This window comes from Macrotis lagotis, chromosome X (genome assembly GCF_037893015.1).
Source record: "Macrotis lagotis isolate mMagLag1 chromosome X, bilby.v1.9.chrom.fasta, whole genome shotgun sequence".
NCBI lineage: Eukaryota > Metazoa > Chordata > Mammalia > Peramelemorphia > Peramelidae > Macrotis > Macrotis lagotis.
Window position 1 is genome coordinate 260,423,513 of NC_133666.1, and position 72,089 is coordinate 260,495,601.

General features: G+C 38.5%; 1 long non-coding RNA gene across 1 annotated transcript; it reads right to left on the bottom strand.

Moving 5' to 3' along the window:
* Positions 1–17,868: 17,868 nt before the first annotated feature.
* LOC141501997 (uncharacterized) lies at positions 17,869–57,154 on the bottom strand. The gene is made up of 3 exons (XR_012472358.1): positions 56,846–57,154; positions 55,279–55,393; positions 17,869–18,521 (listed from the first exon to the last, which is right to left on the bottom strand). It is a non-coding gene; the product is annotated as an uncharacterized LOC141501997 (long non-coding RNA).
* Positions 57,155–72,089: the final 14,935 nt, after the last annotated feature.

Consider the following 72,089-nt stretch of genomic DNA (forward strand, 5'->3'; position numbering starts at 1 on the left):
CCCACCTCTTCCCCAAACTTGAGTCACAATTTCCTCTACATTTTTGCTTCCTGGGAAAAAATGGGTTCCGACTTAGAGATCGCTACAAAGCATTCTCCTCACCAAGTTCACTTTTGACTGAACAAGTCACTCTCTTGACAGAGGATAAAAAAAGTCTCAGATGCCATGTTTCTGCACTGTTATCCTGGACTAAGTAGTCCACACCTCAGGGTTATACTAGTAGCCTAGGTTCAGAGATTGGCAAACTGGTATGGACTTCCATTACTCATTCTCTGCTTTTTTTACCTTCCCTTTTGAAACCTCACAAGGCCCTGTTCCAAAGAAGACTAGCAAATAGGAGGCATCCCCATATAAGATATAGGCTTATATAGACATATTCTCATAGACTGACCCAGCAGGGAAAGAGCACCCCCTTGCACCACCCTTCCAGATATTAGAGAGTTGTCCTTATATCTTTTAGTTATCTTGAAGGAAAGAGAAAGAATTTCTCCATTCAATTCTTTTGTCATTCTGGCTCAAAAGCCAAAATGAATTTTCCTCACCACACAGGAAGCAAACAGAATGCTCACATGTTCTGAAGTGGAGACCTGGGTCCTAAATTTTAAGTCATCATTAATTTCCAGAAGCTGCCTCCACAAACTTGGACGACAGCCAATAAACATTTACTAAGGACCTACTTGTATACTAGGCTTTGTGCTAAGCTCTAGAGATGCAAATAGGAAAAAGACAGTCCCAGAGAAGACAAAACACACAAAAGAAAGGTAGATAAGTAGGGTGTAGATTGGAGAAGAAGGTAGGTATCTAAGGCCCTGAGAGGCATGGTAGAGAAATACAAAATGAGTCAGAGAAGCAAGAGAAGCCCAAAAGGTGAAGAGATGTCTTTTTTCTCATCTCCTCTTTTTAAATGGAAGTTGAGTTCATGCTCCTATAGGTGAATGCTTATTGACCAGTCCTTCTTCACATAAAGATGAATAAACAAGCTCAGAAGTTACCTGATTAATGCAGTGAGTAGCAAAGACCAGGTTTGAATCTAACTCTTCTGATCTCTTCTAAAGCATCTGTACAAAGATAATATGGTTAGGTCTTACCATTTCTGTGCTACAAAGGGAGGTAGGATTGAGTGGATATTATTTGAAGATGTCATTGCCCTCAGCAATACATATATATATATATATATATATATATATATATATATATATATATATATATATAGTTTTTGCAAGGCAACGGGGTTAAGTGGCTTGCCCAAGGCCACATGGCTAGGTAATTATTAAGTGTCTGAGGCCAGATTTGAATTCAGGTACTCCTGACTCCAAGGCCAGTGCTCTATCCACTGTGCCATCTAGTCACCCTCCTCAGCAATATTTTAAGAGCCCATCAGATTCCAGTCATTCCTTTAATTGAGTCTCCTTTGTGTTCATATTGAAATTAGTTGGGGCTCTTTCTATCCCCATGTATTGAATACTTCTGTCTCCATTATTTTTTCTTTTATTTACTGCTCCTTATCCATCACATTAACCTACCTTGCTCTCTTTTAGGGCATCTCCTCCAATGCTTTCTGTCTATGGTGGGTACATAGCAAATGTTTTTTACCTACTGTTCTCTCAGGGTCTGGATCACAACCCTGGAGGGCTTTGACAAAATTGCCATTGCTTCTCTTCTAGGATGTGAGCTAGTCAAACCCAGGAACTGGGGAGGTGGCAGTAGACAAGTAAAGGGTATCAGATAAGAGAGGTTCTGAAAATAGGTTTAATTCTCTAACTCATCATGTAACTTTGAGTCAACGAATTACACATCTGACTTAGTCATTGCCCTTTCTACCTAAAAAATTTGGTTCTCAGTCTTATTATTTTTAACTAGGGCTCCTCATTCATTTCTTGGAATTTTTGTCTGTTAATCCCCCACTAACACTTTTCCAGATAGGAAAAAAAGCAAAGGATGCTGCATTAAAAAAAAAAAACACCTGTCTTTTTGTGAACTGTGACTTGCAGACTAGGAGCCATCTGGTCATTTGAGATTCCAGGGATTTTCCTGGAATGCATTGCATGCCATTCACTTCCAGGGATGCCTACCCATTTGCAGGCTGACCTATGAAGGAAGAAAAATGGGAAGTTTCCATGGTCTCAAGACCACCCCAGTAGGACTGGGATTGAATGATCTTTAAAGATTTTTTTGACCTAATTTGCCTCTGCTAGTTAGAAAAATCTATTCTGGTCATATCAATGCAATCTGGTGTGTCTTTTTTCTTTCCTGTCCTTGAAATACCTCTATCAAAATTGTATTTTCCTCTTGGTTATTTTATTAGAGTTGGAAAGAATAAAGCCCAGTTTGTTTGGGATTTGTCCTTCACTGTTCTACTAACCTGAGACTTCTGTAGCTGCATAGGGTAATGTATAACATATATCTTCACTATAAAATGGAAAGTATATAAAATACACATGCTTCTCCTTTGTTCCCCACCCCACCCCCCATCCCCAAGAGTCACAAAGGGAGGGAGACAGGGGTTCTGCTGTAATCATCATATTTGGGAAATACTGAAAGGATATGGTTTAAATATTTCCTTTGGTCTCAGTGACCAGGAGACAAGATAACCACTTGCAAGAGATGCTATCATAAGGATTCATGCGTCGGGAAAGGAGGTTGGTCTAGATGACCTCCAAGGTCCCTTCCAACTCTTTTGAGCATATGGTTTTTGTGAAAAAAAATCAAAGGAACCACTTCACATTTGATTTGTTTTCAAACTAAATCATACCTATTAGAGTACATGAATAATCTGAATAAGCCAAACAGCAAGTCTGTTTATTTAAGCATATGTTTGGTCATATACCCACACACATTTACTGCAATCAAATATTTAAAGAAATCCTTTAATCTTCTAGGTTACAATTCCATTGATTATTTTCTAGTTAATTAAGGGTACATAATACTTCAAAAAATTTTTTACATTTTGAAATGTCATAAAAAAATCTAAGATTTTCTTTTTTACTCAGTAAGGATTAAATAACCAAGTCTGTGTTCTTTATTGCCAATTCCTGGGATTAAAGCAAGTACATATAAGCAGAGCTGATTGCAATATAAAGAATTATTCTCTGGGGTCCTACTTGTATTCATTCTCATTCTACACTTTAAAAACCCATTCATCAATTACTCTGCAGTGGCACCAGAACTTAGCATGAGCATCTCATCTCCTCCTATTCCAATGCAGTCTTCTAAAACTGCATGTACCCATGAGTGTAAGTGTATGTGCATCCACATACCTATGTATATTTGTACCCACAGACCTATATAGACATCCAAATGTATTTATACACAGTTACTTTCTTGGTGTTTTATGGAAAGCAAGTCTTTTTTTTTTAAACTCCTATCTTAAGTCTAAAAGGAATCCATTCCAATATTTGGAGTCTTAAAGCATACTGTAATCATACAAATGGGGAGGGGAACCTCAGAGGCTCAGGAGGCTTTTGATATTCAGCATAAGTGAAATGCTGCATGATATAAAATGATGGTGTTATTAATCCTATAGCACTCAGGATGCCCAGCCCCCCTTGCTATTGATACCAACACCATTGTCTCTGGCTTTGAACTTCATCAGTATGCAAACGGAATGTCACTATGATGGGTGGTAACTTGGTTGGATGCACTTTCTACATTTCTGGCAAATGAGTATAATTATTTTCAGAGCTGCGGGCAACTCATGCATGTTTTATCCTCCATCTGGACCGGCACGGTACACAATAGTGATAAAAGATGATTTTCCCCCTTGGATGTTCACAGGCCATCATCGACACAGTACTGATGAAATGGTCATGTATCCCCTAGCAGTTCTATATCTGCCACAGCTTGACAACAAAATTATTTCCCCATAGTACTAAAACACTTCAAATATTCAAGCCCTCTGTGCATATATTTGTGTTTTGAAGCATTCAGCGTTAACATAATGTGGTAATTTATAAACTGACAAATTAACTATGCAGAAATCACAGAGAGGCCTTATGAGGTCTGCGGAGCAGCAGAAAAGAAAGCAAAAGCTTTTTTGCACTCTATAATAATAATAATCCTATCAACTGTCGCAGATTGGAGAGCCTCCCTCCCATTGTTTGGTCCTTTTTACTCAGAAGCTTGCTTACTGTATGTTGATTGACTGAGATGTCTTGCCTCAAACTAACTGCCAGCCAGGAAACCCTGGCTCATGACTAGCTTATCCACTAGTTCAAGGGAAGCTTCAGACTTCGGGGGGGGGGGGGGGGGGGGGGGCAGCATCCACATTTTTTTGTTAAGAAAAAAAAGGAAATTGCCCATATTGATCATCTGAAGCAAAAAATGGAGGTACCAGATGGAATTTAGAAAATTTAAAATTTGTTTTTTTGATGGAAAGCAGACTTGGGGCCAGCAGAATTCACATCGATGAAAAATTAGATTATATATGAAGAAGGAAGAAAAGAAATGAAAGGAAGAGAAAGAAAGAAAGAGAGGGAGGAAAGAAGGAAGGAAGAGAAGGAAGAAAAAAGGAGGAGAAAAGGAGAAAAAGGAGCCTTTTTTGTTTTGTTTTGTATAAAATCATATTAATGATTAAAATCCATCACCTCAATAGGGCTTCCTAGGAAATGCTGGGTAGCCTTACAGGCTTATTATTGATCTTTAAACAGACAACTGGATTGAGGCAGCATTTATCAGATGACGCAGAAGATGGTGTTTTCTCTCTTATTGTATTAGCTTAATTCTCTTCCAGATAAATTAAAGACTAATTTTGTTGGACTCAGAGAAAAAAAATACTATGCATCTTCTGCTGCCCCCATCTGTTTAACTTGGAGATTTTTATAATATAGAATTAATTTTGTGGAGAGAGGAGAGTATTTACAAATTCCCTGCAAGCATGCAGGACATTCCTTCAGAATATTCCAGGCCAGCTTCTTCTCCCCCAACCACCACTCCCTGTTCCCCCTCCCCCCCCACAGGCCCAGACACACTTTCTCCCTCTCAGCTTTGCGTGTGTGCGCGTACACACACACACACACACACACACACACACACACACACTCCCTTCTTTAAATGGTATGTACCATGCTACAGGGGCCTACCAAACATCAGACACTCTTTATCAGCAGTTGTGCCAGGGTCTCCATGGCAACAGTATAATAGATTTGCCCTTATTCAATCCCAGAGGCCACATTGAAGCGCAATGCAAAATTTGCTGGAGCTTGAATTCCTTTCAAGCCATGGCTCATGTGTCAGGAAACAAGTCAATGCACAGACAAGCGGTAAACATAAAGATGGAAAGGAACCTTTACTCTCCAGTGCTGTTTGCTCACAGTGACATTCAGGAGCTCAGACCCTTCTAGATCTCATTTCTGTCTCATTTTCTAGTTATTAATTCACTTCTTTGGAGGGAGCGAGGACGGTGGGGGGAGGGGGAGTGCCACGCTTTGCAGTAATAAACCGCCGATGAAAGTGCAAATGGAGCCCGGCAGAAAGCGGAGGGAAGGCATCCCAGCCCTCAAGGTTATTGCATTCAATATGGCCGAGCTCCGCCGAGGCCGAGGCCGAGGCCGAATTCCTGGCCTGGCCCAAGTCGACCCAGCCCCGGCCCAGAGTCCAGAAACAGCCGATCCTTGCAGCCCAGGGTCGGCTTCCCCGGGCCTGGATGCTAGAAGCATCATCTCTGGGTCCAGGGAGTCGTGAAGGAAACAAAAGACTGGACGCGGGGCCCTTGTCTCTGCAGGCAGAAGGAATTCCCTGGAGCCACCTGAATTCTGCGCTGCCTAAAATAAGTGGAACTTCCCAGTTAAACACTCATTCGTTTCAGGTTTACTTTAATCATGAGCTTTGGGACCTCAAGATGATTACTTTGTTGGTTAATTATTTTCCCGGGCCACTGGCCTCAAAACCAAATTGCTCTTCTTCATTATTGTACACAGCCATCCGTACCTGGCTCCTTTATGAGGATACACGTTGCTTTTTCTTGGGCCTAAAGAATCACCCTTCTGAGGTTCTTGTTTGCCTTTTTAAAAATCATCACTGGAGTTTATTTGTTTATTTCCTTTTCTGTTTTGGGGATGTCACATAAGCAATTTGTCTTGTAGACAGTTTTTTTGCTGTTTTTAAAGCTCAAAGATCTGTGATTCAAAATAAAATTATAATAGATAGAAACAAAGCTAGAAAGAAAAAAATACCAGAAATCAAAGAAGAAAAGAGAAAGGGGGAGAGAGAGAGAGAAAGAGAGATGGAAGAATGGAGGGAGGAGGGAGGAAGGAAACAAGATAGAGATATCTAGAACTTGAAAAAAGCTAATTTTAGCTTACCTTTGAGAAGATAATATTGTAATTTTTAAACAGGTTTACCAAAAGAAAGTGCTTAAATTCAAATTTTCAAATGTAGTTTAACATTTTTTATAAGGGTTCTTTGCCTTTTGTTTGTGTGTCATGGACACTTTCTGTCCTTCTTAGAAACATGTTTGGATGGACTTCGTTCATAATTGAAGGAAATGCTAAATTTCATTAAGAGGTAAGTGAAAAGAAGACTGCAATTCCCCCTCCCCACCCCCATTCAATCTTCCGGAAATCTCCATAGACCCATGGACCCCAGGTCAAGAATGTCTGCTCTACCTTGAGAGGGTCTTAAAGTGTGTTACTTTGCTCCCTATAGGACTTTGAACCTCCCACAAGAGACTGGTCCTTTCTCTCCCCATAGCACAGAACAAAAATTGTATGAAACAGAAAGGGACAAAAATTGCCTGGGATTAGGATGAAGAGAAATTCCAAGCTAAAATCTTCCATTCATAGAGTAAGGGACTTTCTTATTTTTAATTTGTTTGTTGTTGAGTCATGAGAATATGTCTGACTCTTCCTGACCCATTAGGGGTTTTCTTGACAAAGATACTGGAGTGGTTTGCCATTCCCTTCTCCAACTTATTTTACAGATGAGGAAACTGAGGCAAGCAGGGTTAAAGTGACTTGTCCAGGGTCACACACTAGTGAGTGTATGAGGTCACATTTGAACTCAGGATGATGAGACCTCTTGATTCTAGGTTCATCACTCTATCCACTGTACCACTTAGCATAGATGGAACTAAAACTATAGGTGTATTCTGTATGAAACTTCAGCTTCCTCATTTGTAAAATGAGGGCACTGGAGGTTTTTCCTAGATCTACTTTATTAAACACACACACACACACACACACACACACGCATGTGCATACATATGCATCTTTATACTTACATATACTCAACTGAATTATACCTGAAAAGTTGCAAATTCAAATTTTACATAATGAATCATATTTTTAAAGCTGCAGAAGAACTAGTGTTTTAAAGGGCCAGTAAGCCCTTTTGTAAATCAAAGAATCATACCATAGTTAAACTAATTGTCTCCTCCCTAATCTGTTTGGCAAATTTTTTTTTTCCTTTGGGTTTAATGAATCTTCTTAACAGGAAACACCTGTATTTTCATTTTAAACATGACAAGTTTTGTTTTTTAAAGACCAAAATGACCATTTGGCACCTTGCCTCCTTAAAACCAAAATGGCATTCTTTTTTCCCCTTTTTTATTGTACATATGACCTACTTATCTGCCTATTTTTTCCTGATATGGGTTAGTTTTGAGAGGTAATAAACCATTCAAAATGTTAATTCAATATCACATACCACTAGGATAAGATGACTGAATTTTACAGAATGAGGGCAAGATCAATGTGGAATAAAGGCTGCTCTGGGTTATTAAGGCTATTTCAGCAGTAGACCAACTCCCGTAGCTTAAAAAAAGAAGACTTTGAGTAAAATCCCACCATTTTCCTAAATTCAAATCCGGCTTCAAATACTTGCTAGCCATGTGACTCTGGGCAAGTCACTTAATGCTGTTTGCATCAATTTCCTCTCTTAAATGAGTTGAAGAAAGATGTGGTAAATAATTCCAGTATCTTTTGCCAAGAAAACCCCCAAAATAGGGCCACAAAGTGGCAGAAACAATTAAAGCATCTAAATACCAACAGTCCCAGTAAGAGACTATGCTAATTTTTCCTGGAAAAGCTTTAGTTAAGTAGGAGAAGCTCATCATTAAACGCTGACCACCTCAGTACTGAATTTTTGGCCACTGGCAGCCCATGAAACAAAGGAAAATATAAAATGCTCTTCCTTTCTACAACTATGCAGACAGGTTAATAGAATCAGAGCATTCTTAGTTGTGTGTGCTCTACTTGTGAGATCCTTATGCAGTGATACACTATTGGGGCACTGAAAAATCCACATTTTAACATTCTCACTATAAATTCAATCAAAAGACAAAAGGAAGTTGTACCTGGGTGGAAGGATTGCTCATAAGTTCTCCTGGTAGAGGGAAATAAGTTGGTGGAGTCAATTTTGCTGTGAGTTCAAAGGCAACCAGAAACATTTCATAGGGCCCTTCCTTATCTCCTACAGTAGTACACAAGATAAGTATTCCAAAAAGACCACCATAAAGATGAGGACAGCTGCTATACCATTATCTATTACGGATAATGATGATGTAAGAAAGTACATGAAGGACTTAGTAAGATTCTACATATTAAATCAACAAATGCTTTAATCAACAAAAAAGACCCAGGATCTTTAAAGCACTTAACTCAGAGTCTAGCATATAGTAGGAATTATATAGTTATTCCCTTCCTCTCCCCCACCCCCCAAAACTCAGGGTTTTCAATGCAGAGGTGAACACTGGGGAGAAGAACAAAAAATAGTCTAGAAAACATGGTTCAGAGTACAAAATAAAGGATGCCAAAGCTTGAAGACTTATTTTTAAGTCAAGAAGAAGCAGGCTCTATCTTGGGGGCATTTTCTTTTGCCTATAATTTGCCAATAATTACACATTTCTAGCTTCCCAAGATTTCTCGTGATAAATAAATGGAGGGACAACTAGGTGGTGCAGTGGATAGAGCACTGGCCCTGGAGTTAGGAGTACCTGAGTTCAAATCCGGCCTCAGACACTTAATAATACCTAGCTATGTGATCTTGGGCAAGCCAATTAACCTCACTGCCTTGCCAAAACCTAAAAAATAAAAATAAAAATAAAAATAAAAAATAAATGGAGGCTACTCATAATAATCAGTGGAAGAACAGAAGATTATTGAGTGGCACCAATTTATTTCTCCCATTTCTTCCTATTATTTCTCTCAAGAAAAATATGTTGTATAGAAAAGTAACACCTGTCAGTGAACATATATTCTCTGTAGAATGACCAAGGACTATTTTCTAGATTGATATTTATTTGGAAAGTATGGCATCATGGGTATTAGCTGGACTTGTCATCAGGAAGACATCTTACCTCCAGCACTTCTTAGCTCTGTAACTATCCACAAGTCATTTGATTTGAATGAGCTTCAGTTCTTCATCTATAAAATGAAAAGGATAGAATCCATAGAACCAAGCTCATGGATTTGTTTTGAGACTCAAATGAAATCATGTCTATAAAATACTCTGCAAACCAATATAAATGTCATTCATCATTACTATTATTATTATTATTATTTGAAGAGAGTCAAGAAACAATATATATTACTAGCACAAAACAAGGACAAAATGAACTGATTATTTTAATAAACAGAACTTTTTATTTTTTTTGATGGCAAAAGAGGGCTTCACTACCAAGACAGCTCTCTCTATAGTCAGTCTGTTGACTTGAATAGAGAGGAAAAAATCATTACCTAACTAGAAGTACAAAAAATTAGAAGATATGGAAGATAATGAGGAAATTGCAACCTAATCTATTAAAAAGCATTAATATAAAAAAATTAGAAGTGTATAATATAATAGTATTAAAGACAACCACCATATTCTAAGAAAATTTAATGTTTTTTAAAAGTTCTATAACATGGAAAGCTGCCTCAACAAGAAAAGACATGGTCTCTTTGCCAGAAAGAGAGATATGGAAGCCAAATGGAAAACTAATTCAGAATATAAAATCATTTGTAAAGTCTTACTAAAGAGGATGATGGAAGATTGTTCTGAGATTTGATCCATAGGCTTCATCCTACTGCCAATGGGGGTCCATCACACACACACACACACACACACACACACACACATACACAAAATGAACCAAAGATTTAGAAACAATTACAGGTTGACACATAATGGGAGATTGCAATCTGCATGACTGAAGACTGCAGTGACCACAGCAATGGCAATACAGGTTCAATGCAGTACTGATCTATTTGTCTGTCTATCTACCTACTTGAAACAATTTGAAGAGTGTCATGAAAAATGCCTATGCCCTGAACAAAATTAATCATTAAAGTGTATTGGGAATTATCTATCCAAATTAAGCTGATATGAACTCTTTGAGAGAAGGGATCTTTTTTTTTGTATCTTTAAATACATAGCACATTGTTGATACTTAGTAAACATTTAATAAATGTGTGCTGATTGGTAAAAGAGAATCCCACAAAGTATTTTTATGTGTGCTCTTTTAGAGTTATTTTACAGTTTTGTCAGAACCTCTAAGGACCTCCTTTCATTGGCTATTTCCTTGGGCTTTGCATACTAAATAACTTCTCAACACTGCACAGTGCTAATATGCCTCATAAACATGAAGATTTCCCAGGACCCATCTACTTCTCAACAGGGAGCCTTATCAAAAAGGTTAAAAGAACTAAATAGTCTCCTCTGCTCCCCAAATCAAAGAAGTGCTGATAAATGTTGAATAACCAACTTTTAGGTGGGAAAAGGCAGACATGACATATTTTTAAGTTTTGTCTTCATTATTAATATCAATTAAAAATAATATTCATTAGAAGCCTATTATGTATCAGGTTCTATGTTAAGTACTGGAGATACAAAGAGGAAAAAGACAGTCCCTTATGCTTAAGGAGCTTACAATCTAATGGAAAAGATGGGAAGCACATATAGACAAAACAAGTTATATACAGGAGAAATAGGAAATAATTCACAGAGGGAATGTATCAGAATTAAAAGGAGTTCAGGAAGCCTTTCAGTAAAAGAGAAGATTTTCAGCTGAGTCTTAAAGGAAGTCATGGAGGACAGTAGATAGAATGGAGGGGGGAGGTTCTAAATCAGGGGAGAGCCAGAAATAATGTCTGGAGGCAAGAGATGGAGGGTCTTACACTTAGAGCAGTCATTGATTTCTTAAGTATAGAGGATCAACATAACATTAAATCATAACCTCCCCTGATGTTATGGTCTTCTTTCAGAAGGAAAGACAAATATCATCATCATCAAATCACGACTCAACTTGTGCTGTCTGCCAGTTTCTGAGATATAAATGATGCACTGAAAATTTAACAATCAGCTCTGTTGCTGATGGCTTCAACACACCATTCTTCCCATACAATGATATGATTATTAGTACTGCCTGTTTCTCCAATTGCATAGTTAGTATTAAGTTCATTTAGAGTAGAAGCTAATATATAAAGTCTTAAAATCAAATTCTAGAACTAGGGAAGCCTTTAAAAATTATGAAATCCAATGTCTTTATTTGGTAGATGATGAAACTGAGAGTTTAAATGACTAACATCATACATCTGGGTTTAGAATAAAAGCCTCTTAAATCCAAACTACAGGGGTACGTCTGGAGAGCTATGGTTCCATACCTTCAATTCAATTCAATTTGAGATCTTTTATCAAATGTCTATCATGTGCAAAATCCTATCCTAGGAACTGAGAGAGACATGAATTTTAGGTAACACATAGTTTTTGCTTTCAGAGGGCATCTAGATAGGGCAGTTGATAGATTGCTGAACCTGGAGTCAGAAAAAAATCTTCCTGACTTCAAATCTGGTCTCAGCCAGAAAGTTTCTTCATTTGCAAAAGGAGTCAGAGAAGGAAATGACAAACCACTCCAGTATCTTTGCCAAGAAAACCCTAAATGGGATCATAAAGAGTCACAAAAGTCACAAAAGTAGATAACCATAATACAAAATAATATAGGTGTATTGTGGGTATATGTATATATGCGTATATGTGTATATGTGTATGTATATATATAGTTGTAATAAAAAGATGCAAAATAAATAGAATTGCTAAAGAGGAAGCAAAGAAGGGAGGGAGGACATGGTGAGTGGTATGAACAAAGTCAGGTAAGTGGGAGGTGCATAGTGTGTTCAGTAGGCAGAGAGATCTGTTCAACTGGAGTGATCAAAGATATGGTGAGGAATAATATAAGAAAAGAAGAAAAGTAGTCAACCTGAAGCCTGCTTCCCCTTCTAGTTTCCCTTCCACCCAGGACCCTGTTTAACTTAAGAGGAGAGCACCAGGCCTTTTAAACAATAATTCTCCAACAACAAGAAAAGATCTAAAGCACATGCACTTGGGCCAGTTTGCTGCTTAACACAAAAAGCCGTATTTATCCACCCTGCTTTTTAAATGGCCGTGAGAAGTGATCAAAACATAGTTTGTCTGATAAAACCAAAGACCTTGACACCATTCCAATCAGAATTTCATCATAAACAGCAAGGGGATAAGAACTGCTTCAATTTCATTGTATCTTATAAATAACCTGAAGTTTCATTTGAATTGGAATATTTCAAGCATTGCTGAACTCTTGACCATGCAGATCACCTTCAAGTGAGCTGGGCTGTAATGTATTCCATTAGGTTAGACTTCTTCCTCTCAGCTTTTATTATTACTAATTTTTTCTCTTGCTTTTCTTCTCTCTTGTCTGACAGATTTGCAACCAACGTGGATTTGGAATTCTTTACTGTTGTCATTCCATTTTCTCTCATTATTCCTGTTTTGATAAGTCAATAAACAAGTATTTATTAATCACCTCTCAAGTTGTGTTCAGAGAAGACCAGCACCTCCAGTGTGAGGCCTTGCTAAGCCCTTTTCAGGGCTGTTTATCCACCTTCATTGGCCAACTGCCCCCCCCCCCAACCCTCACCAGTGGCTCCAAGTAGTAGTAGCCAGCACAGGGGCTACATCTTGGTAAAACTCTCAAGCCGATGGACTAAACCAGCTCATGAATAATTGACAGGCTTCAAACCCATCAATGAGTTAGGGGATGTCTACTCCAAGCACATGAAGATGATCCCCAACTGAATTTGTTCCAATTGTCATAAAGGCAACTGAAGCAGTCACTATGGAACACTAGTTAGGGTAGTGCAGTAGAAAGAGCACTAACTCTGGAGTCAAGAGTATCTGAGTTCAAATCCTGCCTCGGGTACTTGACACTTACTACCTGGGTGACCCTGGACAAGTTATTTAACTGTGATTGCCTTCCATCCGGAGCCATCTCCCATCATCTTGATTCATATCTGACCACAGGACCCAGATGGCTCTGGGAGGAGAAAATGAGGCTGGTGATTTGGTACAGCACCCCCTCACTCACATTCAATTCATGTGCATGTCACAGCATCATGGCATCTCTTCCTAGAGAACAAAGGACAAACAAGAAGACATAGAAGACATCAAGGTCATCCACTGTATCTTGAGCCACTGGAGTGAGGCAACTCTGGCTCACTTAAATCCAATTCACTCTGGAGTCAAGACATCACCCGGTGATGTCATTAGACCTCTTCAAAACAAAGGACAAACAAGATCAAGTGCAGATCTGGGGATATGAATGCAATAAATAAAGCAATTCTATCCCTCAAGGATTACACCTTGGGGCTGGGGAAGGAGTACAAATAAATGAGTATTTACAGATTGAATTTCAAAAATTAAAAATTAATTGATTAGTTTTTAAAATTAAATTTTAAAGGAATCAATATAAATAAATCTAAGACAGTTTAGGAAGGAGGGCACTAATAGTTGATAGGATCAGGAAGGATATCATAAAGAACCATTCTGTAAAGGAAGAGATTGTATGATGAGGGAGGTGATGAGGGAGTGCATTCCATACACAGCAGGCAAACAGGGCAAAGACTGCACATGTATGAGAAAGGGAGAAGGCCAATTTGGCTGCTCACAGAGTATAAGAAGGGGGGTGATATGTCATAAGACTGGAAAGTTAGATTGAGACCAGACAGAGAAAAGTCTTTAAAACCTAAACAAAAGAGTTTATATTTGATTCTAGAATCTAGAAGCAATAGGAAACATTGGGGTTTTATTCAGTCCAGTAACGTCATGGTCAGATCTGGGCTTCAGGAAAAATCACTTTGGCAGCAGAATGGGAAAAGACTTGAGGCTGGGAGACCAATTAGGAGGCCACAGGAAAACAAGCCTGACCTCTCTTTTATAGCCTGGGGGATAATTATAAATTATGGGCAACTGTGAGCTCCCTTTTCCTTGGGTGCACAGCTGCTTCCCCTTCCAATTGTGTCAGTATGCCTTCTTTTCTTCTCCTTTCTGCTCATTATCCACCTACCCCACCCCAGATGTGTGCATAGGGGATGGGTACTGGCACATACACCACCCATCATACAAGTATAACCAACTTTATAATATTCAAACTTTGATTCATTCTGGATAAAAGTTTTCACAATCTGATACATTCACAAAGTACCTCATCTTGCTGTTGCATCAATTACTTTTCCATCTGTCCTCCTGATTCTATTTCCTTCTTGTGTATCTTTAGCTGCCTCTTTTTCCCCTGAACTCCTACCTCCGATGTTGGTCAAGTTACTGGTGATCCTGCCTTTCTTTCACCTCCTTTTCTGACTGCAATTGCTCTTTTCCATCTCCAAATTCCCCCTCCTCCCTACTTTACTCTGAGTCTTTCTGCCACTATTAATTCTTTTGCTGCTTCAATCTACTTCTAGGGCTCACTCTCAAGTCTTTTACCTTTCTTCCTACAACAGATCCTTTCTCCATGAAGATGAGCAGCATAGGGTGGGTTGTGGGGGGGGGGGGGGGGGGACAAGCATCCTCAGTCTTGCCTTGGGACCAAAGAACTCAGACCAGGTTTAATGAGGGCTTCTAGTCACAACTGGAGGTATAACTTTCCTGTTCTTTCCTTCTCTCATTCCCTTGAGTCTGGCAGAATGATAAATACCCCCCCACACACACACACACACCCATACCCAAGGCTAAAGTCATACAGCTAGTCTGAGGTAGGATTTGAATTCAGTTTCTCCTGACTTCAGGATCAATGTTACCCCCTGCACCATCAAGCTGACGCCATCCAAGATTTATCATCAATGTCAAGATGAACTACAGAAAGTTGATATCCTGTCGTATTAGTTCAGGGATCCTAACAAGAGCTGAACAATATATGATTATTTATTACTGTCAATTCATCTTCCCCTTCCCCTTCCTAGGCATCTAGGTGGCCCAGTAGATAGAGCACTGGGCCTGGAATCAGGGACTTGAGTTCAAATTTAACCTCAGACATTTATTAGCTGTGTGACCCTAGAAAAGTCACAGCCTCAGTTTCCTCAGGTGAACAATAGGAATAATAATAATAGTATTAACATTCCTGGGGTGTTATTAGATCTGGCATTTGGTAGATTATTTTTTTTTAGGTTTTTTTTGCAAGACAAATGGGGTTAACTGGCTTGCCCAAGGCCACACAGCTAGGTAATTATTAAGTGTCTGAGACCGGATTTGAACTCAGGCACTCCTGACTCCAGGGCTGGTGCTTTATCCACTTCGCCACCTAGCCACCCCCATTTGGTAGATTCTTAATAAAAGCTTATTCCCTTTCCTTCTTTATTGTTACCTTCAAGAGATAACTATTATACAAAAAAACAAACCCTTTACCAACTAACATCTTTTCCTGGGCATAGAAATGATCCAGAATCATTTTCTAAGTTGGCATTTATTCACAATGAATGAGGTAGTGGATAGTGCTAGATATGTAATCAAGAAGATAAAAGTTATTATCCCTTTGAGTTCCAAAACCTTTGTAACAGCAGGATCCCTCCCCCACCCCCAAACCATCAGTTCTGCTTTCAGGCCAATCCCTGAAAGTGTCATTCTAGAAAGCACCAGCCCTTGTGGAAATACGACCTGGCAACTGCCTTGGCAAATGCTGTAGCCCCCATCCTCTCAGCAGCCACAACTATTAAAAAAGACTCAGAAAAGAAAGGTCACCAAGATCCTTGGTATTGTCAAAGGTTCAACACCAACAATGGAAATAATTATATCCAGGAGAGCTCTGATAAATATTCAGAACTGGCACAGACACACACAAAATAATAATTGCATTCAAAATTTATTTTAAAGTTTAATCCTTATTTAACATTTTTTCCATCACTTTCTTAAGCCATCACAATCAACAAAACAATAAACCAATTCCTGATTTGTGTTTGCCAATTCCTGAGGTATAAATGCTCACAATGAAATTTTAACAATTGGTTCTTTGGCTCTAGCTCCCCCCTGGTGGTGTCAATGGAAATGAAATTCAAAGGCTGCATTTCCACCTCCTTTTGTGTGTTAGATTCCCCCATTAGATTGTAAACTCTACCAGGACAAGGATTGTCTTTCCTCTTATTTGTATCCCCAGAATTTAACACAGTAGATGATTAATAAATGTGTATTGTGATGTGTTATCTCTCCACATAAGAAGGTGAACTCCTCAAGTGTAGGCATTGTCTTGCTTTTTTAATTCTAACCCTAGGGTCTATCACTGTGCTTAATAAATTCGGTTCATCTTCTTCCTCTGTAAAATGGGGATAAAAATACCTTTAACAATATTACCTCACAGGGTTGCTAGGAAGCTCATATAAGATATGTTTGATAAGTGCTTATAAACTGGAAAGCCATATATAAATACCGGTTATTGTTGTTTGTTGTTCCTGTTATCACAAATACAAAGAAGTCTGAAAAGCAGATTTTCTCTTCAAATATTTCCTTTCTTTCTCTGTCTCTCTTCTTTGCTTTTCTGATTTCAAGTATGCTGAAATTGGCACTCTTTTTTCACTCTATTTCTTTTCTAATATCCATTTAGCAATGTAGAAATATGGGATTTTTCCAGTCTTTGCATTCAGTGAGTCCATGGGTGAGGAATGAAATACTGTTTCACTTCATGTAGAGAACTCTCCAAGTGAAAGGGGTTTTGCAATCCAAGGATCCAAGGATGTTATCTGAAGCATCCTTTTCTGATGTGGGAGAAGGGAAGGGGGGAGGGGAGGAGTTGGCTTGCTTTCATTCTGTCCTAAGTAAGTCCACCCTTGCTTAATGTTTGGTGTCAATGAGGCTCGTGTTGAATACATCAGGTATGTTTATCTAGTTATTATTTTTCTTTGTCAGTAGGCTTTCATTCTTTCCTTTCCTGTCACCAGTGGAGATTGAATTGGTTATCTGTGGAAGGAGCAAAGGTCCCAGGGAGTTCAAGATTTTTGCAACTAATATTGCATACCAGGGAAAATGGATGCCAAGGTCAGGTTAACAATAAATAATATTGATTTGGAGGTCAGGGTCACAATGTGAAAGGTCATCAATGCTGCCAAAATATTTTCATTATCATTGGTTTTGTTATGGAAAAGACACCAGACTCAGGGAAAGGAGATTAGGGGCTTAGGAGGTGGGGCTGGATGAAGACATTCTAAGAGAAAGAACAGAATCAAAACTCTACCCCATGATTTACTGGCTTTGTATTCCCATGGTTTCCCTGTCTGGCATTTGCCTCTCTTGAACAAGTATGTAGAATGACAGGCACCGATAATGCCTTCTTTCCCACAGAACACTGCCAATTCTGGTCATTGATCTGAAAGCTTTTGCTGGCACAGCGGCTGCTGCCCAGATCCAAGTTTTACCAGACATATTTGCAGGAGTAAGCTATTTGATGCTTTACCACTTTTCACAGGTGCCTTTTATAGATGTATAATGCAGTGTTGCATAGCTTAACAAAATCCTGTCTAGTTTTGGAGCTATGACCCAATCTGGTGTCATCTATATTCTGAAACAGAAAAGGCCATGGTGTTGTAGAATTAGCATGCCTTCTTTTATTGTGTGAATTATTGGAGCATTTTGGCAGGAGAGGACCATAATGCTCTCCCGAATTCATTTTTTATTAAAATTTAGTGAGGATTTCATATTGTATTTTAAAATAGGCAGCATTGTTTAAACCACTTGGGATTTACTATATGTTCCAGAGCAGAGGAAAAAACACCTAATGTGGCAGGGCAGAAGGAATTATGTCATTTTTTTAACTTAGAAGGGAAGATGCCAGGGTTTATTTCTAATCCCAAATGAGAAATTGGCACTCCTGAACAGTGGTTTGGGACATTCAGAGGGGGAGCTACAGAGCATCTACTGGAGATACAAGATGGATCTGGACAATTGCAGATTATCGCCTTTGATTAAGACAAAACACACAGTGGGGGAGGGGGGGTTGAGGGAGGGAAAGCTAAAATTTCATAGTCTGGAGGGCCTTATTTCTCACAGATAGTACTTCCGAGACCCCTGCAAGATCAAAAATGGGCCAAACAACAATGTTATTCAGGAGGTCAAGATGCTGCTGCTCAGAGGTATTATTTTATCAGAGCTCTTTCAAGGAGACACAGGAAGACTGATTTTTACTGACAAGTCCTGCTCATTCGGGCAGTTGATTTGGTAGTGGTAGATTTACTTGCTTTTATTTCCAACAAAAGCATCTGTGCTGAAGATTAGACTGCCCTGTTTGTCAGCATTGAAAATTCTGAACAATGGAATTCCTAGAGGAGAGAAAGAATACACTAATTATTATTTAAGTTCTCCACTTGAAAAGCAGGACAGCCTTGAGGTAGATAGGAGGTCATAAGTTGGAAAGCTTCTAGCAGCCCAGTGGTGAAATAGAGAAATACTGGAGATTTATGGATTTAAAAAAAAATCATTTCCCCTTTCTGAGACTTAGTTTCCTCATTGTTCAAAAAAATTAAGTGAGGAGTTGTACCAACTATAGAACCATTGAGATTTTGTCCCAAGATACAGCTATTTGGCAGGGACACATTTTGGCACTTTCTCCCAAGAAATATATCTTCCCTCCCTGTGGTCACCTTTGTTTTTGTGAGTTATCTCCAGGTTCTCTACTGGCCTGTACCACTGAGCAACCACATCATTGCCCACCACCATGGCTACCCTCTCCTAGTGGTTGTGGCTATTCTCTTTCTCTAGTGTGACTATATCTTTACCACTGTACCTCCTCCCCATCTCAGTTGAATTTGCTCAATAATGAAATTCCTAGTTGCACCTCAAACTAAATATTATCCAAGGGCTTTTCCAGCTTTAAAAATGCATGACTCTATAGTCCAAACAAAGAGATAATAATAATGTATTGTATTTTGAGAGCATTGTAAAAATGCTTTCACATATATCTTTTTGATCATTAGTATGTCTCTGAGATGTGAACTGAATTCTGTATTATTCTGAGTCTGATCAGAGGTTAAATGACTTACCCAAGTTCACACAGTTGGTGGCAAAATGAGATGATAATTCAGATCTCTGAAGCCCACATTACTCTTTTCACAATTCCTCTCCTGTCATGAAACTGCAGAAATGGCACCATGGGCAAAATGTTTGAGTTTGGGAAAGCTTTGCAAAGAAATTGCCCTTTCTAAGAAGTCTAGATTGTCCATTCCAAAGAATAATGGTCCTTCTCTCTTTTTTTCCTTCCCTCCTTCCTTTCTTCCTTCCATTTTTTCTCCTTCATTCTCTCCTTCCATCCTTTTCTCCTTCCCTCCTTTTCTCCTTCCCTTCTCTCTCCTCTCATTCCTTTCCTCCTATTCTCTGTTTCTCCTTTCTTTCTTTCCTCTTGCCTCTCTACCTTCCTTATTCTTTCTTTCCTTCCCCTTCTGCAGAAGAGGTCTGCATGGCCTGAAGAACTTTGGTGGTCCTAGTAGGTTTCTGTTATGACTGCACACATCCCATTCCAGATGGGCTAGAATTTGAGCATGGGCTAGCATCAAACTAAGCTAACATGTTATGAAGAGATAGACAAGTATGACAAGGAAAGCAGTGTGGTATGTGGAAAGAGCACTAGCTATAGAGTCAGAGGACCTGAGTTCAAGTTTTATCTCTGATACTTAATCCCTTTGTGACCTGGAGCAAATCACTGTGCATCCTTGGCTTGTTTCCCCTCATAATATGAAGGAGTTGGATTAGATTGCCTTTGAAGTTCCTTTCCAAGTGTAAATGTTAGCTATTATAAATCTATGATCCTGCCAACTGGAAGTTTCTGTAATTTAGGAGAAACAATCCTGGTTTGAGTATTAGATAATCTGGGTTTGATTTCCCCTTCTGTCATTTAGTCCCTGAATAATTTAGTGTGGGTCAGTGATTCATTCTCCCTGAGCCTCAGCTTCCTCACCTGAAACATGCTGATCATGATTGCAACTTCCTCACAGGGTTTTGGTGAAGAAGCTATTTTCTAAATTATAAAACACCATGCTTTGAGAAGAGCAACCCACACTCACAAGAAATTGCTAGGGGTGTGGCAATAGCTAGGTATCTGTGAGTTTCAGAAATTGGAATGTTTGAGAGATCTGGGATGAAGGAAAATTCATTAACAATGAAGCTAGGCTTCCAATGGATGCCACAAAATGGCAGGGAAGAGGAAGAGATAGACTGTGGACAGACAAGCTTAGAAGAATAGTAAAGAGAGTAGGAGGAGAGGGCCAGATTGAAATTATATTTGTCACCAACCCTATAACTGCAAAGGAATGAAGAAAGTACACCACAAGTGGAAGCTATACTCACTGTCTTCTTCCTGGTGGTTCTGTGTACAATTCAATTCAGTATGCATTTATTACACTCCTTTTGTACTTAGAACTGTGATAGAGGATGGAGTTACAAACAGTCCCTGCCCCCGAGGAGCTTATGGTTCTCCTGGAGGAAAAGAATATGGACCAAAAATAAGTGTAGTAGAGACTGAACTGTCCTATAGGGACTATACCAAGCAGCTGATATTATAAAACTCCAGGGAGAGTATGGCATGTCAAAGGCAATGAATTTACTAAGTGCCACTTCCTTTGTAGTGACCCACTGGTGAAAAGATGTGGCATTTTGGTATGATCCTGCAAACCCTGAATAGTCTCATGGTTCTTCCCTAATCCATGATTATGGAACAGAGGTAGGATGTTGTATCAGTTTAATGGAAAGACAGTGGTTGAATCTCCCTTCTTTCAATTAACCAAGAGAGTTCCAGTGAGGATTAAGGAAGGTTTGGACCTCCTTTCCAGAGTCATAGTGACCATACCCACATGGCAGCCAAAGCAGTGAGTTGGACATGTTCAGCTTGGAGGTAACCTGTGTTGAGAAGTCTTGAGTCCTTTTGCTTAGAATTGAATTTTTACAAGTGGAAAAATCCCTGGAAACTATAACATTCAGAGAAAATGCCCATGAGCCAGAGGACTGACCTAAACAAGACCCATTTTGCCAGTAGTTTTTGAACAAGTCATAACTGAGAGGAAGTATAAAATGCCTAATCTGCAATACTGCTTTATATGCAAAATAGTTTCAGATATCAACCCCCTGATTGGGTATGACAATAGAAAGCACTATAGCATATTTAGTTTAAGTTTTAATGTCAAATTGCACTTCTGAAAGTCTTTTTTATTTTAGCATTTCTTTTATGTGTAGAAAATAAATATCTGTCCCATACTTGATTCATATTATACACTGAGTTTCTTTATACTCATGCATTTGGTGAAAATCCTAGAAATAATCCTAACTCTAATGGAATTCTCCATAGAGGGATAGTGTGGGGATTTAAAGAATCAAAGAGTGTGGGAAAAAAAGCATCCCAACTGCTCTAATTAGAGGCCTGACATGAACATGCCTGGACCCAGGCCCCTTAGAGAAAGTACAATACCCCAGTTCTAGAGGGAATGGCAATGGCAGGGAAAATAAGTACATATTTGTATATATCTATCTATCTATCTATCTATATATATATATATATCTACATATAATACAAAATAAATATGAGTTATGATAGTGAGGGAGGGTGCAAGCTGTTGGAAGAATCAAGAAAAGCTACATGCAGAAAGTGATGCTTGAGCAGAGTCTTGAAAAGACATTGAATTCTATTCATTATGGTAGAATTGAGAAGGACTTACATTCCAGGCAAGGGGGATGGTCAGTGCAAGCACAGAGAATCTAAAATAGAGTTCCTTGTATCAGAAAACAGAAAGAAATTCAGTTTAGAAAATTCAAGGAATGAAGGAAGAGGATTAATATGTGAAAAAACTGAAAAAGTATATCGGAGCTAGACTTTAAAGAATTTTAATGAAGGATTGAGAAGTTATCATAGAAGCAATAGGTAACCAGTAGATTTTTTTGAGGAGAGGGCTGATATTCTAAGTCCTATGCTTAAGGAAAACCACTTTAGCATCTGAATGGAAAATGGGTTAGAGAAAGGAAAGTATTGATGCTAGGAAACCAATAGGATGTTATTGAACCCAGGTGAGAGATGATGGAAACCTGACCCAGAGTTTGGGAGGAGTAAATGGGTAACTACTGCTGTAACAGTAGAAATAGCAAGTTTGAACAATTGATTGTTCATATGGGGTGAGGGAGAATAAGAAGGGTGTGACACTGAGGTTGCAAAGCTGGCTGACTCAAAGGACAAGAGTGCCCTGGACAATAGAGAAATTTGAAAGATGAGGTGATTTAGGGTGAAAAAAGAATAAGTTCTGTTTGGGCCATGCTGAGTTTGAGATATCAATGAGACAGCCAGTTGAAGTGTTCAATAGGCAATTTGTGTTGTGGGACTAGAGTTCAGGAGAGAAATTAAGTTGGATATAAAAATTTGGAAATCATCTACATAGGATAATTAAATCCATTAGAACTACTAAGGTTACCAAGTAGGAAAATGTAAAGAAGGGGAAGGTAAGGGAGAATATATTAAGCTCTATGATAGATTTTATATGTATTATCTCATTTGATCTCATTTGCAACAAGCATTTACTGAGCACCAATTATATACTGAGATAAATATGATTTCATTTGATCTCATTTCTCTATAGAGAAGGCCCATGGAAGAATTTTGGGGTATGGCTGCAGTTGGAAGTCATGATATGGCTAATGATCTAGAAAAGGAGACTGAAAAATTGATCAGGGAGATAGGCAGAAAACTAGATGAGAATGGTGTCACAAAAAACCCAGAAAAGAGCAAGGCTTCGGTGAAGAAAGGTGACCAATAGTTTCAAATGTTACAGAGAGCCCAATAAGGACAAGGACTGAGAAAGGGCAATACTACATGGCAACAATAAATTGATGACAATTTTGAAAAGAGTAGTTCTGGTTTACATTGAGTTCATAAACCAGAATGCAAAGAGTTTGGGAGTAAGAGAAAAGAAAATTGAGAAAGAGTTTGGCTAAGGGGCGGCTAGGTGGCACTATGGATAGAGCACTGGCTCTGGAGTCAGGAGGATCTGAGTTCAAATCCAGTCCCAGACACTTAATAATTACCTAGCTGTGTGGTCTTGAGCAAGTCACTTAACCCCCTTGCCTTACAAAAAAAAACCTAAAAAAAAAAGAGTTTGGCTAAGAAAGAGTGAAAAATGGAGTGGCTAGGTGGTGCAGTGGATAGAGCACCAGCCCTGGAGTCAGGAGTACCTGAGTTCAAATCTAGCCTCATACACTTAATAATTATCTAGCTGTGTGGCCTTGGGCAAGCCACTTAACCCCACCGCCTTGCAAAAAAAAAAAGAGTGAAAAGATATAGTATAATAACTTAAGGGGATGGTACCTTCTGGTGAAAGTTTTGGTTTTGTTTTTTTAAGACTATCAGAGACTTGGGCATAATCCTAAACAGCAGAAAAAGAACTAGAAGATAGGGAGAAATTAAAGATTAGAAAGATGATATGATTGAAGGGCAAATCAACTGGAGAGGCTCTGAGGGAATAGGTTCAAGGACAGATGTAGAGGAACAGGTCTCATCCAGGAAAAGAATTGCCAAAGATTTTAGTAAAGGAATCTAATTGCAATAGAATAAAGTGAGAGAAAATGAAGACCTGAAATAGGGTAATTGCCATGTGAATGGAAAGGAGATAGATTCTTTTAAAGATCTGTGCATTTGCTTTTATTTTGAATTTAGCAAACACCAAATGAAAGGAATTTTTCCATATAGAGAGTAAAAAAAGTAAAAAAGAATTTTACATAAAACTGTAAATATTGCCTTTATTTTTTAAAACTATAATAAGTTAAAACTGTAGTTTTCAAAGCTGTCCTACTCCCTATGCTTCTTTCTGAACTTCCTAGAAAGGGGACAAATTCAAGTGATGCTCTGGAGTTAGAATCAAAGACTGGTTGGGTAGTGAAAGAGGAAAACTGGGCAAGGCAGTGGAGGAGAGGGAAGGGTTGGAGAGAATTCCAAGACTGTAAACTTACTTGATTAGAAAGATAGTAGGGCACCAGAAATAAATAAGGAAGTTGGGGAAGGAGTAGGTGTAGGAAGGAAGACAATTGAATTTGAGAAACATAGACAATATCTGGGTGGAGGTATCCAACAGGCAGTTAGTAATAGAGGACTAGAGGTCAGGAAGGAGATTGGGATATGTAGCTTTGGGATTTGTCTATTAACAACAGAGAAGAATTTAGAGAAAGATGGGAAAGGGGTCCAGGATAAACCTACACATCAGAAGTGTAATATAGTCAGTGATTTAGCAAATGAACTAGAAAAGGTACACGCAGACAGGTTGGACATAAGGGAGATGGAGGAAGGAACTAAGAGAGCAGAAGCTGCAGAGGTCAAGAAGAATAATGTCTCAGAAAACAGCAAGGGGTTTAGTAATTGAGAAACCATTGTTAATCTTAAAAGCCTCTAAGGAGGCTCAGGATGGTAGCACTGCTATTTTGGGCTAGTTCCCTTAGGTTCAAGTCCTCTGGGATACCTGCAGATGGTTAAATGACAAGTCTTATGATCCAGTCCCAGGGAGTTAGATTGACCTTACACCCTGAAGAAGCAGCTGGCCTCTCTCACCCCGAGACTTAGGATCTGACAGAGATCTTCTAGTTTCACTTTAACTGACTATCAATTTCTTTTCAGTAACAATCTTATTTAGGTTTTTTTTGGAGGTCCTTTCCTATATCCAAGGAAGAAAACATCCAATTCTTAAACCCTGTAGAATCATAATTCCACTTCCTCCTTTAAACAATATCTCTCCTCTGCTAAGAAACTGAAGTCTTTTATTCTTTTTTTTTTTAAATTTAGTGTGCCATGGCTTCCTCCACACTCATCAGCTGTGATAGTAACTACTCTTAACATTAGCCGAACAGAGCAAGATTATTTAATTATCCTAAATTTTCTGTCTTGATAGACAGTCACCCTGCTGGGCTGAATGTTCTGAACTGAGTCATCTTAGGCCAGAGAGAACTTGTTGAGGTAGCGTAGGCTTCCTTTTTACTCAGATTTTCTTAACTGTAAGTCAGTCAATGCATGTTTATTAAGGACCTACTATGTGAGAGATAATGTGCCTAGCTCTGGGAATTAAAATAAATGAGCAAAAGATAGTCCTCTTTAAGTGTTTCACCATTTAATGGGGAAGACAATGCATAAAAAGAAGCTGAAAGGACGGAGGGCAGGGAGGGATGTAGCCCATGCTGAATATGGTGAAGTTCTATAACTGAGTGGGATACAAGGGGATGGCTACCTTGGGTCCCTTCCTTAAATAAAGGATCTAGATGACTTCTCCATTGTCCAACTCTGCCTTCTTCAATCAGAGGGATGGAGAGGTTCCAGGGTCAGGGATGCTGAGGATATGTGAATTTCAGGGTTGATTTTGTAGGAAGATAAGGTTTTAGAAACATTGATGAATTTGAAATAATTCCTCCATCCTTCTCTGTTCTTTATATTTGTTTGGGGCAGGCTAAAACAGTTTAATTCTCTAAAACATTCTTATCCAGAAACCCTGTTTTCTAAAATGAGGTCAAGTTGCTGTCTGTGCCATGTTTACATTGAAGGCCCTCTGGTTTACTTGAACCCCTGTTTATCCAATTTAACATCATGGAATCATAGAACCTCAAAGTTGGGAGCTTTAAATTCAGCCTTCCCTAGTCTTTTCAAATAATCAAGACCTTAGGGAAGATAATCTATGCACTCCTCCAGTTTCTTATTGTTTAGCCTCTGTTGTAGAATAACTCCAATATCAGCCTAATTTTCTATGCTGGAAACACATGCTATGTCATTTGAGTCCAGTGCTTCACTTTCCATACTTTCAAACTCACTTAACAAATCTGGTATGGAAATACAACCCTGCCTGATGATTTGCTTAGGGGAGAGAGAGAGAGAGAATATGTTTATATAATTTTTCAATGTATTAGTCTATATTATTCTATTCTATATTATTAACTTGTTATATTTTTTGTAATTGCTCTTTTAAAAACTTTAGTTTCTGGCATCCACATCAACAACATTACCAACAATATTATTTTCCATATTCCCTCAATTCAAGGGAAGGATCCAAACATTAAAGAAATATTTGAAACCCTTATCTGAGACTAGAGACAGGTATCTAAAATCTATTGGTACTACCATTATGTCTATCAGCCAGTGAGGAAGGGGTAGAGGATACAGCATTGAGGTTTATGAGAGCAAGAGTTCTAGGTTAATCTGGAAGAACACTTTGGACTAGAAACAGCACAGAGGACAGCCAGGTACAGTAAAAGATCCTAGAGGTCTAAATATGTGCATGGCCCTGAGTCTGTTCAATTTAGGAGGTTTAAAAAAGTCCATTTTAGCACCAAGAGCAAATTTAGCTGCTACCATTCAGTTAAGGATGAAATTGCTTCAGGCACACTGACCAGGAATAGAAAGAAAGGTTTGAGGGCAATAGAGAGGAAATGTCCAGGGATATTCTTGATGCATGAGCAGGGGAAGAGTAAAAGGCAGAAGAGAGGAGTAAAGGTTGAAGCTTAGAATCCTAACTTAGAAATTTAGTGTGGTCCAGTAAGCACTGGATTTAGAAGCAGAAGGTCTAGGTTTTAATTCTGAATCTTCTACTTAATACTTTTTTGACCTTAAGAATTTATTTCATTTCTAGGACCTTCAGTTGTCTCATCTGTAAAGAGATCCAGCTTAGCTTAACAACAAGTACCAAACAACCATAAGCAAATAAGCAAAAGTCTTGTTTAGGGAGCAGGGAGCAGGGGAATTGAATAACCAGGGATATGACCAACAAGTCTGAGATATGAGTCAAGGAAAACCATGGAACAGTATTTGTCTGGGGGGCGGGGAGCAGATATAGAAAGGAGAAAAGTACCTGGCAATGACCCTAAGATTCCATAACAAGAGTTGTGGGAAATACATATTCCAGAAGGATGAGATAACAAACATGGAAGGAGAGTTAGGAGGAGATAAGAAGGTAGAAGCCTGAATCATAGAACTTTTCTGACTTTAAAGGTTTCCCTTTACCCAGACTACATTGCTGATTCCTCTCCACCAGACTTTATCATCTATCCCCCAGCCCCAACCTACAGCTAGGTACCTTCCCTTTCCCACTTCCTCTCCTTTCAGCTTCACTTTATATCTTGTTTTCTCCAATACCGATCCTTAAGGGAAGAGACTATATTTCTGTTTTTATTTGTATTTTTGGAGCTTAGCACTTAGCAAAGTGACTCTAAGTTGTATGGCACTTGTACATAGTAGGCACATTTAATATCATTTTATTTGTATTTGACACTGATTCGTAATTATTTATAACATTTCCTATCTGGTCCAATAGTAAATCCTCTTTAAACATCTATGAGAGTACTGTACTTAGACAATGAAGAGAAGTAGGAGGAAAGACTTGTTAAAACAAAATAAAGTTTGATATAGGGGACAGGTTTTGAAATCTGCCTCAGTAATTTTCTAACTTTGTGACCATGGATCAGTTCCTTCAGTTCTATCAGTTTACTCAACTGTAAAATCAAATGCTTGCTTTACAAAGATAGTACTCAAATAGTATAGACCTGTGATCTTACTGCTGTGAGCATTCCTTTCAAAAATGCACATTGTAGCCCATCTGTGCTAGCTCAAACTGTGCAATTCTTGTCCAGATTCTCTCATAAGTTTGCCATAGAGGGTCTGTCGGATGTAGAGAGAAGGGGATGGGGTAAGGGACCTTCCATATTTCCTATTAATACCATGAGACAATGTGGTAGAGTGGAAAGTGTAGTCAACCTGTATTCAAATTCCACTTCTGATATTTATATAATAATCACTACTTGGAAAGTCAGGCTTTCCCTCCCCCCACCTCACTTCTCAGTGATCTTCAGAAAACTTAAGGGCATTGGGGCTTAGGTTCTTTATCATTAACTCCAGCCTCTATATTGGAGGTGTCAGGTTCCTGTCCCTGAACCCCAATTCTGTTAACCACTAACAATCAGATTAGCTGTTATAAAGAAATATTTACTTCAAAAGAAGTATACAAACTTCCATCCCCAATATGAGAGGCGTAATCTTCTTTCCCTCATGACTACCTCCATCACTGGGGAGAGAAAGAAGATTAAGCTCATAGTTTAGCTTGGTTCTTTATAGACCAGTCCCAGTTCCAAGTCTAAAACCACCTTGGCCTCAAATTCTAGACACCTTGACTTCTTGAGGCTTCCATATTAGACTGATCACCATGGCTTGAAATCCCAGATCCTCTTTGGAGTATTTTTGGCACCTGAAATTGAGAAGGACAAACTACACAGAAAAGAAACAAATACCAAGTCCCATTTCTTGGAGCCTAAGTAGAAGGGGGAGAAAGGAAAAAAAGTCTTTCATCTCTTACTGGTTCAATGTCATCCTCACTATGGATAAACTGGAATCATCAGAATCAGATAAAAAGTATCAAAAAGAGAGAGAAAGAACATGACAGAAAGAGAGTAAATGGCTCAGTTTTTCATTTTTAAAGACAAGTTAGTCAATGAACAGAACAGCCAATATGGTAAGGCTGGTAATGGGGCTCCATGGAAGGCAAATTGGTCTTTCTCCAAAGGCTTCTCAAAGCAGCTTTAGGTTAAGAGATCTGGGCATGCCCAGGGAAACCCAAATTAGTCTTATTGGCAAATTGCTTTAACCTCCCTGGAGCACAATTTCCTCATCTATCAAATAAGGATGTCAAAACTCAATAGCTCTCTTAGTTCTAGATATATGATCCTATACATGAAGATACCAGTGGAACACAAGGTTATCCTAGGTATCATTAACTTTCATCATCATCTTTTCATTCCTACAAGTCTTTAAAGACAAACTTTGCATCATTTCTTTGTATTTCCTTGTTTCTGATATGTTATGGTCTTCTCATACCCACCATGGGTCTCCCTGTAACCTTTGGATAATCCTCAATTTCAAGTCTTCAGAGACTATAGTATTCTATGACTCAGCCATAACAACAACAATACTTGAACATTATTGATATTTTTAATGGACATTTGTTTCAGGGGCAAGCTCAGAGTCACATACAGGTCTATGTGATTTGCCAAAGACAATACAGTCTTCTCCCTTCTATTTAAATGTGTACAACTTATTGCCCATTTGTATAATTTGTCCAAAATAAATATAATGATAATCCAATTCTATAAACCATATTTCTAAAAGCATATTGTAATCTGGATAACACTTTTTTTCACTATGTAAATAAGTTAGCACCAGGCCTAGAGTCAGAAAGATCTATATGAACCTAAGCAAGTTACCTAACCCTGTTTACTCAAGTTTCTTCATCTGTAAAATGAAATGGAGTAGAAAATGGCAACAACTCAATAGCTTTACAAAGAAAACCCCAAAAGAGGTGGCAAAGAGTCAGACACAACTGAAAAATAACTAGTTAAGAAACTGATTTAATCATCAAACCTTCTGCAAAAAGGAGAACCTCATCATCTAAGCTTTGAAATCTTTCTTCAAGTTGGACTCCAGGTTGAATTTTTTCAGTGACAATGGTAAACCCAGTTGGTGAACATAGTCGTCTGTTTTTTTTATATTCAGGTGTTTTTCACCTTGAAATTGATTATAAGAGGGCTATCCAACAAGATTATATATTCTGTTATATTTTTCAAGGATTTGTGAACAATTTTTACACATATATGGAAGACATCTTGTTTACAGAGAGCCATTTGTTGAATTTTGTTCTACTGAATCAAATTATTTTTAATTATTAGTCACAAGTTTCAGTGGAATCACATATTCTTCACATCTCACAGTCAATTTTGTGGTGGTAGCAATAAGACCTGTGATGTAATATTTAATTGAGAGGGCACTGGCAAAGAAGAGAGGAGAGAGAAGAGAATAAGCAATTATATTGTACCTACTATGTTTCAGGCACTATGCTAAGTATTTTACAATATTGTCTTATTTGATCCTTACAACCACTTTGCAAGTTAGATGCTAATATTATCATCCCCATTTTATAGTGAGGAAACTGAGAGAAACAGTATTTAAGTGACTAGTCCAGAGTCACAGAGCTAGTATGTGTCTGAGGTTGGATTTTAACTCATCTCCCTGATTCCAGGGAGTCATGGAGGATGCATATAAGATAGTTTCATAAAATATTTCATAAGTGGGAAAATAGACACATAGCCCAGGAGTTATTGATATCTTCTCAGTTGAGTGACCTTTTTAATGTTTTTTTTTATTACAAGGTTGCTCTCTTCCCTTGTTTTAAATATCTTAAAAATATCCCTCAACACTTTCAAAATTGTCTCTCCTCTAGCTTGGGGACCAGACTTTTATATACTTGTCCAGTGCAGCTGCTTCTTTTCATCTTTCTCTTTTTCTGAGTCATTTCTTCTCTAAGCATATCCAGCTCTGTGCTATTAGAGGAGGAATATGGTGTATTCGGTCTCCAGGATAATTAAGACTTATTCTCTCAATTTAATTCTCCAGTAATTTCAGGAAGAATTTGCTTAAATCAGGTCTTTTATTAAGCTTTCTTGAAACAGGTCTTTCTCCTCTTCTATACTGTTATTAACTATCTTATGACTCAATGTTGCTAACAATTTTTCACTATCCTTTGTGAGATTTTATAAATTTTTTACAAATTTTACTAGGTTAATATTAACAATACTGCACCTTCTCTCCCCCCTCCCCCCAACACACATACCTTGGCAAACAAATCAAGTATCTCCTGACTAAAACTCTTCTGTTTTCTTTATTATGGCAATCAGTTTACATTATTGAAATTTCAATATTAGATTATTATCATAAATGTCCTTTTCTATCCATTTCCCTTCTTTGACTAGGAATAACTAGTTTAAAAAGATTGAGCTAAAGTTATTTTAAACATATACTACCTATTTTTCTCTTTGTCCTGATAATAATTATTTGTAATCTTTATTTTTAGTAAAATTGTTCTTTCTTCTACCAAGTCCACAGTGTCATTAGACAAGGACAGTTGTTTCAGGAATAACTCCCACATCAATAACAAGTCACTTCCTATCAAAATATAATGACTTTCATTTTAATGCTGTTATTTGGGGCTCAGCATGTCCAGCAGATTTCAATTCATTTCTTTAAGGAAGTATCCAGGATATGTAGGCCTAAGGTATCTTTATGGTCCAATTTCACACCTTAATTTCTAATTCCTTAATTATATCATCCAGAATAATTTTAGCTTTCCTCACTTTTTGTATCTTTTCATTAAGTTACTATATACAAAGTTTAATACAAAGTACTAAAGTCTACATTGATTTAAATTTGTGGATGTTATGAAACACTTCATAGAATTTCTCTACCTCTTTATCATCTAAAATAAATATTGATCAATAATCAACAATTATGTTCATGGTGATTCACTTGCAAACACCTTTCATGAGTTCTACAACATGAGATGGGCAAATTTCCCATGAAATGATATTTCTTGATGCCATTTGGTTACATGATAAAACTCTACCATATCCTTTCTTTGCCTCTCTAAGGAGAATTTGAATGCTATTATTCCATTTAGCTATGACTTACTTCAATTTTCTAGTTTTGTTTATACTAAAAAAAGTCAAAACTCATGCATTCTCATTCTTCCACTACAATGTCCACTTATTAGTCACTGGGCAAAGATCTTAAAATGAGCATTATAGCAAAGTGTTTAATAAAACCATTTAATATAATGTCTGGAGATATAAAGGCAAAAACAATCCCAGCCCTTAAAAATCTAACATTTAATGTTTTGCATAATTGCACAGGGATAATCTTTATCAAATTGCTTAATGTCTCTGGGGGGGCGGAAATGGAAGGAGGGAGGGAGAACTCAAAATTTTTAAAAAACAAATGTTAAAAATTGTTTTTAAATATAGTTGGGTAAAACAAGATATTATTCCAAAACAAAGTATCTTGCATTTAGAGTACCACTAGCTAAGCTAATATTTACAGCATTTTTCTTTATTTCTTGAGTTGCTGCAGTCCAATAATTTGTCTCCAAGTAACCAGCCAATTGATGATGAAACTTTCCAAATTTTCCAAACTAGGTCAATCATCAAAAATCAGACAAAGACAGACATTGTTAGGACCATATCTGAAGTTTTCCACCTTGTTAGACCCTACCATAACTTACACTCAACTAGCAATATCCTTGATAATCCAAGAGAATCCAAAAAAGCAAATAAGGTAATGAAAGAGTAAAAGGAGAAAAAAAAACAATGGGGGAATGAAGGAACTAAAATCCTGGAACCATATTGGAACCATATTGGAATCATTATTGGAACCACGGGGGAAGTGATTATGAAGGAGGCATCAGTGGTTTGCTTTTCCTCAAGCATTGGCCCATGACATCACAGTTGAAATGATAACATTACTCGGAAAATGAATAAAATCAATTAGGTATCTGCAAGCATTTTATAGGCTAAAGAGATTCTAGACAGTGTTCAGGGAACCCCTTCATTTTGGAATCAACTACATCATCTCAAGCAAATCTTCAGATTTCTATTATTTTTTTTCTTTTCAACTAAATGGAAATCATAATAATGATAGTAGTCCTCCATACAACTCTACTCTACTCTATAGATGGGTAAAAAAATTATTTGTGGCAGAGTTTTGAGTTCTATAGAAAAGAAGAACTGGATAGGTGAAAGTATCTGTCCATTTGGAAAGGAAGGAAGGGTATAGAGAGGGAGAAGAAAAGGGAGAAAGAGAAAGAGGTTCAATAGTATTATGAAATATAATCATATAATTAATGTATTTACTTGTCATAAATATTACATATTATATAGATATAATATCATAAAAGACCTGGTTCAAATCCTGCTTTAAACATAGTTATGTGATCCTGGTCAGGTCCATAACTTCTGTTTCCTTATCTGTGAAATGAGGGAGCTAGGCTTAATGGCCTCTTAAGTTTCCTTCCATATCTAAATCTAATCCTCTAAAATAAATAGTAAAATTAAAAAAGACCTAAATGATTATCATGTCCACTCTACAATAATACAGGGATCCCATCTACTATGTCCCTGACAGAAGCTCATCCATCCTCTGCTCAATTGTTCTCATTGATGAAGAGCTTTGTTACGTGAATCATAAGTATCTTAAAGTGAGCATGTCCAAAATGGAGCTCACTATCTACCTCCCCATCCTCAACCCCATCTTCAGCCCTAGCAAGACAGCACTGTCCTCCCAATCATTCAGCTTTATAACCTTGAAAACATCATTACTGTTATGAGTCATTCAGTCATATCTAACTCTTCCTGACCTCATTTGGAGTTTTTTTGGCAAATTCTTGGAATAGTTTGCCATTTCCTTCTCCAACTCATTTTACAGATGAGGATACTGAGGAAAACAGGGTTAAAGCACTAGTCTAGGATAACACAGCTAGTCTTTTCATGACCAGATTTAAATTCAGGAAGAAAAGTATTCCTGACCCCAGGCCTGGTACTTTATCTACTGTGCCACCTAGCAGCCCCTGAAATAATTATTAAATCCCAAGAAAAGAGTAGAACAATGACTGTATCAATGGAATAAGAGGCCTAGAACTATGCATAAATTAAGGAAATACTAACTGCATGTAGAGGGCATCCTACCTCATCCTACTTACCTAAATTGGGAAGATTAAATCATCAAAACACAATTCAGTAACTATTCTAGATGGTCTTTAGGTTCATATCACATCACAGCTACAAGGAAATCATGAAAATCAGGTATGCAGCCAGGTGGGTAATGATGAGCCCTGGATGCCTTCCTTAAATGCTGGAGGATTGGGAAGAAGTTCTCTAATGTCCACTCCCCCACCCACTTCAGCCAGAGGGAGGGAGAGGGCCCAGGGGCAAGGGTGACTTTCAAAATTGATGTCAACCTGAAGGAAGACAAGTTTTTGAAGATCACAATGACCAGTCAAGCAGGCAGATGGGAAATGATGAGACTGTATTCTGACTGATACTGGGTGAATGGGTATATTCTTCCTCTAGGAAGAAAATTGAAGTTGTTCATAGAAGATCTGTACAATAAAAGTTTGACTCTAGAAAGATCAGGTGAGTCAATTGGCACCAAAATGTGTTTGGTTTTTCAGGGTACTGAAATTCCAGTCTCCTAGAAGCCCTCCCCCTTATAATATTGTGATTTGGAGGTGATCTGGAGGTTATTCTCTGTTTGCAAAGGCTGTCAGTGGGAGTGGGAACTCTGGTAGATTCTTCTATTTTGGAGAGGCTTTGAATATGTTCTAGGCAATAGATCAAATCTACTTCCCAAGGGACTCCTAAGGGAAGTCATCAGTAGACCAGAAACTTGGTGACTGAAGTCTTTGGCCTATGGCTATCCATGAAAAATGGCCTTCAATCCTGTGTAAACACCATTCATATCTGCAGTGTAAGTGGCAAAGTCACATACACACACACACACACACACACACACACACACACACACACACAAATGGGGCAAAAGATGCTTTTTAAAAAGTCAAAAAAGTTTTTAAACCATGTATAAACTTTAACTTAGCTGTTCCTACTCTAAATGTATCTAGTAACTGAGTGGATATGCTCCTGGAGAAGCTGTATCCCATCAGTCTTGACATTCACCATATAAACAAAAGCAGCTGACTTAAGGACATCACAGCTAAATGGAAGGATGACTCACAAACACCTTGAGAGGCAAAGACAAGGGTTAGTGGATAGATTTTATCACACACCCAAAGCAGACAGAAATATTTTATGGGACATCTGGTCATCAGTATTGTAGTGATCATGCTAAGTATCTGCCAAAAGGCCACCATGAAAATAATTGCAGTTTATGTGCCAACATTATTGTAGAGAATGAAGTGGAAGAAAAATTCTATAAAAAATCCATAAGACCAGCAAAATTAAATCAAAGTATATTTTGATATTCAATGACTTCAATGTAAAGAAGAAAAGTGAGTTTGGTTGGTGAAAGAAAAAAAATTCAAAGAGTTAAAAACCATATGGATACCTCACATCTTGAATAATTACTTTAAGAAAAGAATCATACAGTAGACGTGATCAGCTCCAAATAATGGCACAAAACCAAAATTGATTATATTTTAGAGACAGAAAAAAAGTTTACTATTAACTTAGGAATCATGCAAAAATCAGAATCAATATAGACCTGGGAGATAAAATAAGAAATAAAAAATGGCAAGAAGTTGCAACAACTCATTTCTGTCCTTCTGATAATAAAGATGGATTATGAACAGTAGAAATGACATTGATACCAATTATGGTAATTTTATGTAGTAGTTTAACTAATGTAAATAAATTGTTTTTACAAGGAAACTATAAGATCCTAGAAAAGGCTTTGGTCAGCACATATTTTACTTAGTTGCCAAGTAGAAAGAAATGGAAGACAGAGGTAATATTGGTTTAAAATAAACTAGCTTTAAAAACCTTTCAGAGAAAGATAGGGTTGGCTTGTTTCATAAAGCAGAGAGATTCAATGGATAATAAAACCATTTTAGATAAAAATGGGCATGAGGTTCAACTAAGAAAAGTCATCCTGAGGAAAATCGACAGATTAAAATGAAAGGAAGACAAAAGAAAAATGGGAAATATATGCAAAGATTTTATAAAAATATTTTACATACTTTATATTGGTTTAAAGTCACTACAGTTGAACTGCATATAGCATCAGAGTCTTGAATATGTTTATAAAGGGAATAGAAGCTGCACAAAAGAACAAAGACAAGGAAAAACAACCAGACTGGGCAAAGCTTAAATAAAGGAGATACATACTCAAGGCTATCCAGTTTTTAAAGGGTTTGAGGGATTGATTAACAAAGTATCTCCAAAATGAGAGGTAAATACCTAAGTAATGGGAGGAAAATCCTCAGATCTTACTAATATCTTCTCAAACCTAACAACCTATACTTCTACTTTCTTGTCTGTACAAATTTTTTTTATGAAAATCACCTACACATGGATCAAGAGCATGTTCAATGAGGTGAACAGGTAGGCTTTCACAAGCAATTTTTCACAGGGAGCATATCTTTACCATCACTTAATTGATTGAAAGTTGGAGAAAATGCCAAATACCACTGAACTTATTGTTTGCTGATTGTGGAAAAAGCATTTGCTTCAATAGCAAAACACTGCCTTAAAGATTCTCTTCCAAAAACGTATTTCTTATCCATATATCAAAATCATTCAAGATGCTTTGAAAACTAGAATAACAGAGAACCTTGTTCAGCACATCAAGTTTAATCATAACCATTTACTGAAGTGTAAAACAAGGAGTCCTATGATTGCCAAATGTGTTTATCATTTGATGGCAGAGGTCCAGTGCAGATCCAAGTTGAAGAGGTAGTCCCGGTGTATTGTAATGTCCTCTTGAGGTTCCTATTTGTATCTGACAGTGGTTGCATCAAAATCCAAAACAATACAGAACTTACTGGAAGAAATCCATAACCACTCAAAATAATTTGGCAAGACCATGACAAGATCAAGTGGATAAAGAATGTATATTACCCAAATTAAGACATGCAGTTAAGTAGATAGCCTATAGTTTTTTTTTTTCATACAGACAGTACAAATAGATGAATTGGGCTCAGAATTAAACAGGAAGAGAATAAGTTAGATTGCTTTCAGGAAATTGCAAAGTTCCTTTAATGATCTCCAACTCCTCCCAAAATAGAGGCCTATTTATAATATATTATTACAATATTACAAGGTAATGTCAGCTAATATAGGTACCAATATTTTACTGATATTGTATTGCTGGGAGATATCAAATAATTAAAAATGAATTGGGGGGGCGGAGCCAAGATGGCGACATGAAGGGATCTAGTCTTAGGAGCTCTCTGATAAAAACTCATAAACTAAGGACTCTAACTAAACTTTCGAGAGACAGAACCCACAAAGGGACCCAGTGAGGCAGTTCTCCTACTCAAGGTAACCTGGAAAAGAGCAGAAAGGCTCTGCTCCCCAGGGTCAGAGGGGCGGCCCGCCAGAGGGGTGGCCCTCCAGAGCCAAAGAACTTCAGCCTCCCAGAGGCAGCCCCAGGGCGCTGGGAGCCCCAGCTCACAGCAGTGGGGGAGTCTCCTGAGCTGCACCCCGGGGAGCACAGGCACAAAGTGGGGGAACAGTGGGGGACCTCTGCCAGAGCGAGCATGTGGAGCCCAGCCCTCAGGGCACACAGCCAGCAGTTTGGTCTTTCCACAGCCTAGACCCTAGAAACAGAAGCAGGCGGAGCCAGTAAGCAGGAGCCCCCCAGGGAATGAGCCCATTGAGCTGAGGGAGGGGAGTAAAGAGAGAGAGACTGCCAAGCTCTGTCCTCTGCCCCTGGAACAGGAGAAATGGAGATTCATGGAAGGCAATATGCAACTGCAGAATGTTACCATGATGACTTCTATGCCATGCTCCACAGGAATAGATAACTGTTCCTTAGCCATCTAGTGATTTTTCAAGTCTTCTACTCTTGAAAGACTAAGATTCTTCCTTATTTCACTATACAGAGCCCTCAGGTATATGGGTCTAGCACCTCTGGTATAAGAATTTGCTGAGCCCTTTCCAGGGCTACTCATCCATCAGGTAACAGGTAACTAACAGATCTCAAACCTGTTGATAATTTGGGAGGTAGTATCTATCCCAAGCATGTGAAGACACAGAATGGGCAGAGAGATAACAATTTGTGATAATGGCCATTAAGGTGCCTGGAGCAGGCATTGTAGAGTGCTTAGAGCTTGATCAGACATCTAAGATGCCAAGATCACCTACTGTATCCTAGGTTGTTACCAGTTGTTCTGACTTTTGTCTTGCCATTGGACTTTGATTCTGGAAGAGAGAAGAAGGCTGATGATTTTATATAGTTCTATCAAATTCACACACAAGATATCACCCCATGATTTCTTTGGTCCTCTTCAAACACAAAGGATGAGCAATGATGTACAAAAAATGATGTAAAATATATTCAGGAAATGTAATTGGAAGAGGAGGTGATCCACTCATGTAGCAAAAGGGAAAGTAATAGGTAGTCTAACCACCAGCACTATTACCCAGAAAATGGTAAAAGATTTTTGACAAGGGTCTTAAGCATTTTGATAGATTCTCTATGGAGAATGTATAGAAGGGGGGTGGAGCCAAGATGGCGACATGAAGGGATCCAGTCTTAGGGGCTCTCTGATAAAAACTCATAAGCTAAGGACTCTAACTAAACAGAACCCGCAAAGGGACCCAGTGAGGCAGTTCTCCTACTCATAACCTGGAAAAGAGCAGAAAGGCTCTGCTCCCTGGGGTTGGAGGAGGCCGCCCGGCAGAGGGGTGGCCCACCAGAGGGGTGGCCCGCCAGATCCAAAGAACTTCAGCCTCCTGGAGGCAGCCCCAGGGCTCTGGAAGCCTGGGCTCACAGCAGCGGGGGAGTCTCCTGAGTTGCACTCCGGGGAGCACCGGGCACAAAGTGGGAGAACAGCAGGGGATCTCTGCCAGAGTGAGCAAGTGGAGCCCAGCTCTCAGGGCACATAGCGAGCAGCTTGGTTTTTCCCCAGCCCTGATCCAGGAAACAGAAGCAGGCAGAGCCAGTAAGCAGGAGCCCCCAGGGCATGAGCCCATTGAGCTGAGGGAGGGGAGTGAAGAGAGAGCTCTGTCCTCTGCCCCTGGAACAGGACTCTGGGGCCCTGACCACATTCAGATCTTGATTGCAGTCTAGGCCCCTCCATAGAACAGCAGCCCCCCCCCCACCTCAGCCCCATGGCAGAGGGGGGGCGCTTATGGTCATTCACAGACCAGGAGGGAGGACAGAGCCTCACACACTGAGACCCTTGTGGGAGTGTCCCAAAAGCTCAGGAAGCACCCCAAAAAACAAGCTTAGGCTGGGAAAATGAGCAAGCAAAGAAACAAGAGGAAGACCATTGAGAAATATTTTGCAAATGAGCCCAACAAGGATCAAAATACTCAGTCTGAAGATGAGGAAGCACAAGCTCCTACATCTAAAGACTCCAAGAAAAACAGAAATGGGGCTCAGGCTATGACAGAGTTCAAAAAAGACTTTTTTTTATTACAATGAGCTATTACAATGATATGGAAGGGGGGAGGCAAGGGGGAATGAGGGAACCTTTGCTCTCGTCAGAGATGGGTAGGAGAGGAAACAGCAAATACACTCACTCAATGGGGCTAGGATTGGATGGCCTGCCCAGGACCATAGGGTCAGGTGGATTCTGGGCCTAAGGGGTGGTATGGGGGCTCAGGGCTTCTTGGCCCCAGGACCAGGGATCTGTCTGCTGCGCCACTCAGCGACCCTACAGCAGAGTCAGAGTGAAAGGAGAGAGAAAATATAGTACATGGTAGTGGAGAAATAAGAAAGGAGGGAGTTGCGATCAGCAATGGCAACATTGGAAAAATATGGAAGTAACTTTTGTGATGGACTTATCATAAAGAATGTGATCCACTCACGACAGAGTTGATGGTGTTGGAACAAAGCCTGAAGCACATTTTTTGTTATTATTTGGGGGAGGGTGCAGGGCAAGTGGGACTGGGTGGCCTGCCTGGGGCCACATAGCATCGTGATCTTTGGGTGTCTGGGGCTGGATTTGGACCCAGGTGCTCCTGGCTCAGGGGCCAATGCTCTGTCTGCCACCCAGCCACCCCTACTATTATTACTATTTTATTTTATTTTGGGTCTTTTTTTTCCTTTTTGGTTTTTGCAGGGCAGTGGGGATTGGGTGGCTTGCATGTCACATGGCTGGGTGATTATTGGGTTTACGAGGCTGGATATGGACTCAGGTGCTCGTGGCTCTGGGGCTGGTGCTTCATCCATTGCTCCACCTGGCCATACCTACAATCATTACTATTATTTTTTTCAATTTTAATTTTTTTCTCTCCCCTTTACTTTTTCACCCAAGCAAGTCTATCTATATTCATGGGGGGAGGGGTATTTTGTTTACTTGTAAACAAGTATATTTTACTAATGTAAAAAAAATTTGTACAAAATGAGAATAAAAAAATAAATTAAAATGAACAGAAAAAAATGAATTATCACACAGAAGACAGTGAACTGGCTACAATATAAGATGAATTGTGAGTAGCACTTTTAGAGGGAACACAAATTGCTGGGGGAAAATGCTTTCTGAATCTTTAAAACTTCTCTAGTAAATAGTTTCTTTTAATGAAATGGATGGTAGTATGATGTGGCCATATGAGCAGAAAGAACAAAATGGCAACATATAAAATGTCAATGAGTAAAATAAATGAGAATCATCATAGCACCTTCTTTCCACAATTATTGTGAGGATCAAATGAGAATCTAATTATAAAAAAACTTAGCTCAGTACTTAGCACATAGTAGGTGCTTAAAGAATATTTATTCCCTTCCTTTTCTCCTAATATGCTAATTTTGCATAATTACTTTTCTGGGCATATTTATATTTTTCTTCTTTTCAAAGAAACTAGTTGAAGACAGCTGTCACTCAGTCTCCCCTGAATATCGCTCCAGGATAAATTCCCAGTTCTTCAATCATCCCTTATAGGATATAGTTTCCAGATACCCTTTCCAACTTGTAACCTTCTTCTGAATGTATTCATTCAAGGTCTGTTTTAAAACATAGCACCCAAAATAAGACACGATGCTTTCAAGAACAGCAAGACTATTTTATCCCTTGGTCTGAGTGCTAGACTTCATTTGATGCATCCTTTCTTAACAGACCAGGGTGCTGCTATGCGCTTTGAACATGTGTTCAGCTAAAACCCCTAGACCTTGTCTCCAATTCTAACAAATTAAGAAACTGACAAGAAGATAAATGAATTGTTCACAACTCACACAGCTACCTGGTTAGTTAGTAAAGACTAGTCTCCAAGTTTTTAGTTGAGTATTCTTTCCCTATGGCATTCAATTCTAGTAAGACATTTAACATATCTCACCTGACTGGGAAATTATTCTGTATATTTAACTCTAAATCCTTCTGGCTGTAATTTAAACCCATTGCCTCTTGTCTTATCCTTTTGTGGAGATGAGAAAAGTCTCATAACCACCACAAGACTTCAATCCCCCTGCCTCAGAGGTTTAGCTGCTTAATCCATAAATCTGGATTTAACCCAGAACCCAGAGGCCAGATTAATCTGTGGATTTCCCTGGAGTGTTTGCATGGGCTTTGACTTCCATTCCTGCCACTTGGGGCACTCTTCCCTTTCATTTCAAGAGACTGCTTTTTTTTGAGGGATTTTCTTGCTACTGATCTTTTCTTCCCTTAGGCAAGTCAAGGGTCTCAGAATTAGAAAGGACCACGAAGGTCATCTGGTCTAATCTATACCTCAGCAAGAATCTCTTTACAACCTCTGGGACATGCCATCATCCAAACTCCTTTTGGACAGCTTGTGTAATTCACTTGAAATGACAGGAAATCAGTTCTATCCGTGCTTCCTTCTCCATGATGTTCTATTTATTCATTTTCATATCTGAGTACACACTGTCCATCTTGCCTGTAATGCTGTCCTCCCTCATCTCCATCTCCTTGGACCTACCTCCCTTTATTGTTGTTCTTTGTCCATTCTAGAAGACCAAGACATCAGGGAAGTGATGCCATGACAAGCAAGTGAATTTGGATTTGAGTGAAGGGGTGCTATGCAAAGTCACCAGTCTCACTTTCTCCTCTGGAGCCATCTGGGTTCAGGGGCCAGATATAGATCAGGACAACTGGAGAGGGCTTTGGATGTGAGGCAATCAAGGTCATACAGCTAGTAGGTATCAAGTGTCTGAGACCAGATTTGAATTTAGGTCCTCCTGACTCCAAGGGCCTACTTCCCTTTAAGACTCTGCTCAAATGTCACCTCCTATAAGAAGTCATTCCTCCAGTTCTTGGCAATCTCTCTTCCCACACATAAAATTATTTTGCACATATTTGGGGGCAAATTTATCTGTTTATATTTCTCCCCTCTAGCAGAATGCAGAATGGTTGAGGGTTAGAACTATTTCATTGTTCTTATATTTAGACCTGGAAGATGGATTAGTCGTCATTAGTCCAATTTCTTCATTTTTCAGATGAGCAAGCTTTTGGGGACCAATAAACAATGAATAGCATTTCCTGTACCTCTTGTGACCTTTATTCATTGTCTCCTCTCTATTAAGTTGATAAGTTATGACTCGTGCTTTCCCTCTAGGGACAATTGCTTCCAAAACTTCAAAATTTCAAAGTAAATAAAATTAAATAATAGCAAACAGTCCTTCCCCTTCACTGCTAACATCACCAGTAGAGGAAAAAAGATGTGGCATCATACACCACCTTCACTGGGAAATTTCTCTGTCCATCATCTTTCTAAAGAGCACCCTGATCAGCTTTATAGTACAGAGAGTAGACATATACTATGCCCTCAAAGAGCTTAGTCTAGTAAAATTTTAAGGCTATGTTCTAACCTATAATCTTTATTCTTCTCTTCCCATTTCATTTCTATTCTTTTCCATCATCTTCCTCCTGTTTGCTCACCACACATAGAAGTATAATTTTAAGGCTGTCAATTTATGATATATGTCTTTCAGATACCTCATTACAACAGGTCCAATGTCATTTGCTTAGTGGTTTCTTACCTTTTATCATAGACATAGAGTTTAGATCAGAATTTTTAAACCCACCTAAGAAAATCCCCATGGAAATTCACAACTAGAGAAAACACTGCCTTCAGCATTGAGTCCTATTAACAAAATGTTAGTGTTTGATAGTTGACTACAAACTATTCATTTAAATTATTTTAGGAGGGTGTTCAGCTGATTCAGAAAATGCTTTTTCATCCCTTCCCCCAAAAGTGTATTTTTGTTCAGGATGGAAATCAAGATACCAAATTGCAAGCAAGACCTATTCCCAAAAAATCAACTGGAATTTTAGGGGAAAAACAAAATGTTTTTAGAAATACATATGAAGAGATGATATAATAGAAATAAAAGGCTAAAACAAGGTTTTATATTGGGTAGATAAAATATTAGGGTGTGATTATCCCATAATTCTATTGCTAAGTGATTGCAACATTTAAATATTCAATCTGACCATTGAAAGAATTCCATCTAGGTATTTGACCTCCACTCCCTTAGCTGATTGACCAGCTTTACTCTAATAAGAATCTTCTTTAGGATGAATGTCATTGATCAGTGAGCATATTATAATATTTGAAAATACCAATTTGATGCCTATAACCTCTAGTAAAAGGCCGTGAAAAGAAGGAAACATCTATCAACAATTCAGATCCAAGAGCACTCATCCTACAGAACTATATGAGTCATATCCTTAGACTTTTACTGGGGCTCATTTTTTTTTATTACTGATGACTTTCCAGAACATTAGCACTATACTATAGACACACACACACACACACTCAGAGAGAGAGAGAGAGAGAGAGAGAGAGAGAGAGAGAGAGAGAGAGAGAATTATCTTTTGGGGATCCTTAATAAAGGCTTTTGAGATTCAAAGGTAGGTCCACTTATTACTTTCAAACTCAAAAGCCTAAATTAGGATTAACAAACTATGATAAAGCTCTGTGTAAATATTTTAGATCCCTTTTTGGGACTCTAATTCCAGATAATTCACTCTTACTCACCTCCATCATACCCTACCCCCTCCCCTCACCAAAAATCCCCCATTGGCACACCTGTGTCGCCTTTCTAACTATATAAGTAACTCTCTAGCCTTACAACTTATGTCAGTCTTATATATTAGGGGTGCTTCAAAATATTTTTAATCCACTAAATGAGGACTCAGAGTAAATCTTGGCAGACATTTGTAAAACCTCTTCCTTCCAGTGTTATTCCTCTTGGTTCTCCTGCTTCTGTTCTTTCTCTACTTGCCCCCTCCCCAACAACCCCATCATACAGCTTAGAGTCCTGACCACATCTTTGGTCTCCTTCTGCCACTCTTCTGAATGTCCAAGAAAGAAGTGAAGAAAATGAGAAACTAACTGATAGATTCCTTTTCTGGAAACTTCTTTATATAACTAAAGTGGTGGAGAGTGAGAAAAAAAGGAATAGATGTTAGTCCAGGACTTTTCTTGGGCACTCCTAAATTAGGCACTTTTCACTTATGATGTTGCTGGAAGAACTTCTAGTTTTCATGAGCACTAAGCAATGATCTTTGACTTCTATGAACAGACACTCATACATTCTGGCATGTTTTATATTATTTCAATTCACATTATATCTGATGCAAAAATATGTAAGAAAAAATTTATTGAATTCCTTTTGGGGAATTTTGTTTTTTTAAAAAGAAGCAGGAAATTCATAGTAGTTTCTTTGATTCATTCTTAATAAATGTGTGTTTATATACATACACATATATGTATTTATAAAATCTTTGGTATGTTCTCTTATACTCATTATATTCCACTCTTAAAATGGATGACAGAGGAACAAAAACAAGCTAGCTGCAAAGTCAGTAACTAAAAGGAAACTAAGGAACTAAAGTTGGTTTTTAGGAAATAAAGAAGGAAACAGTAATGGATAAAATTGAGATATGGGCCTTGAGAATTCCTGCAATCCAACCTTAGCTCTGACTATTCTTCCTCTCTTAATGCCCAAGTTCCCTAGTTATCTTACTGAGGTGAACCACACTGACCCACCTCCTCTCGGAAGATTAATTAATGATAGTGATATGCTTGAAGTGTACCAAGCACATTATATTAATGCTAGGAGTGATTTTTCCCTCATCTTCCCTTTTGACCCTAAAGCATAGCATATGAGAACAATATGGAGCATGTCAAGTCTGGGAACAGATACATCTGCAGAGTTGAAACCCCATGTCCACTCCTGTATGTGTGAATCATCCTTTGGAAATTACAGACACACAAAGGAACTGGCTGACTTGAGACCAGCTGACTCCAGGAGGCAGAATGATATTATAGAAGTGTCAGATCTGTAAACAGAGGACCTGCTTCTAATTCTGGTGTTATCACTTGCTAAGTGATGTTTGGCAAGTCATGTAACCTTTTTGGGTCTCAGTTCTTCATTGGTAAAATGAGGGGTTGTACTAGATGACCTCTAAAATGCCTTCTGACTCGAAACCTGTGGTCCTTTAAGGAATATGCTATCTCCTCTGCATTTTGGCATATAAAGAGAAATAACTCTGGGTTCTCCAGGAGCATACACTCTTTTTGTGAAAAGGGACATATCCTAATGACCTGCTCCAGTCCCCATATGCCATTCCACCCTCTATTTGCCAGAATATATAAAGTCCAGAGAAAAAGGCCTAAATGAATGTTAACCTGCTGACAAAACCTATATAGATAGCAAGCTTTGGAATCTGCAGAGTGAAAAAGGGAAATTGAGTTCATTTGTGCCATGCAAACTGAATAGCACCTTAGTTTGTTGCCATTTGCTAACGGAGTATTCCTTATTCAAACGTCCTGAGAGTCATTACTTTCTGTGTGGAGGGACAAATAAGCTTCTTGACTCTGGGGAGGTTTCTCAGATCCTAGCCAAGCAAATGAGAACAGGACCAATATATTTGCAAGGTTACCCATGGGAAGAGTCAAATTCTTCCCCTCCACCAATAGACAGGATTAAAGATCCCAGGGCACAGTAGGGCAGTGGGAGTGAACAAAAGTTAATACCTTATCCCCTCACCAGTTTCTGATCTTAAACCTTCATAAAGCTTAAAAACTAATGAATCGTTATTGTCACACTTCTGAGATGGAAAGTTTCATGTATAAAAAAGGAAAACTGGGAGTTATCTTTGGTACTACTACCCCCCCCCCGCCACAGTTTGTTAGTACATAAAGTTTGAAAGAATCTTAGTGGTCTAACCTCTTTACTTTTACAGTCAAGGAAGTTGAGACTCAAAAAGGTTAATTGACTTGCCCACCATCACACAGCTAAAGAGGAAAGATTCAAATTCAGGTCTTCCTGATTTCAAATCTAGTCTTTACCACTTAGTTGATTAAGACCTGAATCAAGACTCAAATGAGAAAAATTGTATCAGTCTCCATTTTCCTACTCCTTGCCTACTGTCACCCCAAAGGCCTCTACTTGTAAAAAAGAATGTACTTCAAAAAACCTAATTTGGAAATAAAAGCTTTATGATAGGGCCTTCTTTCATCTTTCTGTCATGGTTGTTGGATTATCACAAAAGAACTACTCATTTAGAGAGAATTTGCTACTACATGATGGGAAAAGCGGGCAGGAGAATCTAATTACCTGTTCTTTTCACCCCAGAGTACTGCATACTCTCAAAATGAAACTAATTTGCATATGCACAAATTACTACGATATAAGATAGCACATAATAAGTATCATATGAAGGTATTTAGAAAATGATCCTGCAAGATTATTCAATAGTTAAGGGGAAGGCTATGCCCATTCAATTTTTTTTAAAAAAAATTTTAATTATTGTAACAACATGTAAGTCTTCAAGATTCACCTTTGTGGTGGTGGGGGGGGGGGGAGAGTGATCATTTCCTGAGGCAGAGAAAAAGAGAAGACATTCGCCCTTTATTGGACATTGGTTATACATATCACCCTAGGTTAACCAAGATTAACCTTTCTACAACTGGTGGCAGAAACATCCCAGAGCTTTATTTAGTACTAGGAGACAAGTTAGCTGAAGCTCAGTAGAAAGAGTATAAAGATTAAGACTCAGAATTCTGGTTCTGAGGTCCAGAGGTTCAGATTCCGAGGTCCAAATTCTGAATTCTGGTTATGAGGTCCATAGTCTTCATTACAAAGTGAAAGAAAGCATCTGACCATCAAGGGTCTTAACTAAGAGCAGCTAAGAAAATCCAGTTACCAACATTTGCTTTGAGGAAAGGTGAAGAGTAGGGGTGGTAAAAAAGACAGAATCAAGGACAGAGAGACTAGGAGACAAAAAGAAAGAGGAGAGAGGGGAGAGGAAAGGATTGGACATGAAGGAACAGGACTGGTGAAAACAAGATAGGACAGGACAGGGGAGGGGAGGGGAAAGGAGGAGCCAAATGTGGAGGTCAAAACTATTCTATCACATACACCAAATTCTCTGAATCTCTAGATGAGGGTGCCATTAAGATATACCTAGCTAAGACAACTTTGCCCTGAACAAATAATTGGAGGGCACCTCTAAGCATTATTTCTACACAACAAAGAATTATGTGCAAGTTCAGCTTTCTCATACCATGTGACTAAACTACCTGCTGACAGTAAACAATAATTTCAGAATTTTCTGAGTTACCATTAACTCTTTCAGACCTAGGGGATTCTCTCAGTGAACCTTAAGGGGCCCATTTAGCCAAAAAAAAAAAGGGTTTGTAATGATAGCCTGTGGTATGGAATGCTGGTTAATAATCATGATAATTTTCAATTCCTTTTCTGATAGACTTCTGAAAAGCCCTCTAGACAACTCTACCTAATGACTGAAAAACTTTTGAGTGGTAGTTTTTGGTTTTCTTTTGAAAATGTACATTTTTATGTCAAATCTAGAAATCTTATTAACATTGTTCAATTAAAAAACAACAACAATCAAGTGCCCACTCTTGGAGATAGAAAAACAAAAATGAAACATTCTGTCCTTAAGTAGTAGCTTCCTGATTAGTGTATCAGGAAATTAATTGTATAACTATAAATAAACACAAAATATAAAATGTTTATTATCTATGTATCCACATATACACATTTAAAGTATACAGACTATGTATACTCAGGGGCAGCTAGATGACTCAGTGACTGGGCCTGGAGTCAAGAAAATCAACTTCAAAGCCCACATCAGACACTTTGTAACTGTGTGACTGATCCTGAACAAGTCACTTAATTTCTGTCTGCCTCCTAATTTTATTGCCTTCCTTCTGTAAATTATTTCCAAATTATCCTATAGATAGTTTACAATTTAGTGTTCTTCCAAAGAAGATTGTAAACTCCTTTGGGGGAAAGGGAATGTCTTTTGCTTCTATTTGTAACCCTAGTGCTTACACAATGTTTAGCACATAGTAGGTATTTAATAAATGTTGATTAATTGATAGATTGATTGATGGGGGTAGCCTGTGCAAAGTCATAGAGGCATAAGATGAACAGAAGTGGGGAGGGAATAAGGTAGATAGAGCAGGAAAGCATATAAACCAGTTTGCTTGGAAAATAGTGTGTGGGAATGAGAAGGGTATACTAAGTCTGGAATCTTAACCTTTAGGGAGAGGTGGTGCCATGACAAGCACATGAAATGGATATAAGTCACAAGCCTCACTTTCTTCTCCAGAACCATCTGGATCCAGTGACCAGATATAAATCGGGATGATTGGAGATGACCCTAGATGCCAGGGTAAATTACTTGTCCAAGGTCACACAGTCAGGGTCAAGTGTCTGAGACTGGATTTGAACTCAGAAATAAGGGCAGCTAGGTGGCAAGGTGGCTAGGATAGTTAGGAGGCTGTGAGTTTGAATCCAGTTTCACTACCTGTTGTGGTCCTCTTCAAGACTGAAGGACAATTGGGGCAGCTAGGTGACTCAATGGATAGAGTACCAGCCCTGAAGTCAGGAGGACCTGAGTTCAAATTCGACCTCAGACACTTAAGTAATTACCTAAACTGTATAACCTTGGGCAAGCCACTTAATCCCATTGCCTTGCAAAAATAAAAAATAAAAAAGGTAACAATTATCAAGTCTGGAATCAGATTGTATAAGGCTTACAAGGCCAACAACGGAGTTCGCAGTTGATCCTAGAGTCAAAAGGGAATCACTGCCTGAAAGGATAGAAACATAATTCTATCTGGGTTTTTGGACCACCCCTTTGGTAGTCTTGTGGAACACAGATTAGAAAGGGGAGGAGATGGGAGAACAATTAGAAGGCTATGGCTATGGCCATTAATCCTCTAGTTTATCAGCTACATAACTCAGTTCATGAATTTTACTTAGCTCCTGTTCAAAACAACTCCCTAGTTAATGTCAGAATACATTAGTCTGGAGTAAGGGTCTTATGTGAACCAATTCTGTTTTTATAAAATTTTCCCCTAAATACATTTGCCTTTGTACCTAAAACACACATTTAGCAGGATTTCAGTGTCAGCATTTTGAGGTTGTCTGGGGAAAGGTACTCTATATACATCTTTTAAAAAAATACTGACTGGCACTGCTTTTCATGTGGTTTGGTAATTAGTGCAAGAAATTGCATGTCACCTGACTTACTCTGGAAAGGTAAATGCTTTTTCCTGGGGGCAATGCCTAGCTGGTTACTTATTCCCTATTGCATTTGAGGTTTTTACACAAGAATTCAATAAAAAAGGACATAACCTTATTTTATAGCACCATGAAGGGTTTAAAGTAAAACCCCTGTGAGTTAGGGAGACCAGCCACAAAGCCTCAATTCAATCACTTGACTTGACTTATTGATCCTTTGTGCCTGGCCAGGGCAGGGCAGAAAAGGGCAAGCGGAGCTGGGTTTTTATGCACCAGATGTAGCTCATTCCAACAGAACAAGGTGTCCCAGCCTCCACCCTGCCACCCTCCCTGCCCCCACCCCAAGTGAGGAAGCACCTGCTAGTCTATTCACAAAGCTTAATGCCTCCACAATTGTCGGGGTTGGGAAATACATGCATTGCTGTAAAGATATTAAAATTGCATTAATTTCCTTCCTCCCTGAGTTTAGTTTAATTGGTGTTTTAATGAGTTTTCATGAATTCATTTCCCTATTTTTTAGGATACTGTATTTAACCAAAGAAAATTAAAAAGAAAAACTCTAAGCAGAAAACAAGCATAATGATAGTATATGAAGTCCATGGTAGCTGCTAATTACCATTCTGCTTCATCTTGCTTTGATTTCTTTGACCTGCTCCATTGATCACACAGGTGCATGTGGCAATGACCTCACCCCACCCCCACCCCCACCCCCTATTTCCTTACATTTGGGGAAAAAAATGCTTTATAGCTGACTCTTCTAAGTGTCTTCAATTGTTCTCTGTTACCGTGAGGTCCTGGAGGACAAAAACCCTGTCTAAATTTAAGGAGGAACAGTATCATGTGTGTTGTACAATTGATGGTAAAGTCAAAGGCATTTGTACAGAATTTGGTAAATGTGGAATATTCTCAGATTTGTGATAAACAGCCATAGATTAGGATTTGAACGTGCTTGCTCCCTTTCTTGGGACTATCTTTGACTCTTCCTTCTCCTTAATCTCTAACATCCAAGCAAATTCTTATTGATTTCTCCATGGCAGAATCTTGCTAATGTCTCCCCTTCCCCATTTTCAGTGCCACTACCCCAATGCACTTCCTTATTTTCACCCTTCAATTTCAATAGCTATTCTAATGAGTCACTCTGCCTCCATAGTTTTCCCTCCAACATATCCATTATTGGAATGACAAAATAATTCTTCCTTCTAGATTTGGTCCTATTAATCCTCTATTTCAAAAATTCTCAGAGTCTCTCAATGTAAAATTTAAATTCAGTGATATCATGAGAAAAGTCCCAAGTTTGGAAATCTTTCCAGGTTCCAGTCTCATTATCTGTAAGAAGAAAGGGTTGTACTGGATAGCCTCAAAGGTCCTTTTCAGCTCAGAATCACAGAATCTGAGTCCAATAAGATCTCAGAGAATAGCTCGTCATCCCTGAATAAGAATCCCTTCCACAACATATCCATTATCCATTAAGGGAGAATCCATTATAGCATATTCCACTTTTGGACAACTCAAAGTATTCCAACAACTACCAGCAAGATCAGATTTTTTAAAAAAATAATTAATTCAAAGCACTTTGCACACTTCAAAACATCACTTTACTTATCTAAGTCTTGACCTGGCTTTCAAGACCCTCTGCAATCTGGTACCACTCTTTATTTTTGTGCCTATCTTATCTTATTCCCTGCCACATAATCCACACTTGCTATAATGACGTTCCTCTTTATTTCTGACTGTAATTTTTAACTAACTTTTAAAACCCAACTCAAATTTTAGCTCCTCTTTGAAGGTTTATATTTCTCCATAATGAAGGTTGAAAAAAAAACCCAAATGAAACAGCTTTTAAAATATTTCTTCTTTAGCGTTATTTCCATTTCTTCATATAACACATCAGAGACTGAGACTGAGATACTGACAGGTTCAGAATGACTAATCCACTATTGTTGATGATGAAAATTATTTACTACAGAAATACTAATAGATCTGTTCCATTTTTCATCTATTTGTTGTTGTTCTAGTTTCATCTGTAAGGTTGCACAATGGTTAGTTTGTGGAACTTGACTTGCTTATTCATGACTTCATTTACAACAGGAACATTTCATGGAATTTCTCATTGTCCACAGGGAAATCTCTCCTCCAATTATAGTGTTCTGGACACATTTACCACAGGAATGATTGTGGCAAGCATGGGTCTTCTTGCTTTATGCTTCACCTGATTAATAACCAAAAGGTTATCCAACAAAGTTATCCTGTTGTTACATTTTCCAAGAAATCTCATGTAATCTTAACATGCACATAGGAGACATCTTGTTGGAGATGGGTCCCTTAAGGCTACATTTTGTGAGACCAGATCCAATTTTTTTTTATAGTCAACATGTAATAAGCCAATGGGATCTTGGAGTCTGAGTACATTTTTTGGTCAATTGTGTGCTGTAGAATATCATTTATGAACTCACTCATTCTCTTCTATTTTCAACAAAAAATACTTTCAACACATATATAAATTTTCCTCATAAAAATGTTATAGAGACAATATGCATATGATTCAGCAGTTATTGGTATTTTGATTATCTTTTTATAATAATAGGTCAGGTGGGGTGTGTCCCCCTTAATCATTCAATATTTTCTTCTCTTTGAGATAACTAAAGAATTTTTACTTTTACCTTTAACCCCTTCAGTGCCCTCAAACTTGTATAACCTCCAACATGAACTTCCTTTAGAATACACTTGGTTTAGTTCCACTACTCCTTGTCAATCCCTGCTTTCTCATAAACTACATATTTGCTACATTTGTTTTCTTAGAGAATTAGCTGAGGTACCTAGAAGTGAAGTGAATTACTGAGAGTCACACAGAATTTTAACTCAGTTCATCTTAAAACCAAAATTGGCACCCTCTTCTTGCTACTTCTGGATTGTTTTCAGTCTTCATGTTGCTGTGTTGCTACATCAAACAATATGCTAGTGGTTTAAATGAACTGGGGGGGGGAATGGATGAGAAAGAGACAGAGAAGATTACCTTGTTAGGTTGGCACATATTGTGTAAGATGTTGGGAACTAAGGGAATGTGGCTAAACTTTTAGAAATGGCAAATGAAAAGAGAAGCAATTGAAGACTTTGTCCATTGACTGAGGGACCCCAATGCTTCCTTACAGTGAAATTTGAGCAATCAAGACTGACCATAGACAAAATTAAGGAGTTCATGGAAGCTTGTTTTTAACTGCCAACCCCCCCTCCCCCTCCCTCTCACCCCCCCCCCCCACTGCTACCTCCTTTCATCCTTTTTTGTTGCCTTTCTCCCTCCTTCCCAAGAGCCCAATGAGTTCCTCTATATTGTCAGTGGGGACAAATTCATTCATCCTAAGGTGTTTGGACTTTAATATGCTCTATCCCAGAAGTATTTGCATTGTTAAAGCCATTCTCTGGAGAAGGAATATAAACCCAAAGTAAAGAATTGATAAAAATGGAATTTCAGTCATTAGGAAAAGAGAATGTTGTTATTGTTGTGTTTAAGAAGAGATTGGGAGGGCCTTCTAACACCCTTCAAATCATACCACACAAGCATCTAAGAGAGATTTAAATAAAATAGATTTGGCAATAGAAGACTTCAAGACTTCCCTCTAGGTTTCGGGGACCAATCAAAAAAGCTACTTACTCTGAGGTTATACAGAATCAGATATGAGCAGTGTTAAGATAGAACAGTATTTTTAGTATGTGAACTGAGGGGCCCTATCTAAAAACAATTCTTCACTGACCTGTCTGAATCTTACTATCAGTTTCTACCTGAGGTTAAAACATTGATACCCCCTCCCAGCTTTAAAAGGAAAAAAAGAAAAAATCTCTAAGTTTAGTTGGTACTAAAAAATAGTTTATAGTTTTAAGGTGTTTTATAGTTTACAGGTGGCACAGTAGATAAAGCACCATGCCTGGAATCAGAAAAACTGAATTCAGTTCTGAACTGAGACACTTCCTAGCTATGGGATCCTGGACAAGTCTTTTTTTTTTCTGTTTGCCTCAGTTTCCTCATTTGAAAAATAAGCTAAAAAAGGAATCAGCAAATCACTCCAGTATCTTTGCTAAAAAAGTCCCAAATGGAGTCATAAAGAATTGGATTGAAATGAGACAACTGAACAAAGTACTTTATATACATTTCTTATTCAACAATTGTGACAGTTCTGTGAAGCAGGTAGAGCAAATATTTCCAATTTTGCAAAAAAAAAAAGAAAACTGAGATTCTAAAGGGATAGTAAAACTTAAAAAAAAACCAACCCCTAAAAAACCCTTAGAGACCAGGAAAGGATCTTAGAGAGCCTTCAGTCTGATTCCCTTTACAAATGAATATAGCAAATATCCACACAACCAAAGTTATTCATGCATGATCCCTCAGAAATCAGAACTGAGATTCAACTGAAGAGCCTCTAATTCTAAATCTAGTCCTGCTTCCTCCATGGAACTACCTCCACTGATACTACCTTGCCTTAGCAATCATCTAGCAAGACTTGGAGGGAATAGGCATCTGGCTTGAGAGAGTTTTAGATTTTTGAGGGTGGGACATGATCAGAAGAAGGTAGGCCCAAATGAAGTGCCATGGTGGGGCAGCTAGACAGTCAGATGGGGGCATTGGTTCCTAGATGGGGGAGGGCGGGCATTGCCAAGGGGGATCCAGAGGGCAGCCCAAGCCTACCTGACTACTTCACAGCTTTGCCTTGGGCCAGCCTTGGAGCTACCCATGTTTTCTCATTTCCCAGTGTGGAAGTTCTAATACAGCAGTGCCAGTTTGTCTTCCACATTTGGGCTCGGCCCAGAGGCTTTGAGGGTACAGCTGCTTATTTTCGATAGTGGCCTGCCTGCCTGAGAAAGGCAAGCCAGAGACCTGCCAGAACTGATGGATTTCTGTTTGGAGCTTGAGTCACGCAGCGAGAGAGCAAGGGGTTTGATCCAAGGAGACTTATCGTAAAGTCAGAAGGACTCGGTAAACTCAGCACTAAAACACTACATTCAAGTGCCGCGGCAGCCGCTGTCCTGGAGCTCTGGGATGGATTTTATAAAGCCCTCTCTTCGATCAGTGTGCGGCTGCTTCGAGGGGGCTTTATCTGACTAAAGAAATAATCATAAATCACAGCAAAGAGCAGGAGGGCCTGTTCTCTTGGCTCTTGGACACACTCGGCTTTCGTCTTTTCTGCTGGTAGTTTGTCTGGTTCCAAGTTTCCAGCATCGGACTGAGAATGCAGGGGTCAATCCCCACCCGGCCAGCCGCGGTCAGCAGCAGCCAGCAGCAGCCAGCAGCTCGGGGACATCGCCGAGCCTTCCCGGTGCACATGGACAGGAAAGCCTGGCTTTGAACCCCTCACTGCCCTCCTGCTTGGCAGGAAGGGGAGGGAAGGGGAGTGGAGGAGGAAGGAAAAGTCAGCTACTAAAGGAGATGGAGGCCCTTCTGCAGCAGGCCCTCCCGCCCCCGAAGGCACCCAGGTGAACTGACTGGCTGGCTTTTTAATATATTTGAAATTAAAGCCAACACGAAAATGGCAGGGATGGGGGTAGGGAGGAGGAAGAGCCAGAAATGAATGGTCACTGGTGCACCAGGCTGTTTATCTCTCCCGTTTGTAATACAATAAGAGAGGATCAGATAAACACAGGCATAACCCCTGCCTCCATTGATAATGTAAAACAGCCCTTGTATCATTTGTCTTTCCTTCAGGCAGGATACAAAAGGCATAAAAATGAACAATTCCTGCCTAAACAAAGAAGAGCTTGAAAGCTGGGGGTATGTCAGATGTTTATTCTAGGTCATCATTAAGGGGTTGAGTGGATTTGCCTATAAACACAGGTTACCCTAGCAGTGGGGGGAACGGGAGAGACAAAGTGTTTTTTGCAGCAAGCAGACAACCCTTTTAAAGACACAAGGTTTCTTTCCTGCCATGCACAGTAAGTTATAGAGATAATGCTTTTTATGGGATATGAAATGTTGTCTCATGAGCGGTGTAAAGCATAATGTGCTGTAGAAACAATGCTTTCTCTCTCTTCCCCACTTTGTGCATATGTCATTTGTCATTACCCACTGAATGGGAACTTGCCTGGGATGGAAATGAGAGCCGGCAAGGGCCCTCTGACAGATGGACAGGCACCTCTCCGATACACTCCAGAAAGATTTCCTTGGGATCCTGGGAGGCCTCATCTGAACAGCCTTCCCTGGAAATAAGGGCGAAAACATCAGGCCCTCCCTTTCAAGGATGTGGAATCTTTTCAGGTTATCCATTTGGACCCCCTCTCATTCTTTGCCAAGACCTCCATGTATTTATTAATTTATTTGTTTGTTTCCTCTCCCCGCCCCCCCCCACCACCACTCTCCCCTCCACCCGGGCCAGCCAAAGGCAGCTGAAGAAAAAGCGCCAAGACAAACAGAATGAGAGCCTTGGGGACTCAGTAATGGGTACAGAGCGAGCAGGCTGTAATCATTCTTTTGATTTGTGCCCAGATATGTTTTCTATTTGCTTTTGCTAAGAATGCACGTTTTCCCCCTGGATTGCAGATAATCTGAACCTGGGTAAAACCATTACAAAGTGGCCTTCAAACACCATGTCTGCATTGAAACTGAATGACTGATCAGACACCTAAATGCAATGACTAGGAGCTGGGGCAAATTGCATAGATGTGGTAAAAAATCTCAAGGATATTTAAAAGCATCTTGCTTTCTTGGCCTTTCTCTAATTTTGCAGACTATTTTCATTTTCTTTTGTGTGTGACAGAATTCAGTTTTTTAATTGTGAAATTTAATTTCACCAAAGTGAAATTGTTTTAGCATTCATTATCTTTTAAAAACAAAAATAATCATGAAAAGTACAAAAGGATTTCATATCATTGGTCCTGCATTCTAATCTCAATTCTATGATTTATTACTTGTGAAACTTTGGGAAGGTCCCTTAGCTTGTATATCAAGTTTAATCATCTTTAAATAAAGGATATCCTTCATTTAAAGTATAGACCAAAGGTATTAGACGGAAGCAACTATGTGGCACAATGGATAAGAATGCTGACCTGGAGTCAGGATTTCTTTTTCCTGAATTCAAATCTGACTTCAGATACTTATTAGTTGTGTGAAAGAGTCACTTAACTCTGTTTGCCTCAGTTTCCTCATCTGCAAAGTGCCATTGAACACCTGATTAAAAACTAATTGGGAAATATTTAACAAAATAAATAAAAATACAATAGGATATAGATGATGTTAATAATATGGTTTCCCAAGTCAATATAGGTCTGCAGGGATCCTTATCTGCTCTTTCTGAATTTAACAACACTGAATTTGATGATGTATCTTCCAGCTATATATATATATATATATATACATATATATATATATACATATATATATATATATATATATGTATGTATTCCTAATCACTTGGGTTCATCAGTAAGGTTTTACCCCCTTTCTGGATAGTTGTTTTGAAGCCTTGATCAAAATCTTCTTCAACCATCATTACTTCTCAACTAACTGGTATATTTTCCACAAAGTGGTGGACAAGTTAAAAAAAAGCAAATGTAGAATGACTGGTTCAACTGCTTCTCTTCCATACACCTGGAAGAAAGAAAAAATCAGAAGTCTCGGCTCATCTTGCTATTAGAAAATAAAGATGAACTTACCATAGACTGCATGAGGTACTTTTCTTGCAAAAAGAGCTTGACAGCAATCATGCAAAGGAATCCTATACTAAGCTCAAAGTCCCAGTTTAATGTCAAGTGCTGGTTTTTATTTTAGTTACTCAAGGATCAAAGGAAAATTATTCAATAAAAAAGAACTTAAAGGGGACTTCTGTGCCAGCAAAAACCTTAATCAAAAACACTTGTACAAATGCCGCTTCCTTGACCTGACTTTTCATATTTTCTTTCCAGTTCTTAAGCCCATTTGTAATTTTTAAAAAGGTTTTTCTCTCCATCATCAACCAGCTTTCCTCCTCTCTCCATCCAGAATGTCACAAGTATGACATGACAGTCTGTTGCTAAGGAACTGAATATGATGTCACAGATCCAGCATTCCAATGAGAAAGAAAACATTTTCAATGGATTTGTTATTCAGTGTGAGTGTGTGTGTGTGTGTGTGTGTGTGTGTGTGTGTGTATGTGTGGTATGCACATGTGTATGTGTTAAGCTACAATAGGTTAAACAAAAATATATACAGATATTTGATTGTTTTAAATAGAGAGTCTTAGCTTCCCCACTCCCAACCTTACAAAACCAACTCTTTAATAACCTCTAATTATCTTTCACTCTTGAATCCCCACTCCATTTGAACTTTTCACTTTAGCGTGTTTCATTTTTTAGTACTGGGAGCCTGGTCTCATCATTGTCGTATTAGAGGTTCACCACATTACAGCCTTTGTCACATTTTCCTTTTAAAGGAGTTAACCACCAACTGCTCCTTGTCTCTCAATTCTGTCTGCTCAAAAATGAGATGGTGAGATGAAATTCCTCCCACATGCAGTACACCCACTTTAATGTTTTTGCTAAAATCTATTTATCTTAGTCACGACCTTGTGAGCATGAATAGAATGTGGCAAACATTTCCCAGTATCAAATATACCTGAGCTTTGAAAAAGTTAAAATAAAGTTGTAATTTCTAGGGAGGAGCAAATCATCTTTGCTAGAGCTTTTAAGAGAACTTAAAAAAAAAGAACCAAGAAAATTTAAAAATAAATATCATTTTGGAAGTTAATTTTGAAAATTTTTAAACTTGTATTCTCTCTCTCTCTCTCTCTCTCTCTCTCTCTCTCTCTCTCTCTCTCTCTCTCTCTCTCTCTCATTCTTTTTCTTTTTTCTGGTGCTTCTTATATTAAGAAAGGTCAGGGGAAGTAGTAGGAGTCATCCCACAAATGGTTGCTAGATATACAAAGACTAGAAAAACGTATGCATCATGAATAGAACTGTGATGAATACAGAACTAAAAAAGCAATAATTTGTTTCATGTGGCAGATAGCTTAATTACTCATTTAGAAAAATTATAGAAAACCATTATATAAGCTTAGAAAAAGGAACTTGGTCAAAAGCAAGTAAATTTAAATGGTCAAGTCCTTCTGTGTATGTTCAAATTTTCATGGAAATCTGGCTCCCTCCATCATAGAGGAGATCCACTTGGAATATCAGCATGTTTACTTTGTCTGAGCAAGGAGGATGTAAGCTAATGAGTTTTTCGAACATTGCAAAGAAGAATGTTGCATGTGAAAAGGAAACTGAATAGTACATGCAAATGAAAGAATGCTTTAGGAACATGGGAAAGTTCATTTTGGTGTGCTGGGAAAAATCCAAACAAAATAGGGTTTAGAAAGAGGTGGTGTGGTTAAAAGAAGTTCATTTGAGTTAGGGCGTTACTATAAATATCGAATTTGACCCTGATTGGCCATGAATGATTCAAGCACAAGTGAACAGCAAACAAATTCACAATATGCAATATTGTACTGTATTTTTTTGTGCCAAAAGGAATTTCTTTGTGTACTTCAGTTATTTTCTTATTAGTCCAGCAAGAAATCCTGATTCCAGGTCCACAAAAATCTTCAAGTCTCCACCTAAGTTTAAAAAACAGGAAGCACTTCTGGGCTGGGCTTTTCAAGCATGTTTAATACTATCTTGAGAAAAGAGTCAGGAAATTAGAATTATTTAGCTTTAATAAAAGAAGGTTAAAGAAGTCATGGGCAATCATTCTTATCAATAGCCAATATTTTTTGAGTACTCACTGTATGCCCTACCATAGGGCATGGTAGATATTGGGAATACAAATACATAAAATGCCTTCAAGACATTTCCAATTTGCTCAAGCAATAAACATTTTAAGCATATTAAAAGTGGGACAGTGTGCTAAAGGTTGATGATACAAAGAAAGACCAGAGACAGTCTGGGTTTTAAAGGAGCTCATGATCTAATAGGGTAGACAACATTCAAACAACTATGTACAAACAAGATATATAAATATATATATATATATATATATATATATATATATATGTCAAGTGGGGCTTTCAATAGACAGACAGCATAGTATTGAGGAAGAATGTGAAAGATTTCTCTTATAAAGTAAGATATTAGCTGGACCTTGAAAGAAGCCAAGATGAGGATGTTTATCAATTGGGAAATTGTGATGGAATATTATTGCACTGGAAGAAATGATGAGCTGGTTAATTTTAGAAAAAACAAGGAAAGATTTGTATGAAATAATGAAAAGTGAAAGAACTTTGTATACAGTAACAGCAATATTGTTCAAACAGCTAAGTTATTCTGACTACTATAAATACTCAATCTATAAAGGATGCATGAAAGAAGATGTTATCCACCTCCAAAGAAAGAACTGATAAATAGAAGCACACCATTTTACAAATATTTATAAATCTACATCAAATGGTGGCCTCCTCTCATACAGTGTGGGGAGAGAGAGGAATGGAAACAGTTTAGAACTTAAAATGTAACAAAAATATTTAAAATTAAGTTTTAAAAGGAAAGAAAGAAAGAAAATAGCCAGATGGCCAGGAGACAATGATAAGACATATTCATTCATTCATCATTAAATGTTATTGTTTTTCATTTCAATACTTTCATTTAATGCCTTGAGATCTTTTATTTCATTTATATATATGTTACCTCAGCTGAAACAGATCACTGCCCTCTGTCCCTCAGGAGATGGCTAAATAGATTCTGTGGGCAAAATATTCATTACCTGGTGGCTAGTCTTCTGTTGATGAGTCTTTTCAAAGTTACTAAATTGATCCCCAGAGGACAGACACTTAGGGCATTGCCAGAACCATCTTCCAAATCTTTCCAACTTGGTACTATCTACCAAGCTGAGATTCACCAGCCTTTGAGAACTGAGGATGCCTCCATGCCACAGTCATATCCAACATTGGTGGAGAGCTTGCAACAACATAAGAATAGCTATTAAGGGTATATACCAGGGCATAGGAAGGGGAAGTCACTGCAGTCTGGCAGGGGAGGGAGTCAGTGAGGAGGCATCAAGGCACAAGGTACATTTGACCCAGCTGAGCAGAACTAAGATGGGAGGAAAAAAGCTAAGTTACTCTAAGCAGGAGTAACTCAACAAGGAGGTAAATGTCACAGCAGAACTACCAGTTTGAGATGGTTCCTTTGGAAGTGTTAAAATGAGAGAGGTAGATAGTGGATATTTTGTGAAGGACTGTGAATGGCTGTAACATGGTATAGTGGACAGTGCTGAATAGTCAGGAAGATATGGATTTGGAGCCCACCTAGAATTTGCTAAGCTGTGGGAAAGTAATCTCAAGTCCTCTGGATGGGCCTCCATTCCCTTATAAAATGGAGGGTGACATGGGTTTAGATATGCTAACATCTCTTCTATTTTTAAACTTAAGAGCCTATGTTTGTTTGTTTTTTTTGCCTATGTTTTTAAAAGAACAAGGACTTCTTCTTGCTATTGAATCTTAAGACATATGGCACTGTAGATAGTGCTCTGGACCTGGAATCAAGGTCTGAGTTCAAATTTTACCACAGAGACATCCTAGTTATGTAAGTCACTTAGCTTCTGTCTCCCTTAGTTTCCTCAACAATAGAATGAGGATAATAATAATAGAACCTATCTCCCAGGGTTATTGTGAGGATCAAATGAGATAATATTTGTAAAATGATTAGCACAGGGGCAGCTAGGTGGCGCAGTGGATAGAGCACTGGCCCTGGAGTCAGGAGCACCTGAGTTTAAATGCAGCCTCAGACACTTAATAATTACCTAGCTGTGTGGCTATGGACAAGCCACTTAACCACATTGCCTTGCAAAACAACAAACAAAAGAAAATGCTTTGCACTTAGTAGATATTTAATAAATTTTTGTTTCCTTTCTTTTTTCCCCCTCTAGTGGAACTGGAACAGATTAATCCCCTCCATATAAAAAAAACACCTTTTTAAAAAATCTATCTATATATTTATCTCCTTCTAAATTGAGCTTTTCCTGATACCCAAGCCCCTCATGGAACTTCTTTATATTATTTTGTCTATGTATCTTTTTGTATATCAGCCTTCCCCAAACATAAGCTCCTTGAAGGCCAGGACTATCATTTTTATCTTCATAATCTAAGGACCTATCACAGGACCTTGTACTTTTTATTCAACCATACCTTTGATTTCATCAGCTACACTGTAAGAACTCTCTCCTGATCTGTAAATTATGATCTTAGAGAATATCTGAGGCATTGACAATGGTAGGAAGAACTTGAGCCTAGGGCTTCTTACATTAACATTTGCCCTCTAACCTCTCATCTTGCACATAGTAGGTGCCTTAATAAATGTAGGGGGCAGCTAGGTGGCACAGTGGATAGAATACTGGATCTGGAGTCTGGAAGGCTCCTTTTCCCTTAGCAATTGCATGATCCAATACAAGTCACTTAACCCTATTAACCTCAGTTTCCTCTTTGGTAAAATGATCTGGAGAAGAATATGGCAAACCACTCCAGTATCCTTGGCAAGAAAACCTCAAATGGGGTCATAAAGAGTGGGACATGATTGAAAAATGTTTAAATAAACAATAATAATAATAATAAATGTTTGTTGCTTTGAGATAAATGTATGAGTGTTCTTCCAAAGCACTCATCTGCCTATGAAATAGCTTTTTAAAAGAGTGAACAGGTGCTTATACTATGTCATATTTTTGTTTTACTTCTTGCTAGGTCTCTAGATGCATGTATGAATAGCAAATAAATATCTATTTCTGATCACATAGTTTTTATATGGGACTTGAATGATAGGACATTCACTGCTACATCCATATACTTTATGGGGACCCATTAAGCTGTAAAGACTTAAACTATTCCTGTGGATACAAAATACCAAAGTTACAATTCGGTGAGGCACAAATGGATCCTCTTTGGACAAAATGACCATCAAGGGCCTTATAACTATACTCAGGCCTATCATTCTTATAATTTCATGACTAAAGTCCAAAAAAAGCAAAAAGCTTCACAGAATTACAGAATTACAGAATTTCAGAGTCAAATGTGACCTTAGTGACTATCTTGTCCAATCCATACCCCCAAAAGAAGGCCAACTATGCCATATTTAATGGGTATTCTATTGTACGGAGGCCATAGTACCTTAATAGCTTGCACACTTGACTTCTAAAAGGACTCCCCCAAAACAATCCACCCCAGAATGATCATAGAACTCTCAGGGCTTCCATTGAGGCATTGCCAATGCCATTCCCTATTAGAGAATTCCTGACCTCTACAACACAAGACCCCATAGGGAATGTGAGTAGATAAGTGTTCCCCTCCATTTGGAAGACAAAGAGACAGAATATAGGTGCGAGTTGAGGCGGGGAGGGTATCCTTTACAAGAAAATTGCATAGAGATTAGATAAGAGGAGTGCCTGGGGTCCTGCTAGAGAAATAATTATGTGAGGCTGAATCTAGTGTTTCTTCTTGCTTTTTACTCCCTCCTATCCCCAGTATAGGACATCAAATCCTTTTCAAATTCCTTCTCTTATGCTTATTAGCTGTATGTCCTTGGGCAGATCACCTTACTTCCCTGTGCCTTGGTTTCCTCATTTGTAAAATGAATGTGTTGCAGGGCAGCTAGGTGGTATAGTGGATAGAGCACTGACCCTAGAGTCAGGGGGACCTGAGTTCAAATTTGACCTCAGACACCTCATAATTATCTAGCTGTGTGACCTTTGGCAAGTCACTTGACCCCACTGCCTTGCAAAAAAAATGAATGTGTTGGATTAGATGGTTCCTTCTAGCTCTAGGTCAAGGTACTATGAGCTTGTCCAATCATCTCATTCGATAATTGAGGAAGATAAGACCCTGAAAAGTGACAGGAATTGCCCAAAGTCATGATGACAGTAGTAGTGGGATTCAAAGTCAGGGACTCTGATGCTAAATATAAGCCTTCTTTCACTGAACTACCCAAGTCTTTCAACTTATGGTTGAAAGGAGCTGACCAAGACGCTCAGTCATAAGCTGCCATTAATTTCTCATCAGCCCACTCATATGGTCTACCAACAACAAAAGGGAATGCATAAATTGGGTATGGGTTGGACTAGATACATCCTAAATCCCTGAAATCCTTGGATTCTGAAAAGCAGGGAAAATCTTATATTTATCCCTGGAAAAAATGTGAAAAGCAGATCTTTGAAGGTCCCAGCTTTATATTTATTACCAAGCCACCTTATCTTACACAATATCCTTACACCTTAACTAGGAAGCTTGATGGCATAGCAGATAAAATCCTTGAGCCTGGAATCAGGAAGACCTGAGGTCAAAGTTGGCCCCAGATACTTACTAACTGGGTGACTCTGAGCAAAACATTTTAACTTCTCTCTGCCTCAGTTTCCTTAACTGAAAAATGAGAGTGATGATATCACCTACCTCCCAGGACTGTCCTGAAGATCAAATGAGATAATATTTGTGAAATACTTCACATAGTGCTTAGAACATAGTAGATGACTAAATAAATATTTTCCCTCTTCTTTCCACCCAGAACCTACCATCTAGGACTCCCTAATATAAATTACACTGCCACATCTTTTTTCTATGACCTGCTGTCAGCAAAACCTCTCCTGGGATCTAGGTCTCTCTCCACTAAGAAATTGTTCACATGTAAGTGACTTAAATTACCTCTCTCAGATAAGATAACACGGGCCTTTTGTAGTTGATGCCTTAATCCATAAGAGGAGTCCAATGATGAAAATTTCCAGTTCTGTGACTGACTGCTTGGGAAAGTCATTTTAAAAAGATAAAGCTCTCTGTGCCCCTATAACTACAGCATGCAATATAAAGAAAGATAGGTGGCCCAGTGTTCAGGGCTTGAATTTAGGAAGACCTGAGTTCAAATCTAGCCTCAGACCCTGGGCAAGTCACTTAACCCTGTTTGCCTCAGTTTGATCATCTGTAAAATGAACTGAAGAGGGAAATGGCAAAACACTCTAGTATTGTCAAGAAAACCCCAAATAGGATCATAAAGAGTTGCACAACAACTGAATAGGGTCAGCCAAATTTGTGATTAAAGATCTCACTCTCTTGAAACATCTGCTTCTAGATCAGAAATGTATAATCTTTTGTGTGCTTGTATCCTGGATTCCTCTGTTCTGATCATCTAGTGAAACATGCCTAGAACTATGCTTTTAAATGCATAAAATGAAAGAAATACAATTTCAAAGGTAATCAATTATATTGAAGTCATTTTTCCCCCTCCCAAGTTCACATATCCCCTGAAATAATCTATAGACTTCCTAAGAGTGTCTGGGCCTCAGGTTAAAATTCCTGCTCTGGAACTCTAGCAAGTATTAACACAGATGTCATAGAATGGAAATAGCTCTAGACAATGTCAAGAGACATGGATTCTAGATCTGCCACTTTCTACTAACTAGTCTGCGAACTGAAATGAATCAAGTATTTAATAAACTCTTACTGTGTACAAAGTACTATACCAAGCCCTGGGAATATCAAGAGAGGTCAATTATACCTTGCCTTCAAGGAGCTCACATTTATTTGCAGGGAGTCAGCACATTTAGAAGGTTTCAAGAGCGAGTTGAATGTAATTGTCCCATGGACCTTAGAATACAGCAGAAAGACCAATGGTAAAGGTCTCTTCTTTAATATTATTTCCATTGAATTGAGGAAATGCCCATCAGTTGGGAAATGGCTAAACAAATTGTGGTATGTGATTGAAATTACATACTATTCTGTTATAAGACATGTTGCCTCTGAGATATAGAGATAGAAGATAAAAGATCTAAGACCGCTGAAAAAATGGAAGAATTTGAGAGCTCCCTTTGGGATTTTTTAAAACTGCTCAAGATTTTATTATGAAATATAGGAAGTAAAGAGGTTTAAAAAACTTTTCCTCCCAAAGGGTCAACAAGCATTTTAGGACAGGGTGAATAACAAAAGGCTAGGTTTGGTTGCTTGGTAAACAGAGTCAGAGACAGAGAAGGAGATAAAGAGAGGCAGAGATAAAGATAGTCAGAGAAAGCTGACTAGGTGAGAAAGAGGGAGGGAGGGAAGAGGAGAGAGAGAGAGAGAGAGAGAGAGAGAGAGAGAGAGAGAGAGAGTGAGAGAGAAAGTGTGAGCACAGGCAACCATGAGGTGAGACTTGGCTTAGTCTGGCCACATGGCATGGGGGAGGCCCCTAGTGTTCTGCATGGCCTAAGAATGAGCATGAGAAAAACCAGTCCTGTTGGATGATAGTTAGAATCAAAAAAGCAGAAAGAAGAAAGAAGAAGAAAGAAGAAAGAAGAACAAGAACAAGAAAGGAGAAGATAGAATAAGAAGAAGAGGAAGAAGAAGAAGAGGATGAAGAAGAAGAAGGGAGAAGAAAGAAGGGAGAAGAAAGAAGAAGGAGAAGAAAGAAGAAGAGGAAGAAAGGAGAAGAAGAAGAAGAAGAAGAAGAAGAAGGGAGAAGAAAGGAGGAGAAGAAGAAGGGAGAAGAAAGAAGAAGAAGAAAGGAGAGGAGGAGAAGAAAAAGGGAGGAAAAAAGAAGTAGAAGAACAAGAACAAGAAGCAAAAAGCAGCAGTGCACGGGGTGGCTAGGTGGTGTAGTGGATAAAGCACTGGCCCTGGAGAGTCAGGAGTACCTGGGTTCAAATCCGGTCTCAGACACTTAATAATTACCTAGCTGTGTGGCCTTGGGCAAGCCACTTAACCCCGTTTGCCTTACCAAAAAAACCTAAAAAAAAAAAAAAAAGCAGCAGCGCTTCCTGTTAAATATCCTTCTGTAATAGTTTGGACAAGGGGTGGCTCTTAGAGAGCAGTCTTGCACCTTCAGCCTGGTATCTTCCAATGGCAATCCATGTACTTGGTCCTTTCTGTCCCAAGGTGCACAACCCCCAAGTTCAACATGTTATTTCCTGTCCTACCAGCATCTATGGCCAAGGTTAGGTGAAGGGGAAAATGGGAGACAGGATACAAACAACAGGGGTCAATTTACATCTCAGGAGCAAACAGCCTTCCACAATTAACAAGATTTTAACAGCATAGAAAACTACAGAATTTGTTTCTGCTACCTTCATAATTCTCTCATAATTCTCTGCATCAAAATGATGAGCCTGAGACTCTCAATACAAACTTGCAATGGGAAACGTACTATATACAAAGTAACATCAATGCTGTAGGATGATCAACTGTGAAGGACTTACCTTTTTTCCACAATATTGTGACCCAAGAGAACACCGAAGGACTTATGATAAAGAAGACTATCCATCCCAAAAAAACAGAGCTGATGGTGGCAGAATACAGATTGAAGTGTACCTTTTTTTTTTAGTTTTATTTTTCTTGTGGTTTCATTTTTTGGGGGGTGAGGTTATGTTTACTTTTACATTACTATTGTAATGTTTTTCATGGCTACACATTTTTAAACTATATCAAATAACTTGCTTTCTTGATGAAGGGGATTGGGATGGGAAGAAGGGAGAGAATTCGGAAATTCAAGGCTTTGAATGTTGAAACTTGTTTTTGCATGTAATTAGGGAAAAATAAAATAATTTTTAAAAATATCATTTTCACTAGCAACCTCAGATCAGTTTCTAATGTTGAATCATTTAGCAGCACCAAGGACATTGGTGGCAAGAATTTCCTTTTTTGAGTTTTAAGCAGCTGTAGATCTAGCACCTGCAGGAGCAGTCACCAAGCAGCCATTCCACAGTGGTTGCTGCCCAGTATGGCAGCAGAAGGTGCTGTGTTGAAAGTGTTGCTATTATCAAAGTTCTTGGATCATTTCCTGGGCTGTGCCCATCAGGGTCTAAGAGGAAGTGGTGGTGATAGTTCAATTTGCTTGGCACATGTTACCTCCTTAGGTCACTTTGCTAGCCTGGCTTGCCTTCTCTGTGTGCAAGAATTGATTGGCAATTGGGGGTGGGGGCTAACTGGTCCTAGGTTCAGTAAAAGGGGGGAGTGTTTCAATTCCTAGGCTGTTTGTGCACTGACAGTTGACAGGAAGTTGCTGTTAGTAATGATGAGAAAGGTGGATCCTATCTTCACAATGATTACCCCTCAATGAATGCTGAATTTGTAACATATTTGGTATTTGGGGGAATATTCCCAAGGCTCTTGGATTCAGGGTCCTGTCTTTATCAGATTATGAGAGGAGATGATGGTCAAGGTGTTGGTGATGGTGGTATAATGGTAGTATAATGATGCCTCCCACTTCCCCCTCAGGGTTCCCTGCTAGGTTAGGCTAGGCTATAGCTAGTCTAGCCTGCCTGCCCTATGAGTGATCAAATCATTCATCTCTCTATGCCTCCCTCAGTTTCCTCCTCTATAAAATGAATGGCTTAGACTGAGTGACCTCTGAACCTCTTCTAGATATAGTCTTTTTAATGGTTCTGAGCCTTTGTGTTGGTCCCATGAGTCATCACCCTAAAAAACGAGGTCTATTATTTTCAATAAGCAGAAAAAAGTGCTAGGGCAGGGAACAGAAAAGGGCATTTTTAAAAAAAAGGTGTCTGCTTGCAAGAGAGAAATGGGAAAAGGCCAGGACTGTTCCTTACTCTCAGCTGCCATTCCTTACTCTCACCTGCCATTCCTTATTGCTTACATTTTTAAACACTTCCCTGCTCAAGTCAAACTAATTTTCTATTGAATTATCGAACATGGCTGGGCCACCGCAGTGCATGCAGTGTTAACTTGCTTTAGTTAAAGGTATTGAATATTGTCATGCCTTGCCCTAGCTCTTGTTCATTGTTCATTGTGAATGTTTGCTTATGATTTCAATGCTTGAAATAGTAGCTGCTATCTTTTCCCTCCCTGTTCTCTATGCTTATGCCTTAGTCATAAGGAAAAGATTGATGGCCTAAGCATAAGCTCTTTAATTTTGTTAATGAAAATTATTAATTAAAAAAATGAATAAGAAAATAAATCCCAGTTGGAGAAATGCATTAATGGTGCTTCATATACTCCTAGAAAAATGCAAATAAGGATTTTCCCTTACCCTAATTAGTAGACATATAAATTCAAGCTTCATTTTTCACTGGAGCCAGCCCTTTTCATGATTGGAGAGAGATATTGACTCACTTGTGTTAAAGGTAAGTATGAAGTACATTAAAATCACCATTTTCCCTGTAATCAAGTTTAGCTCTGCAATAACTTTGGGCTATGACACTCCTTCAGAAATGCTGTCTGATCAAAATTCTCTGTGCAGAAGCACCTTATGGAATTCTGCTGGGCTAGGAGAATTGCTGCTGGGACAGTCAAAATCAATTTGTTCCTGTGATTGACACTGAGGCCTATATGTCAGCCATGCTCTCTAATACCATCTGTGCTCTGAATATGATCAATAGGTATCCGCTATCTGCCCAGGAAATGTGCTGTTTGATTACTTTTACATGGACGAGGATACAAAAAATAATGTCTTGAGATGGAGTTTCATAATGTGTATGGAGAAGTGAGCTCGATGAATTATTACAATATAGTTTGCACCGATCAACTTTTGAACTTTCATTGAACTTGTAGATTAAGAAGAGGCAGTTTTTTTCCAAGAAGAAAATTCACTCGACAACCAACAATTTTTCTTTCACATATTTAAGGGAGATGTTCGATCTGGTAAGGAAATAATAGTAATTTATGTCTCTGATAATTGAGAAGGATTATAGTTCTATACACAGAAAAAGCAACCAAGCCTGGGTCCCTCTGAGTCATAGACCCATTAAAGAAGAAGCTTCCACCTTAAAGCTGTTGAAATCTCAGGATATTGAGTCTGAGAGCTCTCAAAAAGAAAGCTAAAAGAGAGGAGAGAATTCATTTTCAAAAACCTGAGAGCATCCTTTCTATCTTCCTAGTCCAAGGTCCATGATTACAGTTTATGCATTCATTTTATTATACACACTTTTAAAAACTATTTACCTTCTTATCTATATAAGCACACACACACACACACACACACAACACACACACACACACACACACACACACACACACACACCCCTCTATAGGGAAAGAAAGACTTCCTAATATAAATAATGAACCTGCCTACTTCAATCCACAGAGATCTACAACTCTCAGGATATCATTTGTCCTATAATTTGTTGTAACTCACTAGCACAGGTTAAAAGTTAAGAGAAAAGAATTGTTGACCAGCTGTAAACACATGTTTGGTATATTCAACCCACTTCAAGTAATGATTTTGCTGATAAACCAGTGTCAGCTAAGATGAGGATCCTAATAGATGCACATTAATAATTTTGCTACTGTTATCCAAATGACTTGTATTTTTTAAAATGCTCTTTCTGATGACCAACTGACTTTGCTAAGTCCTAGAGTTACATGGAGTAGAGTATGCAAGAGATTTCAACTGAAAAAATACTGATTAGTGGTTACACTAATTAGGTCATCCCTAATGATTACAAATCTGATCACCCATCCTCCTAGATCTCTCCTCTCTTTGCCATTCCTTATTTTCCTAGAAGTCTTTCCTGATAACAGAATCATATATTTAGATCTGGAAGAGACCTTTTGTTGGTTGCTGTTGGCATTTTTTCAGTCATGTCTGACTTTTTTGTGATCTCATTTGAGGTTTTCTTGGCAAAGAAACTGGAGTCATTTGCCATTTCCCTCTCTAGATCATTTTACAGATGAAGAAACTGAGACAAATTGGGTTAAATGACCTGCCCAGGTTCATATGGCAAGTAAGTATCTGAGATTGGATTTGAATTCAGGAAGATGAGTCTTCCTGACTACAAGCTTGGCATTCTATCCATTGCACCACGCAGCTGACCCTAGAAGAGATCTTAAAAATCATCAAATTAAATCCTTTCATTTCACAGATGAATATGGCTGTTCCCCCCTACCTAACATGGGGATGCTATTGTATAGCTTAATCAAGAGGAAAAAAAAACCTTTTTTAAAAATACAGATAAAAAAGAATTTTTCAAAATGAGAAGGCAAAATCTTCTGAAACAGAAACTGAACACAGGAAAAAAATTGTCAAAAAGTTTCCCAAGACTCGGATGCTTTCCTAAGGCAAGAACCATTCAAAGAAAAAAGGTTAGATAAAAAATGAGTCAAAGAAGTGGCTTAAGGATTCACCACAGAAAAATCAGCCTGAGTGGAAAAAGAAGATCCTGCCAGAGTTCACCAAAAATTTTTAGTTTCCAAAATCACTTATTCAAGACCAGAAAAAAATAAACAATAAATAATATTATAATAAATAAAATAAATAATAAATAAACCTAAACAATTAGCCTTATAGAATCAAAGACTGGAGGTTCCAATAGCTCTCAATAAAAACCTAAGGAGCCCCATTTAGAAAACATTGTACTACTCCTGAGATCCATTGAAGGATGGAGAAAAAAAAATTGTCCAGGATGTTTAGGACAGCTAGCAACTTCCCTCCCCACCCCCAGTTTCTAGCAAAATGAGTGATAAGAAGTTACATTTCCTACAGACAGAGTTTCCACATGTTGCAAGAGCTATTCCCTTTGTAGCATAAGGGTGTCATTATATGAATTTAAGAGACATAGAAAATTATTTCCCTTCTCCAAGGAAGATTTTTTTTCTGCCAGGAGGAGAAGCAAGAATTGTACTACCAGAAGGTTGACTACTCTGGTCCCTTCAAAGACTGGGAGTACTGGTCTAGGAGTAAATTTATCTGCTTCCTTAAGTACTATTAGTCTAAGGAATGTGATTTTCACATTCAAACTAACCTCCTATTTGCTGTTCAAAAATGGGGAAAAGGAGGATCCCAAATTTTAAATCCAAGGTTTCATTCTCTTTTCACCAGATACTACTTTCACAAACACACATAACTGATAGCAAAGTAAACCCATTTATCTGAAGTAATAGTAAAAGAGAAATCAGAGAAAGCATGTATAGGAAAATACCTATGGGGTGGCTAGGTGATGCAATGGATAGAGCACTGGCCCTGGAGTCAGGAGTACATGAGTTCAAATCCAGTCTAGGACACTTAATAATTACCTAGCTGTGTGGCCTTGGGCAAGCCACTTGACCCCCATTGCCTTGCAAAAAACCTAAAAAAAAAATACATACCAAACATTATAGACTGAAGTAGCACTCCCATCGGGAGCTACATAACTAAGCTCACTCAAGAGAGAGAGTCCTGGATCTTGTCTAAGGTAAAATTCCCTGAAGTCTATAGAGTTGAACGCTTGGAATAGGGACATGATGGAGACTACCTACTCACTCTTCTCTTGGCAACTTCATCCCAGAATCTTTTCCTTTAGCTTCTTCTCTCTCAAAGCTAGAAGTCAGAAGTATGGGAAATGACTGCAGAACCCAAAGAGACTGAAGAAACTTAAAAACATTCAAAGAGTGTAAAAGAGCCTGGTGCTGTCCTTGCATCAATTCCAGTCTAGTCTTCACAAAAGATCTATCTAGACAACTCTTCATTGATCTTTCCCAAAGAAGAAATTGAGACTGAGACAGATTAAGTGACTTGCCCATGATCACTTAACTAGTAAATGTCTGAGATGAGATTTGAACTCAAATCTTCCCGAAGTCTTCCAAGTTGTGAGTTCTTTCTCTCTCCTCAAATGACCTAATGTTTATTACTGGGTTTTTTTTAATACTAATATTACACCCCTCCCCTCTCCCCAAATGCAAAAACTACTTGAGGGCAGGAGTTTTTTACAGGTTTTGATCTTTGACTCCACAATCTAGCACAGACTTGTGCTAGACCTTGCAAACAGAAGGCATTTAATGTTTGTTGAACTTGTTGATTTCTTGTGGAACTTGTTCCTTTCCTCTGCCTTTCCTCCATCTTGCCTCAGTCTAAGAGTATAGGAAGATTTCTCCTTTGGAGTCAACATCACTTAGTGCTGCGTTCTTTAATCTCTCCTAGCAATGATTGTCCATTTTTTTAAATTTATTTTTATTAAAGATATTATTTGAGTTTTACAATTCCCCCCCCATCTTACTTCCCTCCCCCCACCCCA